At 34.4% G+C, this 72,089-nt stretch overlaps 3 protein-coding genes across 3 annotated transcripts; 1 reads left to right on the top strand and 2 right to left on the bottom strand.

The window, feature by feature from the left end:
- The first annotated feature begins 41,886 nt into the window (after positions 1-41,886).
- On the top strand, positions 41,887-47,295 carry LOC100809838 (calcium-dependent protein kinase 10). Its single transcript, XM_003522299.5, has 7 exons — positions 41,887-42,857; positions 43,115-43,258; positions 43,356-43,508; positions 44,956-45,071; positions 45,180-45,347; positions 46,027-46,257; positions 46,466-47,295. The coding sequence occupies exons 1-7, from the start codon at positions 42,173-42,175 to the stop codon at positions 46,637-46,639; spliced, it is 1,671 nt and encodes a 556-aa protein (XP_003522347.1). The 5' UTR covers positions 41,887-42,172; the 3' UTR covers positions 46,640-47,295.
- Positions 47,296-49,001: 1,706 nt separating this feature from the next.
- LOC102661929 (protein ALP1-like) lies at positions 49,002-50,093 on the bottom strand. Its single transcript, XM_006578525.3, has 2 exons — positions 49,828-50,093; positions 49,002-49,737 (listed from the first exon to the last, which is right to left on the bottom strand). Exons 1-2 carry the CDS (start codon positions 50,035-50,037, stop codon positions 49,039-49,041), a joined length of 909 nt encoding a protein of 302 aa, XP_006578588.2. The 5' UTR covers positions 50,038-50,093; the 3' UTR covers positions 49,002-49,038.
- Positions 50,094-50,258: 165 nt separating this feature from the next.
- On the bottom strand, positions 50,259-51,727 carry LOC100809302 (uncharacterized protein At2g29880). The gene is made up of 3 exons (XM_014775199.1): positions 51,437-51,727; positions 50,926-51,342; positions 50,259-50,267 (listed from the first exon to the last, which is right to left on the bottom strand). The coding sequence occupies exons 1-3, from the start codon at positions 51,725-51,727 to the stop codon at positions 50,259-50,261; spliced, it is 717 nt and encodes a 238-aa protein (XP_014630685.1).
- Between the last annotated feature and the right edge of the window lie 20,362 nt (positions 51,728-72,089).

Here is a 72,089-nt window from a genome sequence, read left to right as displayed (position 1 = left end):
CCTCCACTGCCTTGACTCAACAACTGAAACGCCTGGCACAGACCCAAAGCATTGCAGCTTTGTTCCAACTCTTGCCCATTCCACCAGCAGTTCACCCTTCTTCTTCAGCACAACCCCCCTTGACCAGAACACACCCCTGTCATCACCTCCCTTCTAGATCGTTTTGCCACTCATTTTAGTGAACCTCATTCCCTTCCACTAACCCATTCCATTACACACCATATCCATCTCCTACCCAATTCCAATCCCGTGAATGTTAAACCTTATTGCTATCCCTATTTTCAGAAGGCGGAATTGGAGAAGCAAGTTGCCACCATGCTCGACTCCGACATGATCCAACCAAGTCATAGTCCGTTCTCATCTCCAGTTCTCCTTGTCAAGAAGAAGGATAGAAGCTGGAGATGTTGCATGGATTATAGGGCTTTAAATGCCATAACCATCAAGTATTGCTTTCCAATGTCCATGATTGACGAGTTGCTTGATGAATTGGGCCCCGCTTCTTGGTTTTCAAAGCTGGACTTACGAAAGGGTTTTCACCAAATTAGAATGGTGGAAGAAGACATCCACAAGATGATGTTCAGAACCCACCATGACTATTACGAGTTTAAAGTCATGCCATTCGGTCTCTGGAACACACTGTCCACTTTTCAAGCCACCATGAATGACATTCTGTGACCCTTTCTCTGGATGTTCGTCATTGTGTTCTTCGACAACATTCTGGTCTATAGCCCATCCCTCCCTTTAGATGTGGAGCACTTGGAAGCTGTCCTATCTTCCTTAGTCCAAGGCCAATTTTTACTCTGACATTCCAAATGCGTCTTCACAAAGAACCAACTGCATTATCTTGGCCACATTGTGTTCGTAAGTGGCATTGCTCCAGACCCATCCAAAATTCAAGCTATGCTTGATTGGCTTGTTCCTTTTTCTCCCTCAGAGTTACGCGGATTCCTTCACTTGACCGGTTTTTACCAGAAACTCATTCGGGCGTATGCAGCCATTATTTCCCCACTGACAACCTTCCTTAGAAAGGACCAATTTAGTTGGCAACTCGCATTGCAACAAGCTTTTGATCAGCTGAAGCATCTCATGACACAAGCCCCTGTGATAGCCACACCTAATTTTTCTCTTCCTTTCACGGTGGAAATAGGCACTTCAGGCACAACCTTGGGTGTTGTTCTTCTTCAAAATTCGCACCCCATTGCATATTATAGCAAGGTCTTTTGTCCTCACCTTCAAAAAGCTTCCACTTACGTTCATGAACTCCACGCCATCACCTCTACAGTCCACAAATGACACCATTATCTACTAGGCCACCCACTCGTGATCCTCACAGCACTACTAAAAAAATACAGTTTAGCGACTGAAACTACTCAATCGCTGTCAGTGACCGAAATAGCGACCAGAGTAATGTCGTTGCTAATTGCGATAGAATTTGCGGCCGAAATTATAGTTAGTAGCTAAGTTGCGCCAGCGACCGTATTGACGACCGACTAGAAACGTCACTGAATACGTCGGTCGCTACTTCGGTTGTTATGCTGAAAAGGCGTTTTAGCGACGAAATTAGAGACCAATTAGGACTTGCAATTAGCAACCGAATATGTTTCGGTCACTATGTTATGCTGATAGCGACTGAGTATTCCTAGGTCGCTATTATACAAAATTATTTTGAAGTTAACGACCGAATTTGCGATCGTGTTTATTTATTTTTCTAGAAAAATTAAGAAGCTAAATTTTTAATTTATTATAAATCATAATAAATATGTAATATTTTTAAATGCTTTTATACTTGAAAATTATTGAAATTAATATATTAGTAATATTTTTAAATTAACAAATCAATATTTTCATTATTTTGTAAATCATAATAATTATATATTATTTTTAATTATACTTTGATGATTTACAATAAAATTAAAAGAACAATATTTACATTATTTGATTAAGATAAATAAATTATGGTTATCATTGGTATTTTTATTTTTGTTTTATACAAAATAATTTTTTATTTTATAAAATTATTTAAAAATTATATAAATATATACCCTTTATATTGTGAAAATATGTCATAATCAAATTTTGTGAAATTAAAAATTTTAAAATTCTAGAAAGTTGACCAACGTGTTCTTAACAAATAAGAACTTTAAAAAGTTTGAAGAAAGACAAGAACAATATAGTCTTTGAAGGACGAAACACACTTATTTACATTACACTCAATAACTCATTTGAATATTTGATACAAAATATAGTATTAATATAAGTTTTTACACTACACCAAACTACTCATTTGAATGTTTGGTACAAAAAAATAATATTAATATAAGTTTTAGACGAAAATAGTTCAAAATTTAAAAGTTTATTTTTTAAAATTTATCATATTTTTAGTCTTATATATTATCATTTAAAATATAATATAAAATAAAGCTTATATAAGTATACACATTCTATTTTATGTGAAAAATAAAATTTTATCTTATATATTATATTTTAAAGATAATATATGAGTATAAAAATATAATAAATTAAAAAAAAATAAACTTTGAATTTTGAATTATTTTGGCATAAAACTTATATTAATACTACATTTTGCATCAAATATTCAAATGGGCATATATGGTTGTAATGATTAAAGAATGTGTCATTCACTCCAATGATCATGGTTCTAGTCCTTTCAAGCATTTTTTAAACTTCTTATTCTTTAAGAAAATATTGGTCAAATTTCTAGTGTAGTCAATGTTAAATTTTTTTACCGTGAACGGAAAGTCAACAGCTAAAATTAGCTTTAAGGAAAGAAGAAAGAACAGTAGAAGAAAAAGAAATAAAAAAGAAGCAAAACGTGAAAAAAAGCAACTTATCACTCTTAAAAAAAGAAAAGAAATAAAGAAACAAAAAAAAGAGAAGAGAAAGTTTAAATATAATAATAATAATAATAATAATAATAATAATAATAGTAATAAAGAGAGAAGAAAAAAAAGAGATAAAAAAAGAAAAGAAAGAAAAAAAAAACAGAGAAAAAAAGAGAAAAAAAGAAGAAAAAAAAAGGATGTCAAAAATGATGAAAAGAAAAAATATGAAAAAAAGAAACACGCGAAAAAAAATGAAAAAAGTGGAAAAGAAAGAGAGTAAAGGTTACGGTGCAAAAGAAAGAGGGTAAAGGTTATGGTGACATTTCATTGCGCAACGCACGCTATACCTTCTTCTCTTCTGTTTTGGGGCTCTTACACAATAAGTTATTTCATCTTTTTTTGCTTATTCTGTTTAGGGTTTTGAGTTCCCTGCTTTTTCCAACACTTTTGCTCCGATTTGGTTATAATTAGAAAAATTTCTACTAACTGAAATATTGCTGCTTTATGTTCAAATATGTTTTTTTTTTTTGATGGAATTTCTTTGCTCTGAATTTTGCGTTGCCAGACCTAGGTATGTGGAACTTCAATTTTTTTTGTTGGTTGTGTGTTTTGAGTGCTTTGTAGTAGGGATAAGTGATAGAAATTGCATAAAGTGTGTTTCTTTGGATTTGCTATTTCAGTTTTTTATCTTAGTAGAATTGAAACGAGTCTTGGTTCATATCTTGGTTCAATATATGCACTGGCGTGGGAGTAAAAGTTAATATTTATGAATATTCATTGTGAATTTTTAAATTTATATTCATATATTTTTTTACCAATTTGGAAGGAATATTGTTGCTTTATATTCAAATATGTTTTTTTTATGGAATTTCTTTGCTCTGAATTGTGATGCTGTTTTATTTAAATTATATAGCTAATTGTGTAATAAACTAAAACTCTTAATTTGATATGTCCAAGTTACACACGTCATCACATTTCTAAAAAAATTGATAATCAAACTGGTCCACTAAAATTTCATTTTTTACCACCTTAGTTATTAAAAAAATTGTTATTAAACTAGTCCTTTAAAATTTTAATTTGTTGTCAACACAAGAACTCTCGCATATATATCCACCTATATTTTCTAAATAACTTTTGTGACATTTTTAAACTTTTGTGATCCACCTTTAAAATGTTATTAAACTAGTATTTTAAAATTTCGTTTTTTACCACCTTACTTATTAATTTGCTGTCAACACAAGAACTCTCGCATAGTATTTATGAATATTCATTGTGATTTTTAAATTTATATTCATATTTTTTTTAAAATCCTTATAATATTTAAATGGATGTATATGAGATATAACCAAATCTATATCCAATTAAATAGATTAGATGTTATATCTAATTTTTTTAATATAAATATAAATTTAAGATGCAATCCACCGTATCTCTTAGGCTACATAAAAAAAACATCACCATTCTTATAAATTCTATTCAATTGGTAAACTCACACTCCACCCATGACTTCACCTTCTTGTCACCCTTTAAACTTCATCTTATTCCAAATCCCAAAGTAAAAAATATCAAATCATGCACACAATTCCCTTATAATGGCTTTAGTCACAGTATAATGTAAAAAAAAAAAAAAAACCTGCTGTTTGGTCCATTCCATATGAGATACACACAATTCATTCGGTGACTGACTGTTATGTTATAGAGGAAACAAGATACAATTTATCGTGCTTTCGATCTTTGGGTCATGTTCAAATTGATTACACCAAAATGGGCCTCGTAGTAATAATAGCAGTAAGAAAAAAAAATGAAAGCTGTAAATAGAGAATCTAATTTTACTTTTATTTATTCCAGGGAGGGAATGGAAATAAGTAGAATAATTAATAATAATATCTGAGACATAGGATTTCTCAGTATATATTTGGGGCTCTTACACAATAGTGCTAATTAATTAAGTGTTGTGTTTTTGAACTTTGAACAATTTTAGTGCAAGATGGTTTGATGTGTATATGGGATTGCAAACGGCCGAGGAAATAGCACAGCAGAGGAACTAGCTATAGTGGCTGACACATCTCATTGGACCCCTCTCTTGGTTTGTCTTTTTTGTTCATGTTTAGATTGCTACCGTGTATGTTATAATATTGATACAATAAATTACTTAATTAAATATATTTAAATTTAAGTTAAAGATAATTCATTAGATAATTTAAAATTAATCATTTTTTCTATTTTATATTTTTTTTACACTCACAATTAAATGTAAGTAAATTTATAATTACTTTATTTGAACAAAGCTCTAAACAATAGTTTTATTTTTCTCCACTAGTATAGTACTACTATAATTCATTAATTCCACAGAATAGACACAATTTTGTTTTTTTTAAAATAAAAAAGACTTATCCAAGCTTAGCCCTTAGATCACGGGACACAAATTGATTAAGGAACATGAATGATATTAGAAAAAAGAGCATTGCATGTGTAAGTTTGCACTATTTTCCCTTATTAATTATTAAAAATAAATATAATGTATTTTATTAATTTCGTGCAGGAGTTTTTTCTTCATTGTCTAATTATACCTACATTTAGGTACTTGTAATACACAATATTCATGTTCCATCATCAACCTTACTTTATCTAAAGTTTCAAATCAATCATAGTAAATAAACATTAACTTGACTGTTTCAACTTCCATGCAAACACTATAATAGTATGTCTCTTGTGTGTTTGCATGAACACACTCCATTGAATACTATTGAATCATTTCATTTGATGATTATATTTTCTTACTTCTTGACGTTTCTTAATGGAGATTTGTTGTTGGTAGTTTGTATCAATGGAGATTCCTGAGAATCGAAGGTGGATGTATCAGAGGTTGGATGATAATAAACGTTGGACAAATGAGTTTAGAGAAGGAGTGTTTGAATTTGTACAATTTGTTATTAGTCAGGACATGTTTCAAATGCAAGGAGAACGAACAAGGTGTCCATGCAAGAAATACAAATGTAAAGTTTTCAAGTTTGTGGATGGGTCAATGACAAGTCCCGTGAATTTGTTGTAAGTTGTTTCTTCTAATCCTATCACTTTATTTGATATATAGTGGCTGATATTATAAATGAACTCTTACCTTTGATGAATATCTCTTGAACTTATTTACACATCTTGATTTGCCTTTCTTTAGTTAGTGTTAAATGTTTGTGATTGGCTAGTATAAACTTGGAAGCCTACTATAGTAGATTAAAGTCAATTTTTTTTTCCTGTATTAGTGATGATTTTCTTGAATATTAATCCTTATATGTCTACACATTTAACAATTTATCTTCATACCTCACTTTATATTGAAGGAGAAATATCAACATCGTCGAGATGAAATCTTACAACATTCGACAGAGGAAGGCACATCTACACAGGATTCCCCTAACACTGCTACTTCTGTTAATGATAATGAAATATATTTGAATGTTGTTGGAGGTCCAAATTACAAGGGGAACGTGTATGACCTAGGTACTTTGAGCAAAAGGTTTAATTGCTCAAAATCAGCTCCATCTACTTCTATTGCTTCTGTGGAAGAGCAAATAGAGGAAATGCTGAGACAATTAACAAATTGAATGCTAAGCTTTTAGCAAAGGCAAATAAGGAGAAGACACTTGAGGAAAAGATGTTGCAGATGATGGAGAATCATGACCACCAAAGTCAAGAGATGCGACAACAGATGCAACAACAAAATGAGCAAATTCGTCAACAAAATGAGCAAATGCAGCGTATACTACAACACTTGTATATTCAGTCTATCATACCAGCTCCTAGTCTATCACCTATCATAGCAGATGGAATAGAGCACCATGTTAATGATGCTCAAGTTGATCGTCCTCATGACATGGGAAATGATCATTGACTCTTGGTTATTGTTTACTTTACTTTGATTAGGCCACGTTAGTTATGAATTTGAACTTTATTAACTTTTACGTTGCATTTGATTAAACTTTGAAAACTTTGAATTTGCACTTTATCAATCTTTAAAATAGAACTTTGTTATTAGATATATTTGCTCATTATGAATGTCCACTTTTATTTATAATTTTGATTATACAATTTAATTAAAATTTATGTTTACAGTCGATAATTATTAAGCAAAACAAAGTGTAATTGGAAAAACAAAACATACAACGTAATTTTGCATTAAAAAATTAATATTAAATAGCGACCGAATTAGCAACCAAAATACATTAAATTGTGAAACAAATTATATACTAGCGACCTAATTAACGACCGAAATTTATTTTATTGCAAATTTAGCCACCAAATTCGCGACCAAAGGTATTTTTTTAAATTATATATTAAAATTGATTATCCAATAGTGACCGAAATAGCTACCGAACACCTTCTGAATTTATTTTATATTTAAGTTTAATTATATGATAGCGACTGAAATAGAAACCGAATATTTTCGATTTTATTTTAAATTTTAAATTTAATTACATAGTAGCGACCGAATTAGTGACGGACAAGTTTGGTTGCAGAATCGGTCCCAAGCAAAATAGAAACCAAGTACGCAGTGACTGAAATGATTATTTTAGTGTGTCACTATTTCGGTCGCTAAATAGCAGCCGAAAATGAATTCGGTAACAATGGACTTAGCGACTTGGGTTTTTGCGACGTGGTCGCTTCGGTCGCTATTTCGGTTACGAACACTAATAACAACCGAATTTAATGATTTAGCGACAGATTTATTCGGTTGCTAAATCACGATTTTTTAGTAGTGTAGACCATCAAAGCTTAAAGGAGTTGATGTCGTAGGTCATTCAAATCCCGGAGCAGCAAACATACTTGTCCAAATTGTTGGGGGTATGACTACACAATCAAATACAAGTTCGGCTCTAGCAATATCATCGCCAATGCACTCTCTAGATTTCTAACATCTCCTAACTCACAACTGTTATTGTTGTCTCTTCAAAAATTTTCTTTTTCTTAAGGATCTTCGTAATTTCCTTCGCGGTAACACTCAATATGTTGATTTGCTGCACCAGATTCAACCCAACCCAACCTCTCACCCTGAATTTTCCATTCAACGGGATCTTATTTTTCATAAGAGCAAAATCTGGCTTTCAGTAAACTCTGCCTTTACCACATTATTGTTGGAAGAGTTCCATACCACTCCTTTGGGCGACCACATGGGTATGGCTAAGACACTGAATCGCCTATACTAGAACTTTGTGTGGCCTAACATGCATGTTGACATCCGCCGGTATATCTCCCACTGCTTGTCCTGCCAACAAACGAAATATGAAACCCAGAAACCCACAGGCCTACTCCAGCCTTTACCTACACCATCTTTAGTTTGGGAAGATCTATCTCTCGATTTCATCACAGGCCTCCCTTTATCCAATGGGGTCTCAACTATTCTAGTCGTGGTTTATAGGTTTTCTAAAGGTGTTCATTTTGGTACCCTTCCACCTCATTTCATGGCTTACAAAACAACTCTTTTCTTTTGGGATATTGTGTGTAAGCTTCATGGGTTTCCCAGGAGCTTGGTGTCCAACATGGATCCCATATTCGTCAACATGTTTTGGCGTGAATTTTTCAGATTGAGTGGTACTAAGCTCCACATGAGTACGGTGTACCACCCTCAGACGGACGACCAAACAGAGGTCCTGAACAGGGTGCTTGAACAGTATCTCCGTTCGTACGTCCACGATAGGCCCTCTCAGTGGGTCAAATTCCTTTCGCTAGCTAAATGGTGCTACAACACCTCTGTTCACTCCGGTACAGGTTTTTCCCCTTTCTGGGTCATCTATGGCAAACCTTTGCCATCCATTCCACACTACTTGCAAGGTTCATCCCCAGTTGAGGCTATAGATACCTTGCTTTCCATCAGAGCCTCCATTCATGCGACACTACAATGTCACCTCCTTAAGACTCAAATGGCTATGAAAGCGGCGATAAACGCTCATCGTCATGAAGTTCAATTCAAGGTTGGTGATTGGGTGTATCACAGGCTTTGCCATTACCGTCAAACTTCATTCACCCCAACTTACACCAAGCTCTCCAAACGTTATTACAATTTGTTTCGGGTTGAAGAATGTATTGGCCCAGTTGCTTACTGGCATCATTACGAATTCACCCTGTGATCCATGTTTCTTTGTTAAAACTGCACTAGGGCCCACTTCCTTCTTAGCCAGCCCATTTACCACCTACCAATGTGGACCATCATCCAGTTGTTGAACCGCTACTGTGTTGGACTGGAAGTGGGACAATTCTGTCTCACCCCCAACCAAGCTGGTTTTGGTCCAATGGTTCGGTTTGGCCCCAAAAGATACCCCATGGGACAGCTATGATGCATTGCGTGAATCTTATAACCTTGTGAACAAGGTTATTCTCCCAGGGGAAGGAGATGTTAGCAACACCAACCCACCACACACTAGTAGACCAAAGAGGTGTACCAAAAGATCAATATACCTGGATGATTACAATTAGACACGTGGGAATCAAGTAGCACTAGGGCATAACAACACCTTCGGGGCGGCAAAAAAGTTACAAACACCATGGGAGAAAAAACAGAAACCCCAATGGCCAATCAATGCAATAATAATCATAAGGCCCAGTCATCAATTAATTCCAACGTCCAAGAAGATCAACACGTGTATTTAATGACAAAATTATTCAAGAATCTGAAACTTCGCAATCCTCAATCAAGCCATCAATCATTAACCATTAATCAGCCAATCAATCACATCATGATGGTGGATGGTAACTCCAAAGTATCAGAATTAATTGTGGGCGAGAAAAAACGTAGGCTGGATGATGTGGCGGCTTTGGAAATTGAACCTGCAAGGCTTGCTAAAGATCAATAGCATGGAAACCCTACTGTTGCCGACAATGGAAACCCTAGTCCTTTTTTATTGGTGGGCCCTAACAATCAAGCCCGCCAGGGACAATGAGTTTCCTAAGTTGGAACTTCTGGGACCTAGACAATCCGAGCATAATTCATGTCCTTAATGACCTCGTTAGGATGTATCTTTCAAACGTTCTGTATAAGCAAGTTTCATGATGAATCAAGATTGATTCAAGGAGTTTTGATGATAACAAAGATGATGACAAAAAGCTCAAAAGTCAAGATCACTTCATGATAACAAAGATGATGACATTCAAGAATGAGTTCAAGATTGAGTCAAGAACACTTCAAGAATCAAGAGGAAATTTGATTTCAAGAATCAAGAATCAAGATTCAAGATTCAAGAATAATCAAGATCAAGATTCAAGACTCAAAGATTCAAGAATCAAGAGAAGACTTAATCAAGATAAGTATTAAAAAGTTTTTCAAAACATTGAGTAGCACAAGAAGTTTTCACAAAATCATTACCAAAGAGTTTTACTCTCTGGTAATCGATTACCAGATTATAGTAATCAATTACCAGTGGTTTTAAAATGTTAAGATTTTCAAAATTCAAAATGAAGAGTCGCATCTGTTGATGTGTAATCGATTATACCTTTATGGTAATCGATTACCAGTGACTGTTTTCGAAAAATTCATTTCCAAAAGTCACATTTCTTCAAGTGACTTGTTTCTGAAGATTCTTTCAAAAGTCATATCTTTTTAAGTGATTAGTTTTCAAGTAATTGCCAAGAGTTACAAGTTTTGACTTGAGTCATCAAGAAACTATAAATATGTGACCTTGGCATGAAACATTTAAAAAAACAATCTCATTCATATCAATCATCTCTTTCAATCATTCTATCTTTCAATCTATCTTTCAACATCTTCTTTTATTTCTTTCAGAACTTTCTGGTTTCATCTTCTCTTCATCTTTCTAAAAGTTTTTGTTCAAAACTTTCTCTTCCAAGAAAAGTTCTTTATTCAAAAACTTGTGTTATTCATCTTTTTCTTTCCCTTCTCCCTTTGCCAAAAAGAATTCGCCAAGGACTAACCGCCTGAATTCTTTTTGTGTCTCTCTTCTCCCTTTTCCAAAAGAACAAAGGACTAACCGCCTGAATTCTTTTGTGTCTCCCTTCTCCCTTGTCAAAGAATTCAATAAGACACAGTCTGAGAATTCTTTTTATTCTTCCCTTTCCCATAAACACAAGATTTCATAGGACTAACCGCCTGTGAATTCTTTTGTTTCCCCCTTCACAAAGTTTTGAAGGACTAACCGCCTGAGAACTTTTTCTTAACACATTGGAGGGTACATCCTTTGTGGTACAAGTAGATGGTACATCTACTTGGGTTGTTGACTGAGAACAAGAGAGGGTACATCTCTTGTGGATCAGTTCTAGTGGAGGGTACATCCACTAGGTTGTTCAAAGAGAACAAGGGAGGGTACATCCGTTGTGGATCTTTGCTTGTAAAAGGATTTTTACAAGGTTGAAAAGAAATCTCAAGGACCGCAGGTCGCTTGGGGACTGGATGTAGGCACAGGTTGTTGCCGAACCAGTATAAAAACTCTTGTGTGTTTGTCTCCTTCTTCCCTACTTTTTTAATTTCCGCTATGCACTTTAATTCCCGCTTTTACTTTTGGTTAAGTTTCTTTTCTATTCTTCATTTACTTAACAAAATAGTAAAAACCTTAAAAGAGTAAATTTTTAATTAGTAAAGGTTTAGGAATAATTAATTCAACCCCCCTTCTTAATTATTCTGAGGCCATTGGTTCAAGCTAACCCTACTGTTGCCGACATGGGTTGAGTGGTGGTTTGACTTTGCTTTGGAGAAAATAATTTGATTATCATTTACTTAAATTCTTTTCCAACTTTATTTCTATTAAAGTTCTTCGTGATGGTAAACCCGTTTAGCACCTAACTGGTTTTTATGGGTTTCTAGGGAGATAAAAGAAGTGATGAAATCCTACCCCTAAGGGCATTGGATAGAAGACTCCAAGAAGATTGGGCTAGAGAGGCAAGAGAAGGTCCTAGGATTTTCATGAGCCTTAGGGTAGATTTTGGGCCCATGGACTAAGTATGAGCCCACTTATCTTTGTGCATATTAGATTAGGATTTCATTATTTTTGGGCCTTGTATTTAGGGTTCCATAATGTAGGTAAGGTACCCTAGAAATGTAGGATTTTTTAGCCCTAGTCTAGGTGCCCTAAAATACAAGGGCTAAAAAATCCTACATTTCTAGGGTACCCTTCCTATATTATGGAGCCCTAAATACAAGGCCCAACAATAATGAAATCCTAATCTAATATGTACAAAGATAAGTGAGCTCATACTTAGCCCATGGCCCAAAATCTACCATAAGGCTCATGAGAATCCTAGGGCCTTCTCTTGCCTCCCTGGCCCAAACTTCATGGAGTCTTCTATCCAATGCCCTTGGGGGGTAGGATTGCATCAAGAAGGGATTTGTGGGATCTTATAAGGTCCATTGCTTATGATTATTGCTTTCTTCCATGGTGTATCTTCTGTGACTTTAATGATCTTCTCTCGCAGGAAAATAAAATTGGTATCAATGATCATCCAAGCTGGCTCATCACAGACTTCAGGGAAGTTGTCTTTGACACTAATCTTCATAACCTTCCTATGGAAGGATACCAATACACTTAGGCCAAAAGAAGGGGAAAACTAGATGCTATAGAAGAAAAATTGGACTGTGCTCTTGCAACTCCATAGTGGTTTGATATGTTTCCTTCCTTCAAACTTCTTAACTTGGTAACATCAAAATCATATCAGTCTCCTATTCTCCTCAAGCTTAATGATGGTGGTCATGTTCATTTAAAAACAAAAAAATCCAATTTAAAAATTCTTGGCTTCTAGAACCAAAATCGGAATTTATTTCTCAGTATGCATGAACAAATCCAAATGGTCATGATCTCCTTGCTATGCTGTCAATTTCATCTACAGAAATGAACTCTTGGGGCAGGCAAATTTGTAATAGATATCGCTCTAAAATTTATGATATTAGAGAAAAAATGGAGTAGGTTCGGACCAGCCATGATGAACATGCCTTTACCATTTCGAAGCTTTCAGTTAGAAGCTTATTGGAGACAAATAGCAAAATTTTCTAGTTAAAAGATGGTGATATAAATTCCAAGTTCTTGCATTCTTCTGCAAGTGCTCAAAAGAAAGCTAACATCATCCCTTCTTTAACGTGTGGTGATGGTACTATCACTTATGATCACATTGTTGCTTACTTATTTCAATATCTTGTTCAATCATGATGATAGTGTATTTGATTTAATGCCAATTATTAATGAAATTTCTCCTTGCATCTCATTTGGTGATAATGATACCCTTCGTAAACCTTTCTTTATGTCTAAATTCATAAATGCTCTTTTTGAAATGAACTCTGACAAAAGTCCTAATCCTGATGGTTTAAACCTTGCCTTCTATAGACATTTTGAAATGAATTGATTCTTTTCCATCCCAACTAAACAACACCTTAGGAGAAATGGCATTAAAATTTGATATTAGTAATGCTTTTGATAGAGTGGATTGGCAATTATCTTTTCAATCCTCTGACAAAAATAGGATTCCATGACAAATAGGTGGGATGGATAAAGCTTTGCTTGGAAACTATTAATCATGTTGTCCTTGTCGATCGGGACACCGTTGGTCTTATTATTCCTAGGAGATGGCTCAGGTAGGGTGACCCACTGTCACCCTACCTTTTCATCCTTTGCATCAAGGGTCTATCTACACTTTTGAAAAGTGTAGAGAAGAGGTCCATGGTATCAATGTGTGCAGAGGGGCATCGACCCTCTCACGCCTTTTATTTGTTGACAATTGTTTTTTATTTTGCAAGGCTGATGAACAGGATGCCAACTCTCTTAACGAGGTCTTTCACATCTATGGCAAAGCTTCAAGCCTAATGATCAATTATCATAAATTAGAAATTTTCTTCAGTGCCAGTACTCAATAACCCTTGCGCCATCACATCTCATCTCTTCTTGGTGTTTAGGAGACTTTAGGCACAATAAAATACTTGAGGCTGCCATTTCTCATTGGAAGGAAGAAGAAATAGATCTTTGCTTTTCAAAAAGATAGATTATGGAAGTGCATCAATCATTTGTCTACTCAATATCTCTCAAAAGCATGAAAATAGGTTCTCATAAAATCTATGGTGGAACCTATTCCCACCAAGTATATGAGTGTCTACTTATTGCCAACATCACTTGAGGATGAGCTTCAGAAAATGATGAATTCTTTTGGAAAAAGAAAAGGAGCAACAAAAGGAATCAACTGGCTTAATTAGGAAAAGTTGACTCTAAAGAAAGAGGATGAGGGAATAATATTCAAACATCTTCATGCTTTCAACTTGGTCATGCTAGGGAAGCAAGGTTGGAATCTTCTTACCAACCAAGATAATTTAGTTTCAAGGCAAAATATTTTCCAAAGGAAATTTCCTCAATTAGGGCACAACCCAAGTTTTGTTAAGCGTAGTATCCATGCTTCATGGGTGGTGGAAAATGACGGAAGAAGATGGAGAATTAGAAATGGAAACAAAATCCATATTTGGGGCCAACCTTGGTTAAGGGCCATGGACAATGCTTATGTTTCAACCTCACCTCCCATGGGTCCTGAAAATCAACTCAATGTAAGTTCACTCATTGATCATCACTTTAATACTTGGCGGGTGGACTTTCTTCAGCAAATTTTCAGTCCAAGTGATAGCATTGAAATTCAAAATATTCAATTGCTAGATGTGTCAAATGAAAATCAGCTTTTTTGGAAATTTTAAAATAATGGTGACTATTTAGTTTGGATAGTGTAAACTCAATTATCCAAATGAATCATCTCAAACCAGAGGAAGATTGGCTACAAATTTGGAAACTTCAAATTCCATCTAAAATAAAGCACTTCCTATGAAGAATATTACGTGAATGCTTGCCTTCAAGAGCTAGGCTATGAACTAGAGGAGTTCAATGTCCTTATGAGTGCCCTTTCTACAGTTCAAGCATGGAAAATGAATGACATTTGTTCTTTGGGTGCAATCATGCAATTTCAATATGGCAAGCATCTGGACTATGGAATACCATTGAGAATAAGGTTCTGGTAGCGAAAGGAATTAAGGAATTAATTTTTTTCATCTTTTCTCTACTCTTGCAATAGACAACAAGGAGCATCTACCTATTATTATTTGGACTATATGAACACAAAGAAATTAGAATTTTTTTTGAAGAAGTTCATACTCCCATTCTCATTTCTATGTCTACTTTGTCTCAATTTTTTTTGGATTGGAAGCTTGCTAGAAGACATCAACCCCAACTCTTGGGCATCAGTGCAGAATCACAAATAGATTAGTTGGGTTCATCCTTGTTCCTGTCACTAAAGGATCGAAAACTTACCATTCTGTTGAGGGGTCTCTCTGATAGTAACTTGTCGATGTCTTCGATGCGTACGTGTCCAAAAGAACGAGGGGAGAGGATACCCATAAAAGGCACTTCGACGCTCAAGTAAGGGTTTGGCTCAGAGCTATCAAGGATGTCAAGTGAATATTCAAGTAAAAAACAATCCTTTTACCTGGGGAGCTCTTTGTTCGCTGGTCAACGATGCTAATTGGCAAGTGCACCGAGTCGCACAAGTAATATAAAACGATCAGAACCGAGTATCGAATCCACAAGGGACTTGTTTCACTCAGAAAATATATGTTCAATAAGCAAACATTTGTACACCATTAAAAAAAAGTAAATGTAAAGTTAGATTTTTGTGCAAAAATCTAGTTAAATACAAACTAAAATATCTAGAGATTGAGAAGTAAAAACAGTCAAGTAAAAAGCACGTTGGGTCGTCCTACTGAATTTCCTTTGATGTCGTTAAATATTTTTCTCTATTTAATGTTATCCTAGTGTTCTTATGTTGAGAAATTACCTAAACCAAGATCCCTCAAGTGAATGGGCCTAACTCTATTTAAACCACGTCCTTGATCCCTCAACAAACTTAGTCTAAAAGAGTTGCATTACGATTACAACATAATAAGGACTAGATCCCTGCACTCCATTCCTAGACATACAGTTTTCTAGCTTGTTCTACCAAGTTCTAAGGTTTTAAAGCACTTCCTAGTACTAAAAATCATAACTATACATACAAATGGGTGATCAAGCCACAATCATGCAAAAATAAGCAAGATAGAAGCAATGAACACATAAAAACAACATTAAATAGATAGTAAGAGAGTTTTACATCAAAGGTTCAGCAAAAATCCCCAACAAGAGGTTTAGCCTTCCATTACAAGTAATGAACTTTCAGCACAAAGGATAGATTTTGAGGGAAGAAAATGGCTAAGAATGGTTAAGGATGTCTCATTCGACCTCTAGAACCCTTATCTCACTCCTCTAACCTAAACTCTCTTGGAGGCTTGTTTCTGTTGCTCTAGCTTCTTTCTTGGCTCTATTTTTTGACTCCCTCCTTTAGTTTCCACCAATTTCAGTGTTTTAAAGGCTCATTGACGTTTCATATTTTGAAGGCTTGCTTAGCGAGATTGGCTCGCTAAGCGCGAGTTAGTGAAATTTGGCTTAGCAAACTGGGTGCGAGAAGAGACAAACGACTCGCTGGGGGAGCTTGTGGCCCGCTGGGTGAACACATCTTTGATTGATCCTCTTCTAGGGTTTCCCATCACACTAAGCGAGCTGAGGGCCTCGCTTAGCGAATGTCACTCACTAAGCACATAAGCCTCGCTTAGCGAGACACCAGCTGCTTGACCTTCTTTTCTTTTAGCCTGAAACTGAAGTGTTTTTAACATTAATTCACAAAATGGGAGTATCTACTATATAAAATCAAACTAAACATGGAAATATGTACAATTCCTACAAAAAGAACCATAAATTGGGGGGGGGGAAATGCCAATTTCATGTAGCTATTCAATACAAAAGTTAGTCGTAAATAACGACTGACACTCTTCCCTTTATATACTAACCTAACTAGGCCCTCAATCTATGGGCCTACATGTTTTGATTAGCATACACCTCTTAATCTTGATTAGATGCTTCAGACCAGGTAATTATCCTTAGATGGGCTTATTGACGATAATTATGGCCAAATGGTACTCTCCACCTGTATATGCAAAAGACTAAGACGTGTTGTGTGAAATATATGGGCTTATGGCCAAAAAAGGTACTCGGCTTTGTAGGGTATGTCGCATCAGGTATCCGCATAGACATCTTCTTGTCTTATTCGAATACTTATCCAGTATACTACCCCTAGCTTTTTTTTTTGCCTCGGCCAAAAAAAAGGTCTTTATGCTACGTGTCAAAGCGGTTACTATTGTCTTCTCTAACGGTTATGCGCCTTAAATGGCATGATGTAACAGATAAATCGTGGATGTAATAGTTACATTGCACGTCTATTCAACTTCGTACGTTGGGTACCAGAATGTTTCGCGATCTCATCCGTAGATTGATGTTGATCAAATGGTGGGGAGAGGTTGTTGGTTGGGCCTCCTCACAGGTCCAACTCCTATAAATAAAGGATCCCCCATATTCACTTTTTGCCTTTTATATTTACTCTTTGCTCTCAGTCGAGTAGTGTTTATAGGTTAATTCTTTTTCAGGTATGTAATAATGGTTTTAATCGAAGGTTCATCATTGGAGGAGTCTGTCGATAACGGGTCTGAGGTTTGTGGGTACAATGATGAAGTTTTTGAGGTGTCATCTAATTCTAACTTCTTGGGGTCAGATTTTTCCACTTCAATTGACCATTTGACCACCGAGGGGTCCAATGACTTTTCAGCATTTTTGAGCCAGTTGCTAAAAAAATGGGTGAGAATATTACGACTCTAGTGGCGATGGATGCTACTGACACAAGGACTTCCATGAGAGTTGCACCTCAACTTAAGAAGAGCCCTGTCCAGAAGGAGAAGTGTTCACATGCCCCTATTACGCTTCTCGGGTACACGTGGGTTGATGGTGAGGTGAGGTAGGTACCTACATCTGTAGATACAACCATGAGTCAAACTTGCTCAACCTTTGAGTTGGTTGCCGATTAGTACAATAATGGAACCTAAATATTGTCCGCTCACTCTTCGTACTATTCAGTCGGATGTTACTTCGCTTGTGGAGTTTATGTTTATGAACCGATAAGGGATCAACAAGGATTTTTGTTATATGTATGATTTCTTGTTTTGTGATTTGCATGTAAGGCTCCCGTTTGATGATTTCTTGGCGATACGTGCTTCATATCCTAAACGTGGCTTCAACGCAACTTCATCCAAATGGGTGGGCCTCCATGCAAGCGTTCTTTGTATTCTACTTGTATAACTTTGTGCCGACAACCCTTGGACTCTTCTTGCACTATTTTTGTAGTCGTTTGCAAGACAAGGCTCAATGGATATTGTTGATCTAGATACCAAAACGTCTTCTCTTTCACCCATTTACCTTTTCTTAATTTTTTTTAAAAACGATTATTTTAAAGTAACAATAAGGCTGATCACTAGAAGAATTTTTCTATAATTTAGTAGGAAACCCTTTGTTTCCTTTCTACCTATTGGAAACAATGCCCCCGCCAGTATGAAAAGTATCCAAGAAGCTTCTGAGCGCTAACGAATGTTGAGACCTCGAGTTCCTTGAAATGCTCCCTCGACAACTGCCTGCTCGGCCTCTAGTGTCACTTTAATATCTGGATCTTGTACAAGATCTTGAGGGTTAGTTATCTTTCTTTTCAGGTGTGCGCCAATTTCTTACATTAACTTATGCATTTATCACTTGTGTTATTTTGTAGGAATCATGACTCAAGCTAATGCTAACATGAATGCATTCTGCCTGGCCTGTAGGAATCAGATTGTTGTCAGCAAAGGTCCTCTAAATCCTCATCTCAATCGAACATCGGGGCCATGCGACGCACCAACTGATGTGGTGCCTCCTCCCGGTAAAGACCCCAAGGGGAAGCATAAGCACAATAAGAGGAGTCACTGTGACCACCAAAGTGGCTCGGGGAAAGCTTCTGGTCATAAGGAAAGGAGCTCCCGAGAGAAAAAAAGTCAAGCAACAAATGCTTGAGTTTCAACCTTCCACTACCACGACCTTGGCCAACTTCTCGGCCTTGACCAACCAAGGTTTATTTGTTAAGGACTTTCAGCTAGATCGTCTCATCCCTCCGACGATGATCTCTAACCATGGGTGGCAAGTGCTGAGCAAGAGCAATGATACTGCTAATTGGGCCATCTTCTGGGCCTTTCTTGTTAAGGCTTCGGCTTTGGCCCAACATCTGTAGGGGTCCTCGAATGCCGATGCCTTGAAGGATTAGTTGGTGAAGGCCAATGATTCTCTGAACTTGGCACTTCAAGCTAAGACCAAGTTAGCGGAGGACAACAAGAACTTAGAGGACTGAGTGTTTGCGCTGACAACCGAGGCTAAGGGGCTAGAGACACGTACTACTAATGTTGAAGCCTTCGTTAGGTCTTGGGATGGCGAGATTTCTAGGCTTCGATCAACCTTGGTGGTTGCTGAAAAGGAGAAAGAGGAGGCCGCTGTTGAAAAGGAGAGGATTCAGTAAAAGGCTTTTGACGATGTGTATAATGCACATGAGGCGGGCTTAAACCACTGCCTTCGACAGGTGCTACACTTATGTGAATTCTCTGACCTAGGCGTCTTTGGAATCAACAAAGATGTATATTATGGGGAGTTGATGTTAATTGATGATATCTTGAAGGATGCAACCCCCACACTGGAGAGGTTGATGACCCCGACTAAGGACTTTCAAGATGATGGTGCCGGAGCTGAGGATGAAGACCATGTATGGCCTAGGGATTGAGTTCTTAGGTTTATATTTACAACTTTTTGTGTATCCCCCCTCTTGTTTGGCAATCTTTGTTGCCGGTATTTGGCTTATTTATTAATGAAGTTTCTTTTTGAAGAACCAGCTTGCTTGTTACAATTTTAATTTAGTCAGTTGACTTATTTGACTTCATATTCGACCGGAATGGTATTCGACGGAAAAATGATAAAAGTAAATTGTGTGTAAATTTACCCCTTAACCGAGACGTGAGAAATTTTGACATATGTTGTATAACTTGTTAATGAATTATTGAAGTTCAACCTTAGTCGAGGAAGGTACTTGGAGGGAACTGTTAATAAGTATACAAGTTCAACCCTAGCCGAGGAGTATACTCGGGAGGGAACTATTAGTCATGAAGTTCAACCTTAGCCGAGGAGTGTATTCAGGAGGGAACTGTTAGTAAGTCTTCAAGTCCAACCTTAGCCAAGGAGTTTACTTGAGAGGGAACTATTAGTATGTCTAGATATGCTAACTTGCAGTCAAAGATAGAGATAAAAAGATTTTGATTAATAGTTGATTTTCAGAGTGTGTATCGTAAAAACCTCATTGATAAAAACCATTTCACATTTTTATAGGGATAAAAAACCAAGGTAGGAAAAAGAGTACGACACTTGTTGCAAAGATGCAACTAACTATAACAGACTTTCAAATAGGTGTAGTTCCAAGTCCTTAGGATGACTTTCCTAGATAGTTCTTCTAGCCTTTAAGCTCTATTTTTAAAATTATGTTGAACTCTGAAGAGCCCTTCCTAGTCGGCTGCCAACTTTCTGATGGGACCTTTCAGGCTTCTCCACATGTTCTCTGTCAGACCCTAATTTCGTTCGGGGACGATCATTTGCAAACATTTGGATTCTTGCCAGCCGAATTGAGCTGCTTAACACCAGTTGTCACGCAATCCATAAGGTTTTTTGACGTTTCGAAAAAAATGCGGAAAATACCCAAAAGGAAGGGCAAAATGGTCATTTGGTGACTTTTTCAAGCCCCTGGCTAGCCTCTAGCTCGCCCGGGCCACCAGAAAGCTTAGGGCTGAAGTAACTAGCTCGCCTGGGCAGCACGATTACTTCTAGAGGAAGCAACCAACTTGCCTGGGCGAGCTGCTGTGCAACCTCCACCCCTCATTTCCTATAAATAGGCATGAGGGGGCTGAGGTAAAGGGTTCAACTTCTTACATTAAGAGCATTTTAGTGAAATTAGTGAGAAAAAGGAGAAAGAAGAAGAAAAAATGAGGCTGAGGCACTTCCGAATCGCTTCCGTGATCGAGTCCTACACCGTTCTTCACCGTTCTTCGTTCATCGACTGATTAGTTTTTACTTTGAAGCTTTGAATTCATTCTATGCACCCTTAGGGGTCCCTCTTGTTGTTTTTAACATCTTCATCTCATTCTTCTACCATCAGTGATCTCATTTCTTTGTGTAAAGCGATTTCAACTGATCGTTTGTATCGTAATCTCACCTTATCACCGTAAAATAAAATTTCAACTGATCGTTTGTATCGTAATCTCACTTAATCATTGTCAAATAAAGTTTCAACTGATCATTTGTGTCGTAACCTCGGTTTATCAATGTAAAATAAAGTTTCAATTGGTCATTTACTTTGCAAGTCATCTTTTAATGAGTTTGAAAGTAAATAAGTGAAACCGAAGTTAAAATCAACACAAAAACAAGCTTTTATCCACAAAAATCGCTCGAATTTGTTCAAAGGTCCAACTCTTTAAAGGTCTCTTTGACTTTGGTTGGTTAAAATGAACCTTTCAAAAGTCTAAAATCAACCCTACGCGTAACCTTCTTGCTTTTAAGAACTATGTAGGTCTGAGTTCCTCATCACACTTGAGAATACATAGGAGCAAGAGCCACACTCTTGTCGACCCCAAAAGATAAAAATCATAAAAAGGGAAAAATAAATAAATATTTAAGTCATGATTTTGCACATTTGATTAAAGGTTGTTGTCCTTTGTGGCAGATGCATGGGGTACTAATACCTTCCCCGCACATAAATAACTCCCGAACCTTTTATTCTTAAAATTTGTAGACCCTATTTTGGTTTTTCTAATGTTTTCCTCTAATAAATGTTGGTGGTGACTCCCTTGCTTTTTCCTTTCTTGGAAGATGCACCCTCGAGTCTCGCTCGCCCTCCCGTCAAAAGGTAGGTTGCGACATTCTCCATACTAGGTCCCCCTCTTCAAACTGCTGAGGTGCTAGCTTAGAGTTGAAGCATCGGGTCATGCGTTGTTTACAGGCTTCAGTCATGATGACTACGTCTTCTCGTGCTTGTTCGATGAGGTCCAACTTTATTCACCGTGTTTTGTTGTTTTCAACCTCAGTGAAGTAGTATCTTTAGAGAAAGACTTCTCCTACCTAGACCGACAGCATGGTGTCCAACCCATAGGTTAGCCAGAACGATGTTTCCTGGGTTGTACATTATGGGGTGCATCTATATGCCCATAGGACCTCCACAAGCACTTTAGTCCATCTTCTTTTTGCTTCATCCAGCCGCTTCCTTAGATGCCCCAGGATTATCTTGTTAGCTATTTTAGCTTGCCCATTGGTCTTAAGGTGTTCCATCGATGTCATACTATGCTTAATACCGAGGTCACTCAAGAAACCATTGAGCTTTTGGTTTGTGAATTATAGGCCATTGTCTGTGACCAACGTATTTAGAATTCCAAAATGTGTAATGATATTTTTCCAAAAGAATTTTTGGACGACCTGGGCTGTGATATTTGCTAGTGGTTCGGCCTCAATCTATTTTGTGAAAGAATCAACTGTCACCAGCAAGAATTTCCTTTACCCTGGAGCCTTGGGGAAAGGTTTGAGATTATCCATTCCCCAAACAACGAACAACCAAGGGAAAACCATAGCATGCAATTCTTCAGCCAACCGATGTATCAAATTCCCATGTTTTTGGCATTGGAGGCACTTCTTCACAAATCTTGAACAATCCGTCCTCAAGGTTGGCCAATAGTACCCAGCCCTTAGAACTCTGGTGGCCATTTTCCCCCCTAGAATGCATACCGCAAACACCTTCGTGTAGTTCTCAAAGCACGTAGTTAGCCTGGTGTTGGTCAAGACATTTGAGCAGAGGTGAGGAGAAGCCTTTCGTATATAGTTCGATGGCCACCAAAATATACCTGGCAGCTTGCGTTCTTAGTTTTCTTGCTTTTCCCTTATTTGCTGGGAGTGTCTCATGCTTCATGTACTAAAATATCTTCTTTTTCCATCTTGAAGGACCTTCTTCCACCTACAAGCATTCTATTCCTGAGATACTAGGTTCAAGAACCGAATGGGGTATGAATGTTTTCAGTTGCACATGTTTATGAGAAGTTGCCAGCTGAGCCAACTTGTCAGCCTTGTCATTGACTTCTCAAATTATATGAATCACTTGAACTTCTTTGAACTCTTCCCCGAGTCTTTCAAATGTGAGGTAGTACTTCAGGAGTTGGGGGTCTCAGATATGAAACACTTTGTTTATCTGTGCAGCGACGACCTTGGAATCACTCCAACGCTGACCTCTTTGGCAAGTCTTAGTCCCGTTAGGAGAGCCTTGTATTCGGCCTAATTTCATGTGGCCTTGAAGCCAAAATGTAAAGATTGAGCCACAACTATGCCATTGGGTCCTTCTAAGATCACCCCAATTCCACTTCCATGTCGATTGAAGGAGACGTCTACATGCACCATCCACCATTCCTGCTCAAAATGTAATCGTGGAGGGTAAAGTTCGTTGACAAAGTCGGTCAACACTTAGGCTTGAATAATTTCTTTTGGCTTGTAAACGATCTTATACTCTTAGAGTTCAATAGACCATTCCATCTTCTGCTCTGCCAACTCATGTTTGCACAATATTTTGGCTATGGAGCAGTCAGTTCGAACAGTGACCCTATGGCTTTGAAAATATTGACGGAGACGACGAGCAGTGTTAACATATGCGAGGGCTACCTTTTCCATCATTTGGTACCTCATTTCTAGATCCTGTAGCACTCAGTTCACAAAATATACTAGCCTCAAATAACTTCCTTCTTCTTATACTAGTACCGCGCAAGACCTCACTCGAGACTGAAAGGTAGACGATTAGTTTTTTGTTGGTGCCATGCTTCAATAAGACGGACAGTGTTGCCAATGTTTCTTTTAGGTGCCAAAAAGCTTTTTCACACTCATCATCCTAAACAAATTTGTTGGTTTTCTTGAAGAGGTTCATGATTGACTTGGCTCTCTTGATAATTCTTGGCAAAAATCTTAACAAGGAGGCTATCCTATCGGCTATCCTTTGAGCTTCTTTCACATTTTGGGGGATCCTCATCTCTATGATGGCTTGGAATTTGTTCAAGTTAACATGTATTCCCCGATGGGTTAACATGAAACCCAGAAACTTCCCCCCTTTTACCTCGAAGACAAACTTTTTAGTGTTCAACCTCATGTTATACCTTCTAAGTTGACCAAAAACTTCTTTTAAATCTGTGATGGGGGTTGCCAAATTGTCATATTTGACCACCATGTCATCTACGTAAACTTCCAGGTTTTGTCCAAGATGACTCTTGAACACCTTGTCCATCAAACGTTGATAAGTTACTCCGGCATTTTTGAGTCCAAATGGCATAACTTTATAGCAAAAGTTTGCGAATTCGGTGATAAATATCTTTTTCTCCTCGTCCCCTAGGTCCATCTTTATCTTATTGTTGCTAGAATACGCATCCAGAAAACTCAACATTTTGTGTCTATTTGCTCCATCGACCAAATGGTTCATGTTCGAGAGTGGGTAAGCGTTCTTCGGGCATGCTCGATTAAGATCAATGTAGTTTGTACACATCCTTAACTTTTTGTTCTGTTTCTTGACAATGATCACATTGGAAAGCCAAGTGGAATAGTTGATTTCTCTTATGAACTGGGCCGCCATTAACTTGGGCACTTCTTGTCATACTGCTTGGCACCTCTCTAGGCAACATGCTTTGCATTTTTACATATAGCTAACTTATGACAATGAAAGCTTGAATCAATCTCGGGCATGTCTATCGTGAACCATGCGAATAAGTCAGCGTGCTCTTGGATAACCCATTGTATTTGGTTTTGGTAATCATTGGAAAGTTGGTTTCCCAATTGAGTGACTTGTCTTTCCTTAAGTCCGAGCTGAAAAGTGGATGTCCCTCTATCAACTTCACCTTGTTGTCATCGTTAGTTCTTGAATCGAGTTCTAGTTCCTTCTCCTATTTGATTTTTGTCTTGGCCTCTCGAGCTGGTCATATAACATTCTTTGGCCATCCTCTAGTCTTCGTGTACTGTTATGATGGTTCTGATGTACAACTAAAATTTCATCGCGAGATGGGGAGTTAAAATGATTGGGCCTAGGGCATTCAATGAGGGACGATTGAGGAGTAAATCGTATGAAGTGTGGGCCTAGGTTGATTGCCTTGAAGTCATTTGACATGAAGGTTATGGGAGGCATGTTGGGTGCTCGGTGTTGGGAGACCATATTGACAGACCAGACTTGTCGTAGGTGCCTTTTTTTTGCATATGTGGTGGCCCCTCCTTGAACGAAACCTCCGATGATGGTGTTTATTACCCACCTTGGTTTATTAAGGGGTCTTTTCTCTCTTTCCCTCAAGCAACTTTGGCTCATTCACCTCTCTGAACGACCTACATGTTCTCGGTTCTTCCTTCGGCTTGACTCTGGTCTGTATGGATTGTTAGGCCTGTATGACTGTGGCTTGTGGACGAACTCCTTCATATGGCCAAGCTTGATGGGTTCTTCTATTTTTTCTTTTAAGGCATTGCATTCCTTTGTCGAGTGACTGCAATTGCGGTGATATCAACAATGTTTTGAGTAGTCGGGTTTTGATGGAGTGTTAGCTCTTTTCAACATGGTCAAAATGTCTACGACCAAGGTTTGATCCATGATATGAGATTTATTGGCGGTAAGGGGAGTGTAGTGAGCATAATGCAGTTCTCGGGATGCTCGATACCTCTTTTTGTCGTCGCGAGCTTTGTTGAAGTTGGGCTTATCATTATTTTTTTTGGCCGATGCGGCATCCATCCACACCTGATTCCTATACTTGGCCAACTCTTGCATCTGCATGTACTTAGCCATCCTCATTCGAAGTTCGTTGAGGTCAAATGCTGGCTTTTTGCATAGGATGTTCGCAAAAGCTCCTGACCTTAACACTGTTATCAAATGGTGCATAGCCACTGCAGGGTCAAGCTTTCGGATATTCAATGCAACTTTTCCAAAGTGTTCCATGAAGGTTTGCAATGGTTCCCTCTTTTCCTACCGGATGTTGATGAGGGCCACAGATGTTAGGGGGTGAGGTCTGTGGAAGCAAAGCTTCCAAGTTTATTTTGATGATGCCAAAGACTCAAGACAAGAATCAAGATTCAAGCAAGTTTCAAGAATCAAAGAGTCATTCAATCAAGAATCAAGATTCAAGATATGCAAGAATCTCAAGAAAAGCATCAAGATAAGTATAAAAATAATTTTTCAAAGAAAAGATTGAATAACACAATTTGTCCAAAAGAATTTTTCAAAGAAAAATCTTTTACCAGAGTTTTTACTCTCTGGTAATCGATTACCATAAGGCAGTAATCGATTACCAAAAGCCCAAAACAGTTTTATAACTATTTTACAAAGTAGTAATCGATTACCATGGGCATGTAATCAATTACCAATGTTTTTGAACGTTGAATTTCAAATTTCAAGAGTCACAACTTGTGATCAAACATTTTCAAACTTGTGTAATCGATTACACAATATTTGTAATCGATTTCCAGTATTTCTAAACGTTGGTTTTCAAATCTAAACATGAAGAGTCACAACTGTTGATGTGTAAGCGATTGCACCATAATGGTAATCGATTACCAGTGACTGGTTTTGAAAAATAAATTGCCAAGAGTCACAATTTTTAAAGTGATTGGTTTTTGAAGAATTTGCCAAGAGTCACAACTTTTAAAGCGACTAGTTTTGAAGAAATCGTCAAAAGTCACAACTTTTAACATGGTTTCTTCAAGAGCCATCAAATGGCTATAAATATGTGACCATGACACAACTTTTAACATGGTTTCTTCAAGAGCCATCAAATGGCTATAAATATGTGACCATGACACGAATTTTAAGAATTGATTTCATTCATTCATTTCACAACATCTTTCTAAGAGTTTTTGTTCAACACTTACTTTGTCAAGAAAAGTTCATTGGGCAAAAACTTGTGTTATTTACTCTCCTCCATTCTTACAAAAAGCTTTTCAAGAGACCTACTCTTGGCGACTGTTTTTAAGAGAAGGTCTTCTTGGTTGAACACTGAACACAAGGGACCAACGTTCCTTGGGTTCATTGCAAGAAGCAGGATTTGCTTCTTGGTTAAACACTGGACTCAAAAGACTAACCGCTTTTGGATTCATTGCAAGAAGCGAATTTGCTTCTTGGTTGATCACTGGACTCAAAAGACTAATCGCTTTTGGGTTCATTGCAAGAAGTAGGTACAACTTCTTGGTTGTTATCACTGGACACAAGGGACCAACGTTCCTTGGGGTTCATTGCAAGAAGTGGACATAACTTCTTGGTTGTAATCACTGAACACAAAGGAGGGGATTCCTTTGTGGTTCATTGCTTGTAAAGTATTTTACAAGGATAGTGGAAATCTCAAGCGGGTTGCTTAGGGACTAGACGTAAGCATGGGTTGTGGCCAAACCAATATAAATCTAGTTTTGCATTCCCTCTTCCCTAATCTTTTTTACTTTCTGTTGTGTTTATATTTCTTTAAGTTACTTTCCTTTATTTATTATTTCAGTTACTTGTTAACAAATAAATAATTGAATCTAGGGAATACTAAAGAAAGGGAAAATTTTAATTAAGAATAGTCAACAAAATCTTAATTCAACCCCCCCTTCTTAATATTTCTGAGACCGCTTGTCCAACAAGGTCGGCTAGTGGCGAACTGTATTCCAAAATAGGCCGCCAAGGTGTCGAATGAATCCATAGAGTTGGGGGTAGTCGCGTGAATCAATGAAGGGCATGTCACTTAAGAGACTTCAAGAACACCCAGTAAAGGATTGCATCATCTATGGTGTATAGACTTACCTGGGTGATGTATACATCTAGGTGTTTGTCTGGGTCTATGGTACCATCATATTTCTCATTGGTCAAGTTTTTCCAGTTAGATGTGAGAGACACCTCCATGATTTTAGGGACAAAGGGGCTCTTGAACTATAGCAACTGTCTTCCCAAAGTGTTGAGGGACGGGGGAATAGTGTTCAGACATACACTCAAATTAGTAGCTCTAGGTAAGTCGGCAGTGGTTGACTTGGCTTTTTCTCCTTCAGGTGAGTTAGCCTCAAGCTGCCGCAACCTGTGAGCTTCCCGCAGATAGGCATTCTCGTGCTGAAGGATGATGACTTCTTTGGTGTGATGGCTTTACATTTCCGAGACCTGAGCTTGTAATCCCCACATTATTGAAGACAAGCCGATCTGGTCCTCTACATGAATCTCTTCGTTCTACTGATTGGCCGATTGCTCTATTGTTGTTGTATTCATTACAATTCTCATTATTTCCATAATCTCTTTGGGTTGGGATATAACTTACCCTATCCCATGGTGGGCGCCAAAATGTTATTGTCACTAATGGATTGGACACTTACCCTTCTTGTGAGTGGTCTTCTGCTGTGCCGAGGGATCTCCTGTTGTGCCGATAGGTCTCTCTAATGGTAACTTGTCGATGTCTCCGATGCATATGAATCCGAAAGAGCGAGGGGAGGGTGTACCTGCAAAAGGCACTCTGACGCTCAAGTATGGATTCAGCTCAGAGCTATCAAGGATGTCAAGTGAATATTCAAGTAAAAAAAGACCTTTTACCTAGGGGAATCTTCCATTTATATACTAACCTAACTGGATCTTAGTTTTATGGGTCTACATGTTCTGATTACCATATGCCTCTTAATCATATTTAGGTGTTTTAGACCAGGTAATTATCCTTAAGCAGGTTTATTGACGATAATCGTGGCCGAATGATACTCTCCACCTGTATATGTTGAAGACTGAGACGTGTTGTGTGGAATATGTAGGCATATGGCCAAAAGGGGTACTCGGATTCATAGGGCATGTCACTTCAGGTGTCTGCATAGGCATCTTCTCGTCCTATCTAATACTTATCAGGTATAATCCTCACTCATGTTTGATCAAACTTAACATTGGTGCTGCAATATTTAAGAACAATCTTTGTTTTGGTCTTGGAATGTGTATTAGTGACGAGCATGGAAGATTTATAAAGGCGAGAGCTCAATGGAACTATATAGATCCAACACCAACAAAAGCAGAATTGTGGGCACTTTTACAAGGTCTTCTATGGATCCATGAACTTGGTGTTCAAAATATAACAATTGAGATTGATTAGAAGTCTCTTGTGGATGACTTGAGAAAATGTCATGGAAATAAAACAAATGTTTAAGTTATCTTGTCTGAGTGTAGGGAGATTATATAATTTATTTCGAACTCATTGGTGATTTTGTAAGAAGGCAAGTCAATAGTGATACTCACTTGTTAGCTAGAGCATCATTGTCTTTTGTTGGCATCCAATTTTTTTTTATCAAATTCCAAGTAGTATTCACTATGTTCTTTTAAATGAAATGAAAATAGTTATCTTTTTGCAAAAGAAAAAAAATAAAAAAAAACAGACCCACTAAAGTGAAGCCTATCTTAATTTGTGAGATCTATCCACTTCTCTAACATAAATTTTAACCAATAAAATAATGTATTAAATAATTATTTTTAATGTAAAACTCAGTCATTTAGTGCATTTTTTTAATTCTATTTTTTTCATGAACTCCAATTAATAATAAAAATTGTATTGTTAATAATTTTTTTCAAGAATATTCTGAAAGAAAATATTTTTCCAGAAATTAAACTTGGATCAAGTTCTTCTATATTCTGACCATTTAGTCCATTATAATCAAGTTCTTAAATTACATAATGAAACGTTAATATATGTTTATTTCAACATTACATAATTAATACAAAGCGCTTATATGTTACTGTCTGTTTGATTTAGGAAATTAAGATCAATTTTATTGGGGGAGCTTATTGGGATAGCTTCCCCTATTCTTTAAAGAAGAAAAAATTTGTGTTCCACGTTTGACGTGTAGATGTAATTGCATCTACAAGTCGTCGTCTAAAATGCAAAAATGTAGATTTAATTTCAAACGTGTCTTTCACTCTTTTTACCTGTATTTGGTTTCAACGTTAATCATATTATAACTCTTTTCTATTTTTTTTAGTTGAAAAAAAATCATCATGATTTGTTGTTGACATAGGCCTTGAAGAATCTTAAGATTTTCCTCACACGGGTCATAACTTAATATCCTATTTCTATTGCTTTTTAGTGTTTAGATATAAAATACAACTTTAAGACTTCAGCTCTCCATGTTGACCGCGTCAACAATTCAAGCTTTCCCAAACCAGACTCCAAACCCAATTTTTCAAACTCCAGCTCCTTTCCTTTCCCACCTCGGTTTTCAGTAATCCAGATCGAAGGTTCCAATTATAAACATGATTCTTTTAAGCAATTTAATAAATGAAGCTGCCCATTGAAAAATGAAGACATATTACAAATTTTGATGATAAATCGTTATAATACTTACGGATGATTTACAGTAGAGGATTAAAGTTTTTTTTTCATTTTTCTTTTTTGGTGCGAATGCAATTTGATTATTTAAGTTTTGTCAATTTTTGTTAATTGAATGGTTAAGGAAGAAAAAAATGAGGGAAATCTCACATATTCGATTTCTTATGCTAACAAAAATTAATGAATTAATAATTACTTATAAAAAAAATTCTTGTTGACCCACAAATATGTTGTGGTATTATTGTTCTTAAAGTTTTTAAAAAAGTGACGATGGATTCAATTATTCATGTTGTTTTGATGTACTTTAGAATTTACATTTAGGAAAAGGAAAATATTATTAGTGAGTGTGTGGCTTGATTTTCGGTAATCATGTCACAAGTCACTAAAATTAGGTTATGGTGAGGACTTAAATAATCTGTACTAAGTCGTAAGTGTAAATTCGAAATATTTTGGTTCTATTTGTGGAATAATTTTAATGTGCTAATATAATATTTTAAGGTTATGTTTAATAAGATATTTTAGTTAGTTTATAATTTTTTTTTATTAATTGAAAAGTTTATTTAACCATTCTGTAAACAAGTTTTTAATGGTTTTTTAACATCTTTTAAAAGATTAGCTTTTCTAACTTTATATATATATATATATATATATATATATATATATATATATATATATATATATATATATTATTCTTAATATATTTATTAAATTTCTTGAGTATTCTTTTTAAATAAATTATAATTTTATTATTAAATTATGATTTTATTATTATTATGTCATTTTATATTTTTTAATTACTTTAACAATTATTTTTATTAAATACTTGTAATTTAATAAATTATTTTTTCAACTTTCTAGTTTAACTGGATATAGTCCAAATAATATTTACAAAATAATGATATATATATATATATATATATATATATAAAATCAAATTAAATTGCATTTAATTGAATTTAATCATTTTTTAAAAAAATTAATCAAATTTATTTTTATGTTCGAACTAAATTTCTTCTTTTTATCTAAAAAAGTTGATGCAAACTCAACTGTTTTTTTTTTTTATCAATCAAAGAAAACATCATATAAGATGGTACAAGGAGTACCGGCCCATATGCAAAGTTATGAAACAGAAAAAAAAAAAAAAAAACTGCCAACAGAAATAGCAAACTACTGAACGTAAGATCAAGAGCTGGAGAATATGAGCAAAATGCAAACTCAACTGTGAATGCTGAATAGTTTACTCGTAAACTAATGGCTTCTTTTAAGAAAAAGAGAATAAATGAAAAATAATGTTTTTTTAAATACTTTGATATATTTTTTTTGAAAAAAAAATAAGAAATTAACTTCAGTTTAAGATCCTAATATTTTTCATGATAAATATTATATAACTCTTTTAAATTAAAAAAATAAAAGATTGTTTTTTTTAAAAAAACTTAACTTCCAAACATATGCCAAGAACACTTGTAAAAGCCAATCATGAAATTTGGACGTGAAAGGTAACCAAAATGCTGACCCATTTGAACATCGGGAAATCGATCATGAAACCATTTGGCGTTAAGGTATTCTTTTCGTCTGTCGTACCCACCATTAGCTGGATGATATACGAATGCCATATTGGATGCCTTGAACTACAATGCAAAAGGGTCCATTGCTCGACAATCGTACAATCGGATTGGTATGCATTATTTGCTTCAAGTGTGCAACTCTCTTGTATCCTTGCTGTAGGAATATTTGTTTTCCCAAAAGAAAAAAAAGAAGGGCAAGGTACAGAGGTACAAACTAGTATTTCAGTTATGTTCGGTTCATGTGAAAAAGATCAGATTCGGGAAGAATTCCTAGCCTGGAATTGGACAGCATTGAAGTGTCTTCATAAACTTCGACACCCAAGTCAGCAAAAAGCTTAAGATGGAGTAATAAAATGAGTTAGTTAGTATTCATACCAATGACCAGTTTAGGCAGGAAAATCAGTTACACAATTGTTATCTATGTTAGAATATATGATACATATATTTTATATTTGTGCATATCTTTTATTTTGATTATGTAATTAATTTTATGTATATTCTGTCTATATTTTTAGCTAATTGGTTTCTTACTTTCTTACTTTTTAGGCTAATTAATACTCTTGTACATTATATATACTATCACGGTACTAAGGAGAAAGCGCCAATTCAAACTCTTTCAATCAAAGGTATGACATGACCCAGGTTGGGATCACGCATCCTACATGTGTTCGTTCCTAGTTTTCATGAGACGTTCTCACCTTGGCCAAGCTAGGGAGTTGTCTCGAAGGCTTTTGCCCAAGCTAAGTTATATGTCTTATCCAAGTTTACTAACTCTTAAGACTCAATGAATGGATCGATACAAAAACAAAATCAAACAACACACGTGTGTTCAAAGAAGTCAAACAAATTGGTATTAGAATTGAAACCTTTACCTGTGGCATTAAAAACTATAAAAAGAGAAGATAGAATTTTGTTTTATTTTCATCATTTTTCCAACAAAATGAGAAAGGCATTTAATGCAATAATTGATGCATTTCAATGTTCATTTTATGAAGGAGAAAGCTTTCCCAATGACTATTTTCTCAGGTCATTTATAAAATCCCTAGAGTTCAACAGGTTACAAATTTGAGCAAATTGAGATTTATTGTATCATTTAATTTCAATCATTTGCAAAACTTCTTTTTCTTTTTATGGAAATTTGCAAAACTTCTGAGTTGTGTAAATACTAATTAAGTGAGTAGACTATCATCATATATTGTAATTGTGCTTATACATACAATAGTGTAATCATTTAATTTCAATCATTTGCAAAACTTCTTTCTTTTTTTTATCGAAATTTGCAAAACTTCTAAGTTGTGTAAATACTGATTAAGTGAGTAGACTATCATCATATATTCATATATTGTAATTGTGCTTACACATACAATAGTGTAGGGTTTTTTTTTTTTAAGCATGCATGTTGTTTTAGCATAAAGTGACTTGTTAAAATAATACTCGAGTGTTGTCTCAACAGACAAGTGATAAAAATGAACACTTTTTGATGTAAGGAAAAGGGATTCTTATAAATATGTGTTTTAATGGTTGTCAAGGACGTAGTATAAGATGATAAAACAAATCATATTAAAATTGTGTGGTTTCTTAACCTTTTTCTTTAGTTCTTTTGCATCAATCACGAGAGTAAGTAGAACTTGTAAGAAAACGTTTTCAATCATTTAACTTAAAAAATTTATAAAAATTAATCATCATCAATCTTTGGATGATATATTAGTGTACTACCTATGATCCACAAAATACATGTGACATCTTACATGACATTCTGAGACACGTGTTAATCCTCAACGTCAACCCTGAAACAAGAGCACGGACACTTGACCCTTAACAATGAGACTCCCTAACTGGCAGGTTATCTCTAACATATTAATATTTGAATATATTTGAATCTCTTCATCTATTGGCAAGTAGTTAGTTATTTACAAAACCACACCTTATTTATAAGGTACAATTATTTTTTAGATTTCATTTCTAAGTTATAGTTTATCTCTAACATTATCTACAAGCTACTAGCTATTATTTATAAGCCAAAAATTATCTACAAAGGCTATAACAGTCATTGTAAACATTGACTCACAACTATGCTTCACTCCTATAAATATCAAGTTTCATCAAACTCTCAACACATCACATACACACTGGCGCATGAGCAAACATGCTTGTGCATACACTACTAAAAAACTTATTTTTTACAACGCACTTTCTAAATGTGACGTGGTGACAATACTCTAATTAGATGAAATTAAAACTATGACAGTTTTATGTAAAACCGTTGTAGTTTTAATTTTCTCTAATTACAAAATTGTCACCACTTCCCCTTTTAAATCCCTAGCGTGTGTGCCCTCTTCTCCATTCCTCTGCACCAATGCCACTTTTGCTTCCGCCGTCTCTCCCAACCGCGAGAACATCCTCAAATACGCCCTCGTCGACGCTTTCATCGGAGGCATTGCCTTTGCTGGTTACGCCTGTTACTATCAGTTTTGGTGCTTCATCCTGATCTTCATTTCATCTTCTAAAATTTTATTTTCATTGCATCCTTTGATTTTATATCAAATAATAAATTTATTTCTTTAAACTATATTTAATATAATTTTTTATATGTGGTAGAAATTGTAAGTTCACACCCTACAATTCATTTTGAAACTACACGATATCCAACCCATTCCCTTTTGGAAATATGTGTTTATGGCTAACTCAACTCAAGTTGCATGCTTTGACAGAATGCATGAAAAGCAATAGGTATATGTTGAAATTATATGAAATTGTAGGTATATGAAAAGTAATAGATATATGTTCAAATTATATGACAAAATGTATATGTTGTAAATTATTATTGTTATTAGTTCTATTATTATTATTTCAGAATATATGAAATTGAAATAAGATGTGGCTGGGAATAGAAATATGAGATTTATGGCAAGAAATGTATATGAAATTTTTAATTTTTTTAAAAAAAACACATTCTAAGACGGTTCTCTAAAAAATCGTCTTAGAATGTATACGGTTTTCTCAGAAAACTTTCTTAAAATCCTCTAATATATTTTAATTTTTTTTAAAAAAATACATTCTAACACGATTATTTAAAAAATTGTCTTAAAATCCTCAGACATATTTTAATTTTTTTTATAAAAAAACACATATTCTAAGACGGTTATCTAAAAAGATCGTCTTAAAAAATCTATCCTTCAAAGATGATTTTCAACTAAGAATCGTGTTAAAAAGATATTCCTTTAAGATGATTTTTAGCTAAAAATCATTTTAGAATAGTAGACTTTCTAAGACAGTTTTTATGAAACCGTCATAAAAAGTTTTTTATTTTTACGAAGTTGCCTACGACGATGGTTAATAACCATCGTAGAAAATGTCTTTTAATCGACGTAGAATAAGCTTTTCTAGTAGTGATATCTCTCTCTATTGCTCACCTCAGCCTACATTTAAGTATATACTTGTTTTATGTTCTAATTCATATATTTACTTAAGCATAGAGTCTTTTGTTTTGTAGGTCTTCATTTTGTCCTCTTAACAAATGGGTCTCTCTAAACCGTCGTGTGAAGTCTGGGAGTCCACTTTGGCCATGTTCACCTTGACGTGTTCTAATTCCAGATTTTGGTAATTAACTGACGTAGTATATATTATTCTAATTTAATTAGTGATTTCGAGTTTGAATTATGAATATGAAATTACATTAAATACTTAGAAAGAGAACTTTATCACCTATAATAATTTCATTTGATTCGAACATGTTGCCTCCAATCAAGAATATTTATCGTTAGTGGTAGATCCAAAAAAATTATTTAGTGGGACATGAAAATAGTTCATGATATTTTCTTAAAAATAATATTATAAGCTTTTTATGAAATACAAAATCTTATAACAAAAAATTCCAAAATGCCTAAATTTCTATGAATTACAATTATTTCTACACATATCAAAATATTCTCTTTTTTTATCTCTTAAAAAAAACAATTGTGTTATGGGGTAATACCTATTATTTTGTGTGGATAATTTTTTTATTAAATAAATTTTAAGTACTAAAAAAAATTACATGTGGGAACAAAATGCAAGTGCATCTGTCATTCTCTGTCGTCTAGACAAAAAAAGTGTTGCTTAGCCTTTGCGAAACTTACATATTGTTTGTGTTCAACTTGGATGAAAATTATTTTTGAAAAAAAATATCCTTTTTTTAATAAGATGTAAATTCATTAATAAAATTTGTCAATCAGAAATAAAGATCACTTGAATTTTATTTACATACAGAAATTTAAAGATTATGTTCTAAATTTTTTTAAGTTAAAAAAACATAATATGAAACTTCCCTTTTAAAGTAATTAATAATTATAAAAAATTATTGATCATGTTATAACCATTAAAATTTTATGCTTTATTTAAATAATTAACATCTATTTATAAATAACTTATTTTCTTACTATAAATATATTCTATATTAGATTTTATTAGTTTTTATATATAATTATATATTTTTATTAGTTTTTTTCCTCATAAATTTAACGTATTTTATATTTTAATTATTTTTTAATTTAATTTTACCCTTCAACTTAGGAATGGTTGATCAACAGTTGTTAAGTTTACATTATTTACTAGTTACTACCCTTCTCTTGGACGCCTCTTTGGGTTTGCTTGGATTAACTAGTTCTGTAATCTGTTCAACCTATCATGTAACACAATCCTATATTATAATTGTTATAATTATAATTATAATATAATCTTTTTTGATGCAGAATTATAATAGCTTCAGCCTTCATGTATGGTTGGGCAATGAAGTCAAAATATTCCTAACGTAACCCTTCCACCGTTGAACAACTTCAACAACTGACGTATGAAAGAGCATTCCTTTTCCCACCTTTTTTTTCTATGGTATTTTTTTTTTTTTTTGCTTTTTAGATGTATATTAATTCTTTTTTCTCGAGAAAAAATACATGTATGAAAAAAATGAAAATGGTCAAAGGTCAACATTATTGGTGGGCACAGAGGTGCTGTCGTTTTATTGCTGCCAGCGAAAGACCTTCCGCGTGGAAACAGAATCATACAAACTTTTATCCTATTCTCGAGGTTGTTGGCACAGTCAGCATAATCTTTAATGGCATTTTTTTTATATAAAAAACATGTATATTTATATTCTAAAGACATTAATTAATTAAATAACATAAAAGATTTTAAAAAATCAAAAAATTAATCATCAATCTAAATATAATTTTTAAAGTAAAATCATAAAAAGTCAACAATTTTAATTAATATCTCAATTTAAGATTTAATAGTAATTTGAAAAACTTTACATTGTGAATGTATTTAATTAAATTACTTTTTAATAATATAAAAATAGAAAATAAAAAATATATTAATATAGAAATTACTTATTAAGTGAATTTTTTGAAGTAGTGCGTCCTTCAATTTTGTAATTTGAAAAAAAAAAGAGAAATAGAGGTAAAAGCTCATAAAAAGTTAACTTTTTCTACAGTTTTTTTTTTAACTTTTCTTGATTAACTTTTTTTAAAAAAAAATTATTTTTCTTAAATTTTATTTTTCTACACTTCCTTTTTTAAGAAAAAGACAATTCTAAGATAAGTTAAGACAAAACACATTTGTTCAAGCTTTTAATTTAGTACCCAATAAAAATGAAAATATAAATAACTGCAATAAAAAGGTATATTTTATGTGTATAATTATAAATAAATAAATAAATCCTACTTTGGTTGTATAAAAGGTATAAAAGATAAATAAATAAGTTTTTAAAATAATCTTAAAACATAAACCAACTAACCCTAAATCTTCACAAAAGTTAAAAAGAAAAGGTATAAAACAACCACAATTAAAATCTACATAAAAATGACAAAAAAAAAAATTGGTCACTATGATTTTTCTAATTGATACTTTATTTTTAGAAAATGTTAGACAAATTTTATTTCCACTCCCTTTTATATTAATACACTTTCTTTTTTCTCTTAAAAAATAACCCCCCAAAAAAATTCTTCCACATCATTATTAATATGATAAATACTAACTATTATCCTTAGGATATTGGTTAAGGATAAGAAGAATTTTTTTTATTGGGATGTACAATTGTATTATTCATGACTTATTTTGTATTCTCATATAATTTTTATAATAAATATTTTCTTCTTTTAATTCTTAAATCCTATTAATATACTTCCTTTTTTTCTTAAAAAATATACCCTCGGTACACGCCCATTCATGTTGCATTTTGAAAAGAGAAATGTGCCACACATACACTTTTTTAAACACACTATTTTTTATTAGTTAATTTTTTTAAAAAAATATAATAAATTATAGGCTTCACATCTTATTTAATGATTCTTTCTCTTATAATTTAATAATATTAGTATAATATATGTTAAAAAGGATTGTCCTAGAAAATGTGATGATAACACTGTTCTTTTGGTAATTGCTCCCCTTCGCATTTCAGAATTGTCATCAACCTCATTATAAAAATTGGTGTAAAGATAATAAGAAATCTCTCTCAATTCAGTAGTATCCAAATATTTTGTTTCTCATGTGCTGTAATTTCGAATAAACAAAGCAACTCCATCATCACAACCCTTATACACCTATCTATATTGGGAAAATACCCAAGTCCCACATCGGCTGCCTCAATCCTTGGAGTGCAGCTTATATACCTGTTGGGCAACTTCACTTAATGCCAATTGGTTTTAAGATGAAATCTAACATGGTATCAGAGCAGACTCTGACCCTGGGACCTCGCATTCGCTTCCGCTGCGACGAGTACCCACCATTTGTAGTTCACGCACCAAGCCCAATAAGTGCTGGGCGTGAAGGGGGTGTATTGGGAAATACCCAAGTCCCACATCGGCTGCCTCAATCCTTGGAGTGCGGCTTATATTGTTTCCCAATGTATGCTCGGTCCACTCCTATAGTTAGTGATGTCAACTAGAAAGCACAAATTTGATTCACAACGACACCAATCTTTTTGAATTCTCGTCATGCAAACTAACATTAGCACCCTCCCTTTGGCTATCATATTTGAAGAACACTAATATTAATTTTGAATCAAACCACAAGCCTCCCACAGAAAGGGAAACTATGTTTACTTCATCACCGTCAACGCAACATAGTAATTGTGGTGGAGAAGTTTTGTTTTCATCAAAGAGAAACTTATGAAGATAGATGAAAGAAAATGTGTTTTTTGGAGTATTTTTGAAGAAAAAAAGAATGTATTAGCAACGAGGGAGAATGCAAACAACAATTTCTAATTTTTGTCTAGTCTTATAAGAAAATCATTCTCTTAGACTTTCATTTGTGTACGTTTTAGATTAAACTCCAGAGGCACAACTAAATAAATTGGATAACCTCGACTAGAAACATTGATAGCCCAAGAATTCTTAGACTGAAGTTCACTACGAGTGACTTAGCTACAAGGCAAATTAGAAGAAGTACCATAGAGTAATGGAGCATACCTTGACCTAAAATAACTAATAATGTTTTACTCTTCAACAAGAAAGACTCCCGCATAGGACCTTGACCCCACACCATCCATCTCATGGTTTTGCTATAAATATGACCATTGTCAACAATGTTGGATATGTATTTTTTTATCTTTACCATTACTTTACCAAAATTATTGTTGACTTGAGTGTTAAAATACCTTTACATTTGCCCTAACTCCTCTCTATCAATATTCAATTGTGACTAAAGAATGAACCACCACGAAAGCATCTCAAACCATTTAAAGTCAACATCGAATACTTAATACCAATTCAATTTGTTCTGTTTGTGAAGTGTGATTTTAAAAAATTAGAAATTTTTAATTTTTTAAAAATAAAATAAAAACAATAGTATTTAAAAGGACTGAAAAAAATAAAAAGTAATACTCAATAAACAAAACTACTAAAAAATGACAAACAAGTTACAGGAAATATGAAAAAGATCGAAACTACAAAACCCAAATCGTAACTTTTAAAAAACAAGAGGCTTAAAACATGGTAATATTGTTAGAGAACAAAAATAATTTAATGTAAAAAATATTACTTTTGTCTTATTCTAATTATTGTGTAAGAAAAAAAATTATCTCAAAATAATTATTATTTTAATTTTTTAATATAATATTAATTAATTTTTTTAACTCGTATCCTTTATAATATTAATGATGACAACAAAATATATAAATGAATTAATCGTAAATCGTAATATAAATTTAATTTTGTAAAATTATTTTTTTTAATGTGTAAAATAAATTACTTATTTTATGAGACTAAAGGAGTAGTTTGTTAAGTAATTCATCCATCAGTTTGATTATTAGTCTATAATGTACTCAAAAGATTAAATCTTATAAAAATATCTCAATTCCATTGGAGATCTAAAATCCTAATTACTAAACTAAAACAAGATAACTAATTGAAGAAGAAGTAATCCGTCAACTAAAATTAAAATAATATATTGATCGAATTCTAAAGGACCACACGAGCATGAGCTAAGTCGAGTCAAAAGTTCATACCAGCTCAAGCTCTAAATTCTAATGATCAAGGTGAAGATTGTTTTAGAAGGATAATAGTTAATTTTCTTCGATACTTACAGGGTGATTTATTATGAGAAAGACATAATGAGTTGAAATAGAAGTTTCTTTTCGTATTTAGCTCGTAGCAGATAACGTTCCTTACTTGTACAGCTGTACTAGAAACATATAAAAGAAAATAATAAATAGTAAATATGACCCTGCCAAAAGTACGAAACATCGTAAATATTTTGTCGCCATCGAAAGCTCTAATTATTTATTTTTGCCTTTCGTTTAAATTAAAATCAAAACAAATACCCCAATGTCAAAGACCATCGCAATTATTCAAGCAATGAGAGGTTGGTGGTGAATTTGACTACCTCTATATCAATTTGAAAATAATCCAATAATAAAAAATTATAACTTATAACGCCGAAATCAATGTCTTTTGCATTTTCTAATTAAGAAAATAAGAAAAACATACTGGCCGGTACCGATTATATAAAATGCGTGCATAAAATAAATTATACAATTATTGAATATGTATATAATATGAATTATTCAATTACAATAGAACAAGATACTATTTTAAAAAAAAACATTTTCATACGTCAATTATCATTTACACTTCTTACCAATAAAATGATAAAATTAGACTATAGTATAAAAAAAAATCTTGATAAGACTTACTGTCGGTCCCATTTAATTTAGAATTTAGTAAAACTAATTTTCATAGAAACTAAAAATTATTTTTCAAAAGAAATATTAAATTAATCAATTTATAATGAAAAAAATATTTCTTTACAAATTAATTGAAAATTATTTCTATATAAATAACACAATATACACATTTTTTTTAATTAAATTAATTATCATAGAAAAAAATTCAAAATAATAATTCCAAAATATATTTATTTCTCATTTAACATTTTTTATAAAATAATAAGAAAACTTGTAAGAAATTATATCATTACTCAGCGTGAAATTTTCTACTTTATGAAAAGTCAATTCAACAATTTAGAATTAATTTTCAAAACAATTCCTATTTTGGAACCAAACATTACTGATATAAAACAAACTAATTTTATTATAGTCTATAGTCGTGTAATAAAATTATAAAAGTGCGTAAATGATATTTCACTTGAAAAAAACAAGTAAATATGTGTGTAGGAGAAAATATGAATACTGTTATTTAATAGTATAATTTAAAAATATTTTCTAACACGCCAAAACTTATTAGAAACTAAAAAAATAATGAATGCAGCTTATAAAATAAGAAGTACGTCACAAAATTATTTATGATGTCCAATAAATTTTAGTTAACAATAAAAAATACATATAAAAGAATGTGTTAAAACAGTACTACAATAATATTTCTCGCTCCATAAAGATATTCGGCGAAATATATTTAATGTCTTATATAAAAGTATATAAAAAATAAAAAACCAATAAATTATTATTTTGAGTGATATTAAATTTACTGATTTAAAGTACAATTTAAAATTTAAGTCTTATATATAAAAAATATGATATAAATGAGAAAATCCATTAAAGATAATTTAGATAAATTTTATCATAAAAATGAATTATCAAAAAAATTAAAAAATATTTTATATCAATAACATATAATAATAATAATAATAAAAGAAGCTCATGTCGCATGTATTAACGCTATTACTTTAAGGAATAGCACCGAACAGCTACATTGAACTTTAGGATATTCCTTTTAGAAAAATTTAGGATACAAATTTGAGGTGCAAGGAATGATAACTCTATTGGTATATTTTTAATTGCCGATTTATTATTACTTAATTCCCAAGGGGCCATTTTTATTTTTGTTTTCTCAACCAAACTATTCTCTCTCACACTTTTCCTCTCTCTCTTCTTCGTTCCGCCGGAGAAATCAGAACCCACCGGCGGCATCACACGACGAGCCACTTCACAGTAAACCCTAAACACTTAACAGAGAAAGAGAGACTCACGTTGATACTCTAGAAAGTTCACTATGGGAAACTGCAACGCCTGTGCGAAAGCTGATGTCGTAGAAGACAGCACCAACAACAGGAACAAGAAGTCTAATGAAACGAACCGCGGTGGTAGGAAGAAAGAGCAGAACCAGAAAAAACCGAACCCGTTCTCAGACGAACCGGCCCGGTCGGCGGCTCCGATCCGGGTCTTGAAGGACGTGATTCCAATGAGCCACCGGACGCGCATAAGCGACAAGTACATACTGGGCCGGGAACTGGGCCGGGGCGAGTTCGGCATCACCTACCTCTGCACGGACCGCGAGACCAAGGAGGCCCTGGCCTGCAAGTCGATTTCCAAGCGGAAGCTCCGAACCGCCGTGGACATCGAAGACGTGCGCCGCGAGGTCGCCATCATGTCCACGCTGCCGGAGCACCCCAACATAGTGAAGCTGAAGGCAACCTACGAGGACAACGAGAACGTCCACCTCGTCATGGAGCTCTGCGAGGGAGGCGAGCTCTTCGACCGGATTGTCGCCCGCGGTCACTACAGCGAGCGCGCCGCCGCTTCCGTGGCACGCACCATCGCCGAGGTTGTCAGGATGTGCCACAGCAATGGGGTCATGCACAGGGACCTCAAGCCCGAGAATTTCCTCTTCGCTAACAAGAAAGAGAATTCCGCTCTCAAGGCCATCGATTTCGGCCTCTCCGTCTTCTTCAAGCCAGGTAAGACAAGACAAGACATTTATGGAGATATGTGAGATTGGTTGGATGGTTAAGAAAGAAAGAAAAGAGGAAAAGGTTGTGGAGGTTCGATTGCTCCTGCTAACAAAAACTAATCATTAACCTAATATAAAAAGACAAGACAATTCTGTTAGAGAAGGATCAAATAAAAAAGACAAGACAATTCTGTCAGAGGCGGATAATGTTTAATTTGTTTTAATTTTATTTTTAAAAATTTTGTTGTGGGTTTCTTTTTTTAGGGGAGAGGTTTGTGGAGATTGTTGGGAGTCCTTACTATATGGCGCCAGAGGTTTTGAAGCGGAATTACGGGCCGGAGGTTGATGTGTGGAGTGCTGGGGTGATTCTTTATATTTTGTTGTGTGGTGTTCCTCCGTTTTGGGCAGGTAAGGTTTTGTGTTTCTTTTGTTGTTCTGGATGAGTTTGGTTGTGTTTAGATTTGATTTGAAGTTGAGGTTTTGGTGTGGTTTTTGGATGTTGCAGAGACCGAGCAAGGTGTGGCTTTGGCGATCTTAAGAGGTGTGATTGACTTCAAGAGGGAACCTTGGCCACAGATATCGGAGAGTGCCAAGAGCCTTGTGCGGCGAATGTTGGAGCCGGATCCTAAAAAGCGCTTGACAGCGGAACAGGTGCTTGGTAAGTCATTCACTCTACTGTGTGGTCTTGTGGTAACAAAAACTGCCAATACTAATAACTAACATCTGTCGGAAAAAAACTGTGTGGCCGTGTGGTGTAGTGTACTACTGTTTACTCACTAGGTAGCAAGATGTTGGATTTTGTAACAAGGGAAATTTTGTTGTTATAGCTTCTTTTTTTTTTCCTTCTGTAGAATTGTTCCACTATATGTTAATCTTTGTGTTGATTTTGGTTTCATTGGAATTGGCTTTAATGCAGAAGTATGATAACTGAGTTTGTTTCAAATTTCAGTATGTTTTGTAGGCTCTCAATAAATGATCTGACAGGTATCCCTATCATTTTTGGTACATCAGTACCGGATCTGTAAGGGATGCCACATAAACATTAGTTTTCTTCTTTGTGCCAGATTCTTGCATCGTGAGTGTAATAGGACTTTAAATGTGTGGACGAAATTTGTCAGCAGAAAGCCCCTTAAAACGAAGGGGGATATAAGAAAAAAGTTAAATTCCTTAAAATCTTAGTTATGCATAGCTCTGTTCCAGAATAGGTAGCTATAATGTTTGAGGAAATTTTTCTTTGTGGTGGGATTAGTGGGTGAAGTGTAGGATTAATTGTTTGGTGCAATACAATTAGGGGTTGCTTGGTTGAGTAGGTGGAAACTGGGAAGGTGGGGAATTTGGAATGAAAACCACTTCTCACTTTCTTGATATGACTAAAATACGAGAAGGTGGAAAATAAAATATTCATTTTTCAAGGTCATAGCACTAACTTTAGTTGAAAATTATGTTCAGTCAGTCATATATTTTCCACATACCAACTTTCCACTAACTCAACCAAGCATACTGTTCATCTATGGTTTATATATAAGATACTCCTATTTGTTGCTTCTCCTGGGTTAGTTAGCAAGCTATAACTTCACCCAAGATAGATTTCAACTATTGTTTGTAAGCTAAGTTGGGTTCATTTTGTATTTGTTTTGGGTTTAAAATGTAACAATCTTCATGCATTCTGTCTTACTAAGGCAGATAGGGGAGGGGGAGGGGAGGGAATACATTTTTTACTCTTTTGAAGTTGAATAGTGGCATCTATTATTATTATTGTTATTATTCTTATTCTTATTGTTTTATAAAAACAGTGGTATTTATGGTCTATGTTGTGTTTAGAAGATGTTGTTTTGACAAGTAGATAGATTGTCTTATGGGCTTCAAAATCAGAATATCGCAACAGTTTGAAATTGCTGTGCTTAATATCATGTTTCTTTGTTTTAAAAGGAATATTCTCATTCTCACTCAGATCCTTTGCCCATTTTCCCCTTCTCCTCAAAAAGGAAAATAAATTGTTAAACATTTGAATCCCTATGACATGGGTTGGGAGACAGGACTTTATGTTAGGTCTATCTTATGAAGAAAGTCATGTGAATATTTACCATCTTTAATTATGTTTACAGAACATCCCTGGCTGCAAAATGCAAAGAAAGCTCCAAATGTTCCATTAGGAGATATTGTGAGGTCAAGGCTTAAGCAGTTTTCTGTGATGAATAGATTCAAAAAGAAAGCTCTGCGGGTTAGCATCTATTGTGGTTTATGCTGGATTGCTGACTCAAATCTTTGTGTGATTAAAGTATTAAGTTGAAAAGTTAGTGATTTAGGTTTCTTTGAATGGATGATACAGGTAATTGCAGAACATTTATCTGTTGAAGAGGTAGAAATAATCAAAGACATGTTTACATTGATGGATACTGACAAAGATGGCAGAGTAACATTTGAGGAACTGAAGGCTGGGTTGAGGAAGGTTGGTTCACAATTGGCTGAGCCGGAGATTAAGATGCTGATGGAAGTGGTAAATTTCTATAATTGTATATCATTTATAATTGATAATGTAATTACTTCGAATAATATCAGTTCTTTGATCATCACTATGTTTATGACTTAAGTCAATCTGATGGAGCTCTTGGAAGCATTTTTCTGCTGTAATGAGGATTTTTCTCTCTCTCGTGAATACACCATTACATATGAATGTGGCATGCGCATGACAAATGTATCTTGTCTTGCCATTTTGGATGTTGTGTTGAGATCATATAATATTAGATGCCACATTTAACCCAATTGTGTGCTGTATATTATATCTAAATTTACTTATAGGGACCTTTGGTTTATGGTAATATTTGGTTATTATTAATTAGTATTTAAAAAAATGATGCTAAAGGTTATATCGATTATGAATATCACCTTTTGTTGTGGTAATATTTGCCTACTTGGTATATCACATTTTTTGTCTCTCTTGTGGAGATTGTTGTTTTAGGCATTGCTAGAGGAAAGTGGCACCAGTTTATTAAAAACACTTCCTATTTTTGTATAAAGTTAGTGGAACACTCTTACTCTTATTTGAAGTGAGATTCATATATCTAAAAGGCAAATAAATTGAATTGCTATGCATACCCTGATCTTGGACTTGTTAAGTGTATTTTTAACACAAATTTATGATTCAAGAATGGTTTCCTTTGTTTTGAATTACATAGGCTGATGTTGATGGGAATGGAGTACTTGACTATGGAGAGTTTGTAGCTGTTACAATTCACTTGCAAAAAATGGAGAATGATGAGCATTTCCACAAAGCATTCAAGTTTTTTGACAAAGATGGGAGTGGGTATATTGAGTTAGGTGAGCTAGAGGAAGCATTAGCAGATGAGTCAGGAGAAACTGATGCTGATGTATTGAATGACATCATGCGGGAAGTTGACACTGACAAGGTTTGAATTTTATGCTAATTACTTGTTGTTTACTTGTTTCTAGTTTTCCATTATGAAGATTCTTAGTATATTTGTGCAAAGTTTGAAATTTCAGTGAAAATTACAATTATTTGCTGCCTCTCATGTTACTTGCCTTTACCATCTTATGTGCACGTCCTGCTTGCTTCTTTACGTGTTGTTCCAACGTTTTTCTGTTTTCACTTCACAGGATGGTTGCATCAGTTATGAGGAGTTTGTGGCAATGATGAAAACTGGAACTGACTGGAGAAAAGCATCCAGGCAATATTCAAGGGAGAGATTCAAGAGTTTGAGCCTAAATTTGATGAAAGATGGCTCGCTTCAGCTTCATGATGAAATTACTGGTCAAGCTGTGGTGGTTTGAGTGTAAAGTAATTTCTTTCTGTAACCTCATGCCATGCTCACTCAGTTACTCATTTTTCTTGCACCGCCTATTGTGCGTGAAATGAAATATATCATTTGCGGAATCTCTCCACGGAGCAAGTTTTGGGCAGGTTTGAGTTTTAGTGTTTGAAGCATTCAAATGATCTTGAGTTGGAGTTGGAGTTGGTTATCTTAGTGGCTTGGATGTTAGATGCCTGAAGCCTGCGTTGGAGGATTGCAATTGCATACTAAAGAGGGTTCATTGTTCATAGCTTAACACCAAAAAGTGTGGGGCACATGCTACAGCTACATACCCGAAAAAAATTACATATTCTTTGTATATGTGTTATATTTGTGTTTGATAATTCCATTGGTAAATGTGATTTTTCTAACTCGTGTGCAGAAAACCAGTTATAGGATTTGTCTCATTGGCGACATGAACTTCTGAGAAAGTTTATAGAAAGTCTAGGCATCTGCTAGTTGAAGCTATTTAATTTGTCTGAAAATGTAGCTATCTTAAGCCCTCATTTTTTCATTTCCCCCACTTGTTTATAAATTATCCTTTGCCCCTATTATGAACTTTATGGTTAATTTGCATGAGGTAGAAACAATCTGAAACAGCTCTAAATGGTAAATACATTGGTTTGTTGTGTTCAACATATGCTAAATTACAAATCAAACTTGTGTGAAGTGCTCTCAATCTCTCACTATAGTCATTTGGAAGTAAAGATACGTAAATTCATTATCAGTGTTACGATTACCAAAATTCCATCCTTATGTTTAGTTCATTTAAACGTTTGACTTCAAATGACATGTTATCTGAAGAAATTGTGATAGTCCTCATGTCTCTCCTATATGATAATGGTAATGTTTACATCTCGATAGTTTGAGAAATAGGATTTACCCAAAATAACATGAAGATTGAATAAATGGTCCAAGCCTAACTCATTTTAACATGTATCAAATGGACCCTAATCAATAGTTATAATTTCTTAATAACTTAATCAAAATTAATGAAAACCTTTGGATGATCGATCCAGATTCCAGAGTTTATATTTTTTTTAACTTTTTCTCATATCTTACCAAATAAGTTGGTCAAGAAGAAAGATAATGAATAATAAATTAATAATGATTGCTATTATTCATGACAGGATCTCATGCCAAATAAGTGTGTCGTTCGTTTTCTTTTTCTTTTTTCTTTTGACAAACTTCTAGGAGCCAAACATAATTTTTTGGTGAATGGAGCTAAAAAAAACTTTCCTACATGGTTCTTATACACATTGTATGCTTTTTTTCTTTAAATTCGCCCCAACATATATCTTCTTAAATACTTCCTTCATACGACATTTTTTTCCCACTTTCATATCACATCTTAAACTCTAATAAATTAGGGTAATATTTGTATATCTTACTCTCTTACAATTTACTCTCATTGTATTTTTCTTTTTTTATCTTTATTTCTTTCATCACATCATATGTTATATATATCATTTTCTCTTCATATCTCATCTCCCTCCACTTCGAATCCACTCCAAAATGGAGCGTACACTTATAATTTTCAATAAATTAAGTGTCTACCAAAATAATTAATCAAGGAATTGAATGACAATATCAATACTAATTAAAAAAAGATTTTAATAGTTATACCTGATAATATAAAAGATTTTATATAAATTAACGTGACTTTTAAAATAATTATTATAATAATTATTAAATTTATCGTGATAATCTTATTGGACGGTAGTGAAAAAAACTTAACACCATCACCAGTTTAGTACATATTTTTCTCATTAAAAAATAATGACATAAAAGATTCCAATATAGCACATTAAAATTAATTAAAACACTAGAAAATTGTCCCACAAAATCTAATTCCGCATTAAAACTGAGTTCCTTAGTTGATTTTTTTTATTATTACTAGGGGAAGACCGTAACTCTAAATTTTTTAAATAATAAAAAAATAGAAGTTAAATAAAGTTAATAAAAAAATAACCGAATATAAGGGGGGTGTATTGGATTGGGATTTTGAGAGAATATTTTGACAAAAACAATCTTGAAGATTTTAAAAGATTATGTGGAATTGTATTGATTTTGTGGGATTTTAAAAGATTTTTTTTAAAAGACTTTTTACAATCAGGATTCTTAACCCAAGATTTTAATGGATTTCTAACACAGATTTTTAAGATTTCAAAGTACTTTATGGATTTTTAAGATTTTGAAAGATTAATACATTTTAAACAAAAAAATAACGGAAGTTACAAAAGTGAATGAAAAAGATGATAAATAAATTATAATGTTTGAATAAAGAAAATAAAAACGATAGAAATTTTAAACCTTTTAATAATAAAGTCATTATTGCCTAAAAAAATAATAACAAAGTGATTCTCACTTCATGTTCGCCTAATTATTAGCATTTCTCCACATATCTGAACCTATATTAGTCCTCCATATATTAGCATCTTCTCGTTCCTGCTCTTGTGTTTGAACAATGGGTTCATGATCATTGTCTTCGTAATTTGGTAACACTGAAGATGAAGATGAAGACTCGTCAGTAGGTTCCACTGGAAATTCATCAGAACGACATTCTTTGCGAAGAAAATTATGAAGTGCTGCACATGCCAACACAAGCTCTGCTTGTGTTTTAAATAGAAATGGAGGTGCTGACTTAAAAATTGTGAACCGCGATTTAAAAATACCAAATATCCTCTCAATCACATTCCTTAAGGATGCATGCCGAAGATTAAATAATTCCTTTTCATTTTCAGGGTCATTACTGTGACCTGCAAAATCTTGTAGATGATATCGTACACCTCGATATGGGGCTAAAAATTTGCGTCGATTAGGAAATCCACAATCCACCAGATAATACTTACCTTGGGGCACTTTAAGTCCATTCTTCCTTGCCAAAGCATCACTTAACACCTTGGAATCATGTGCTGAACCCTCCCACCCGCTAAGAACGTACATGAATTCCAAATCAAAGTTACAAGCAGCTAATACATTTTGTGATATATTTCCATGACGATCACGATAACTGCTTACATCTCGTCCTTTTACTGATGCGGGAATATGTGTACCATCAATAGCTCCAATGCAATCCTAAAGTGTGTGTATCAATAATCATAAATATTATTATAATAATCACAATTATAATTATAATTTTGTTATAATTAGATAATGATCACATACCTTAAAATAAGGATAAAACCTTGTGCTTTCCCTTATTTTTGCAGGCACAGTTGAGCCTGGTCTAACCATTAAATCAGGTGCTAATGAGTTCAGAGCTTTCAAAATCTTGTGAAAATTTTCACTTGTAGCAAATTGTGATCGGCCAAATGTATTGCGGATTACACAATATCGAGTGTTCTGGCCGACAATCTGTAGGAATGATGCAAGCATTTCTTCAACACAAATAAATCTTGTATCCTCCAAAGGTGTTTTTTCTCTTATAATCGTGCACAACTTTTGAAATACATCAGGATACATCCTATATACTTGTCGAAAGATTGCAGGATCATCGTTTAATGCTTTGTGTATATAGTCATATCCCCGACTAGTAATTTGTCGTCGAGTTAATGGACGTTCAATATGTTCACCACGCATCATATTCAAAAACTGATTTAATATATCTATTAAAGCATAAATTGTCATCACATATGTGTATGTGGCTTCATAAAATTCTTCATTTGTTTCCTCGTCATCTATATCTTCATCATTTGTATCTTCATTATATATATCTCCATCCATTTCTTCGTTCTTTATGTCATGGTCATGGTTATAAGTCAATATCAAAGTTAATATCAAAGTTAATACAAATTCATATATAAAATAAATATAACTAAAGTTTAACCACAACAATTTCACAAAATATATAACCTAAATACTTCAACCATAATAGTTCGACCAAAAAACAAACCAAATATTTCAACCAAAATACAACCATAATAGTTCAACCAAAAAACAAACCAAATACTTCAACCAAAATAGAGACCCAAAAGATATAGTTCAACAAACTCACGATGTTTAAAATAATATGTTAATAATAGATGATCAAAATATTAATTATTCCCTAACTTAAAGTTTATCCAAGATGAGCGTTCTTCCTGTGACATCTTCAAGAAAAAATCCTTTTTTTGCTTTAGTATTTAACAATTCAGCTGTCTTGAAACGCGTTATGTCATCCAAATTTGGAATTTCTTTTATAACATCCCAAATAATACCCTCGAGCTCTCTATCTCTATCTTTTTCTCTTTTCTCCATCATGTTGGATATTTTTTCAAAATTCACAGCAATAGTCCCAATGCCAACAGAAAGATTTTCCAGAACATTGCCTTGATTGTTGATCCCAACAGCGCTTGAACTCCCTCCATACTCGGATCTCCTTCGCTTGTGACAGTTTTGTTTTTCTATGGGAACCTCTGAATCTAAAGGGGGGTGGGATGGTGGACTTGGTTGGTTTGGTGATGGAGGCTGATATGCTGGTTCATAGTTATTTGGTGTTATGAATGTATCACTATTAGGATCATATGAAAATTCTTCTATCCCAACAGTTCTATTTTCTGGCTCAAAAGTTGTTGCATCAGTATCATCTGGATCGACTGATATAGAATTATTCCCGCTAGAAACTCCACCCCCAACAACGATCTTCAAATACTCATAATCAACCATACTTTTTCCTCGAAGTTTGCTGTGACTTGGGTGAGACTAAAAAAAAAATCATTGTTAATATACTACAAATATTATAATTTACTAAATTTATAACTATTAATATATTTAAAAGATTATGAACTTAGCTCACCTTTAAGTAATCTTTCCATACATCCTCATGAGCAGTGAAAGTTTTTCCAATTGGGTCCCATCCAAAGCCAGAGTTGTTGCGCATAAGGGTTGACATCATGTTATACTGGTTTCGAAACCACTTCATCCGACTCAAATAATGACTATAAGTTTTAGGGAATTTAGTTTTTCCATTGAGTTGAGGAAGTATTATTCGTTCTACATTTTGTTTGCTAAGTGACCCATTGGCATCACGCAATCCCCTATTCATAGCATCCACCAAGAGGTGCAACAACTCATTGGTATCCTCCATAGTCCAAGATACATAATTATCTTTGTCTCTACTCTTTCCTTTGTTATTTTCTTGTGAATCCCCCATTTGATCGCTAATATATATATAAGAAACTAGTTATTTGACAAAAATAGTTATTGTTTCCTAATTGTCAAAAGTATAGTGACTATATCCCGAATAATATACAATTCAATAGAAAAACCAATAAAAAACTACCTAATAATAAAATAAGGGTCATGCTAACATGCGCACTTAGGGCACATGTTAAGGATACTTCCAATAGTAACTATGTCTTAAAAACAACAATTTTTGACTTTTAAAAAAGTAAATTGCACAACTTTCAATACAAAATTTCTATACATAATACACTAACAAGTGTCTTAAGGGCACATGTTAGCATTTTCCATAAAAATAATACTCATATATCATAAAATCATTTAAAAAAAACTATTAACAAAATAACAATAATAATAACACAATAACAATTAAAAAATTATTAACACAATAATAATAATAATAACACGCTGTCAAAAAAATAATAATAACACATTAATAATTAACATTTTAATAATAACACAAGAAAATAATAATAATAATAATGGACGTTGTAAAAAAACAAGTTGAAGAAACAGAAAAAAAAAAAGAGTTTTTTATTTTGATTTGCATATACAGTACTAAAAAAAAAACAATATGAAATCTTGATGCATATCAATTGCCATTCTTTTGATGCATATTCATTGCCTAGACGTTGAAAACAATATGAATACGAAATCTTGAAGCATATACAACACCCTTTTCTTTTGATTTGCGTAATATACATATAGTATGAACAATATTGACTATCGATTGCCATTAAAAAAATAGGTAAAATTGATTGAAAAGTTGTAAGAGAATGAACCTGGTAGTGGTTTGTGTCTTGTTCGGCAGGAGAAGAAAAAGTCTTTGGAAGATTATGAAAAGTCTCAAGGGTTTGGGTGAGATTGTTGGAGGAGTATTTTATGTGTATTTCTAACTAAAAAGTCTCTCAAAATCTATTCCACAAAAGAATCCATCAAAATCTATTTACTTTTGAATACCAAAAGACATTTTAAAAGTGGTAAGAAATCTTAATTGAATACCAACAGATTTTGTTGCCCTGAAAAAAAAATCTTTATTGTCTTAATTGAATACCACAAGATTTGTTTATATTTTATAAAAGTCTTGATTGAATACCACAAGACTTTTTAATCATAAAAAAGTCTTTTAAAATCCTTTGAAATCTTAATCCAATACACCCCCCTAAAAATAGTAGAAAGTTAATGTAAGTTAGAAGGAAAATTTGAAATTTAAGAAGTGATTTAAGGATAAAATTATCCAATGAAATATGTACACCAAATAGGATAAATCTCATTATTAATAGTTATAGATAATAATTGAGTTCCTTCCTAAAACCTTATGGGAACTGCTTGGGGCACCCAGCAGTTTTCCAAAATACCAAAAATGTCCTTATGAGTATTTTCGGTTATAAATAGTAGTTAGGTTTTTCATTTCTGCAGGAACTTTTTTTTTTTCATAAAATCACACTCTCTAAGTGTAACTTGTTTCTGTTAGCATCCTTTTGTGAGCGTTTGTTGTCGCCGACAGTGTACGTGTGTTGTTTACAAAACATATGAGAGGTGCGTATTTTTTTTTTCAAAACATATGGATTGACAATCCGTATGTTTTGAATTTTTTTAAATTGTAATTTTTTATACATTTAATTTATTTACAAAATTTGATAATCAAACAAATTTGATATTTAATTGAATGTTGTGTTTAGATGTTTATTACAGTAATTAATAGTTAAACAAATTTGATATTTAATTGAATGATGTATTTGGATGTTTATTACAATGATTGAAAATTAAACAAATATGATATTTAATTGAATGATGTATTTAAATGTTTATTACAATAATTGATAATTAAACAAATTTGGTATTTAATTGAATGATGCATTTAGATGTTTATTACAATGATTGAAAATTAAACAAATTAATATGATATTTAATTGAATGATGTATTTAGATGTTTATTACAACAAATGATAATTAAAAAATTTTGATATTTAATTGAATGATGTATTTATTAGAGTTTATATGATATTTATTATTCATTTGTTTAATTATAATTTTATTTTTTTATTTTTTACAATTGAATATATTAATGAAAATATGTAGTGAAAATGTATTCTGTGGCTATATGGTTTACAATAGATTTTTTTTTTTAATTTTGTATAGAGCTATATTTGTGTTGATAACAAATAAGGTGATTGTATAATTTTTTTTACTCATTTTTTGTTTATCATTGAATTTGTTAAATGTTTTATTAAGATGGACGAAAAACAATGGAGGTATGATACTATCATGTTTGAAGAAGTTGATATGAATGTTGAAAATGAGGAAGATGTTGGCGTGAAAGTAGAACACAATGATTGCTCTAATGCCTTTAATACTTCTTAGGTATTTGTCTAATTTGTTGTTGGTGTAATAATTATATTACATAAATATTCATTGATCTCAGATCTTCTTTGAACTGTGTTATAATTGTTTGCTACTCGTGATGAAGTTTTACATTAGGCTCAATCGATGGCTCATGAAATTGGATTTTTTGTCGTGATAATGAGGTCAGACACAAATACTGGTATTAGAGAAAGGACCTTATTTATATTAATAGCTTGCGAAAGGAGTGGTGAGTATAGGCCTAAGAAGAAGGATTTGATTAGAACATGTACTGGCAGTAGAAAATGTGGATGCCTGTTTAAGTTGTGTGTGAAGCCAATTTTGGGAGGAGAAGGATGGATGGTGAAGTTAATTTGTGAGACTCACAATCATGAAATGACAAAGTCATTTGTTGGGCATCCATATGCGGGTCGACTGACTAAAGATGAGAAGATTGTTGTTGTTGATATGACAAAGTCCATGGTGAAGCCAAGAAATATTCTTTTGACGTTGAAGAAGTACAATGCTAACAGTTATACAACAATCAAATAAATTTACAATGCCAGAAATGATTACCGTTCTTCTATAAGAAGGAGTAACTTCAAAATGCAACAGCTCATGATGCTGCTTGACCGAGATCAATATATTCCCTGACATAGGCTGAAGGATGAAAATGTTTACGTGACTTGTTCTAGAGTAATCCTGATGCAGTCAAATTAACCAATTCTTGTAATTTGTTTTTTTTTTATTGACAGTACCTACAAAACAAATAGATACAAATTGTTGTTGCTTGATATTTTTGGTGTTACATCAACAAGAATGACATTCTCCGATGCTTTTGCTTACTTGGAGGGAGAACGTCTTAATAATGTTGTTTAGGCTCTACAACGATTTTAGGGTCTTTTCATGAAAGTTGATGCACTCCCTGGGGTTATTGTTACCGACAGAGATTTGGCTTTGAAGAATGCACTGAAAACTGTATTCCCGGATGCTACGAACTTGTTGTGTCGGTTTCACATTAACAAGAATGTGAAGGCAAAGTGCAAAACCCTAGTGGGTCAAAAAAATGCATGAGATTATGTGATGGAGGCTTAGGGGAGTTTGGTTGACTGTCCATGTAAGAGTTATTTTGATGAGTACCTTAAGAACTTTGAAATGACTTGCTCTTTGTGGCCTATGTTTGTCGACTATGTGTGCTAAACTTGGATGATTCCGCACAAAGAAAAAATTGTTAAAGCATGGACTAACAAAGTGATGCATCTAGGAAACACTACTACTAACAGGTATGAATATTGTTTTTTGTTTATGTTGATTTGTTTAAGTGTTAACTTAATTGAAAATGTTGCGGTTGTTTATACATTGTTGTATATTTCATTTGTAGGGTTGAGAGTGCTTATTGGTCATTAAAGAGACTTCTACAAAAAAACCTTGGTGACATATGCAGTGTTTGGGAAGCAATGAACAACATGATGATACTTCAACACACCAAAATTAAAGCATATTTTGAGATAAGTACGCACGTCGTTGGGCATGTGTTTAAAGTTACCTTGTACAAAAAACTACTTGGCATGATATCAATGTACGCTTTAAATGAAATTGCTGTTGAGTATGAGTGTGTAGCTTATGCAGGCAAAAACCATTCACGTTGTGGATGTGTCATAAGGACTACCCACGGTCTTCCATGTGCATGTGAGTTGTCTAAATATGTTGTTGGCTCCATACCACTAGAGACAATCCACATTTTTTGGTTGTCGCAACCTACCTTATGATGGGACGATGAAAGCAAATAAAAGAAAGCATGTTCGTCTCTTAGGGAGAAATCGTGTGGGAGTTGCCACCAATGTTTATTCGAGGAAAGCGTTAGAAAAATAAAAAAGGTCTGTGAATTTTGAAAAGAAGGGTTCGGGAGTTGTTTACCCATAGGGAAGATATTAGTACCCCACGCGCCCGTCACGAAGAACAACAACCTTTAATCGAATGTGCAATAAAAAATAATGTGACTACAAAATTAATTATCTTTCCAAGAGCAGTGAATTTATTTTCTTTTACTATATTATTTTTATTTATTTAATATTATTTTTTTTTAAAATTTTTTTGAATTGACAAGGGTATTGCCCTTGCTTCTACGTATCCTCAAGTATAATGAGGAAATCAAGTCTACGTAGTTCTTTAAGTAAGAATGTTTGTGTGTTGAATTGATTTTATGTTTTTGAAAGATTTATTTTAATTGCAAACAAAGGGGTCATTAAGACGTTGGATCTTGAAATGACGTTTTAGATTTTGAAAAGCGGAGGGAGTCATTAAGGCGTTGGACCTTGAAACGATCTCAAGTGATATTTGAGTAGAAAAGATTACATATATAATATCAATAGGGATACATAAGGGTACGAGGATTACATCAAAATCTTAAGAAAAACAAACCGACTATTGCACAAGGTACAAGGCTTGCAAGAGAAATGATGTAGGAAACGATCCACAGTTTGATTCGGCAACACCTCAACTCTTCTTTTTTTCCTTCTTCTTTTTCTCCTTTATGCGTTTTTCCTTTCTTTCATTAGTTCCCATAACCCTTAAACCCTTCCCCTGCATGGCTATTTATAGGAAAAGGCCATTTGGTGCAAGGGAAGCTCGCCCAGGTGAGTTGGTTGCTTAAAGCTAAAGGTATCAGCTCGCCCAGGCTAGTGGCTTGCTTAGGGCTAAAGAAATTTCATGGCCCAAGCGAGCCAAATGCTAGCCTGGGCGAGTTTAGGTCCAGAAAAATCTAGGAAATGACCATTTTGCCCCCTCCTTGTGGCTTTTTTTTTTCTAGAACTGACAAACAACTATCAAAACCCTATGTGACCCCTTGGCCTTGAGCTGTAACCGGTGCCAAACATAGTAATTCAATTAGCAGTGATCAAAACATCATATCTGAATGATAAAAACATTATACCCGGATGAAATTAGGGTCTGACAGTTGCCCCTCTTTACTTATCTTTTAATGACACTAATTTCATTCAAGCGATCTGGCTATTCAAAACCAGACGCCAGAGAAAAAAATGAAAACAAAAAAATAAAAGGACATTGGGTAGAAGCAAAGCTTCCAAGCTTATTTTGATGATGCCAAAGACTTAAGTCAAGAATCAAGATTCAAGCAAGTTTCAAGAATCAAATAGTCATTCAATCAAGAATCAAGATTCAAGTAAAGAATCAAGAGAAGACTCAAGATATTCAAGAACCATTAAGATAAGTATAAAAAGAGTTTTTCAAAATATTGAATAGCACAATTTGTACAAAAGAATTTTTCAAAGAAAAATATTTTACCAAGAGTTTTTACTCTATGGTAATCGATTACCAAAAGCCAGTAATCGATTACCAGTAGCCAACATTCTTTTCAAACTGATTTACAAAGCAGTAATCGATTACCATGGGCATGTAATCGATTACCAATGTTTTTGAACGTTGAGTTTCAAATTCCAAGAGTCACAACTTGTGATAAAATATTTTCAAACTTGTGTAATCGATTACACAACATTTATAATCGATTACACAACATTTATAATCGACTACCAATATTTCTAAATATTGGTTTTCAAATCTAAACATGAAGAGTCACAACTGTTGATGTGTAATCGATTACACCATAATGGTAATCGATTACCTGTGACTGGTTTTGAAAAATAAATTTCCAAGAGTCACAACTTTTAAAGTGACTAGTTTTGAAGAAAGTCACAACTCTTAAAGTGACTAGTTTTGAAGAAATTGCCAAAAGTCACAACTTTTAACATGGTTTCTTCAAGAGCCATCAAATGACTATAAATATGTGACCATGGCATGAATTTGATAACAGATTTTCATTCATTCATTTTCAACATCTTTCTAAGATTTTTTGTTCAAAATTTTCTTTGTCAAGAAAAGTTCATTGGACAAAAACTTGTGCTATTCTATTTTCCTCTCCTCCTCCATTCTTACAAAAAGCTTTTCAGGAGACTGACTCTTGGTGAGTGTTTTCAAGAGAAGGTCTTCTTGGTTAAACACTGGACTCAAAAGACTAACCGTTTTTGGGTTCATTGCAAGAAGTAAATTTGCTTCTTGGTTGATCACTGGACTCAAAAGACTAACCGCTTTTGAGTTCATTGCAAGAAGTGGGTATAACTTCTTGGTTGTAATCACTGAACACGAAGGAGGGGATTCCTTTGTGGTTCATTGCTTGTAAAAGATTTTACAAGGATAGTGGAAATCTCAAGCGGGTTGTTTGGGGACTGGATGTAGGCACGGGTTGTGGCCGAACCAGGATAAATCTGATTTTGCACTCTCTTCCCTTATCTCTTTTACTTCCTATTGTCTTTATATTTCTGCAAGTTATTTTCATTCATTTATTATTTCAGTAACTTGTTAACAAAGAAATAATTGAATCTAGGGAATAATTAAGAAAAGGAAAAGTTCAATTAGGAATAGTCAACAAAATCTTAATTCAACCCCCCCTTCTTAATATTTCTGAGGATGCTTGTCCAACAAGTGGTATCAAAGCAGGTTTCTTGTAGAAAGTTTAGAAACTTCAAGAAATTTGACCACAACAAATTTCTTATTCCTGGAAGGAAATTCTAAAAATCTATCTAGTATGTCTCTTGCCACATTATTTGGAAAGTTGCAGGAACATGAGATGGAATTGCAAAGAATCAATCAAAATGAGAAAGAACAAGCAAACATATGTTTAATGACCAAGAATCATGAAAGCGATGAGGAGGAGCCATGGAAGAAAAAGTGGTACATAGACAACGGATGCTCTAAACACATGACGGGAGATGTCTCAAAATTCACAACTATCTCTCCTAAGAAAAGCGGGCATGTAACCTATGGCGACAACAACAGAGGTAAAATTCTTGAAGTCGGAAAAATAGGTACGAACTCTTCAACCTCTATTGAAAATGTTTTTCTTGTTGAAGGGCTTAAGCATAGTTTGCTTAGTGTTAGTCAATTATGTGATAGAGGTTATAAGGTATCATTTGATTCTAAAAAATGTGTCATTAAACATGAACATGATAAGGACATAGAGCATATAGGATTTAGAGAAAACAATGTTTACATGTTAGATTTAAAACAAAAATCAGATGATAATAAATGTTTTCTTAGCAAAGACAATGATCCTTGGCTATGGCATAAAAGGATCGCTCATATAAATATGGAACATTTAAAAAAATTAATTTCAAAAGATTTGGTTGTTGGCTTGCCAAGACTAAAATTTGAAAAAGATAAACTATGTGATGCATGTCAAAAGGGAAAACAAACTAGAGCATCATTTAAATCCAAAAACATTGTTTCAACTACTCAACCTTTACAATTACTACATATGGATTTGTTTGGTCCATCTAGAGTCATGAGTTTTGGTGGAAGTTATTATGCACTTGTCATAGTTGATGATTATTCTAGATATACTTGGACATTGTTCATTACTCATAAAAATGATGCATTTCAAGTATTTAGGAAACTTGCAAAGGTTATTCAAAATAAGAAAAATCTCAAAATTATTTCAATAAGGAGTGATCATGGGGGAGAATTTGAAAATAAAGAATTTGAAATGTTTTGTGATGAATATGGCATTGAACATAACTTCTCTGCACCTAGAACTCCTCAACAAAATGGTGTTATTGAAAGGAAAAATAGATCTTTAGAAGAAATAACAAGAACCCTATTAAATGATACTCCTCTTCCAAAATACTTTTGGGCTGAAGCTGTTAACATTGCATGCTATATCCTAAATAGGGCTTTAATAAGACCCATCTTAAAGAAAACTCCTTATGAATTATTCAATGGTAGAAAACCAAACATTTCACATCTACATGTCTTTGGTTGCAAATGTTTTGTATTAAATAATGGAAAAGAAAACTTAGGAAAGTTTGATGCCAAGGCGGATGAAGGAATTTTCCTTGGTTATTCCTTGCATAGTAAAGCATATAGAATATACAATAAGAGAACTATGAATATTGAAGAATCCATTCATGTTTCCTTTTATGAGTCTAATGTTATTTCTCCAAGAAAGGATGTGTTAGATGATGTTTCAGATTTCTTAGAAGAGATACACACTCATGAAAGGGGTTCTAAAAGGAAAAGAGATGAAAGCAATGAGGATTCTCAAGACTAGGAAACTCCAGCAACCAATGATCTTCCAAAAGAGTGGAAAGCTTCCAGAAATCATCCTCTTGACAACATTATTGGTGATATTTCTAAAGGGGTAACAACTAGACACTCTCTCAAAGATTTATGCAATAACATGGCATTTGTTTCTATGATAGAATCTAAAAACTTAAAAGAAGCCATAATAGATGATCAATGGATAGTTGCTATGCAGGAAGAGTTAAATCAATTTGAGAGAAATAATGTTTGGGAACTAGTTGAGAAACCACATAACTACCCCATTATAGGAACAAAATGGGTATTTAGGAATAAGTTAGATGTAGAACAACCCCCAGATTTTGAAAATTCAGATAAGCCAGATCATGTTTATAAATTGAAAAAGGCACTATATGGTTTAAAACAAGCCCCTAGGAGATGGTATGAAAGACTAAGCAAATTTCTCATAGAGAAAAACTTTTCTAGAGGAAAAGTGGATACCACTCTGTTCATAAAGAAAAAAGGATGATGATATTCTATTAGTTCAAATATATGTTGATGATATTATTTTTGGATCCACTAATGATTCTTTGTGCAAGGAATTTTCTCTTGATAGCTAAGCGAATTTGAGATGTCAATGATGGGAGATTTAAACTATTTCCTTGGGTTACAAATTAAGCAAACCAACGAAGGCATATTTGTCAACCAAGCCAAGTACTGCAAAGCAAAAGATTTGGGATGGAAAATTCAAAGCACATGGCCACACCCATGAGTACTGTCTGTTACTTAGATAAAGATGAATTTGCTCAATCTATAGACATAAAACAATATCGAGGTATGATTGGATCTCTTCTCTATTTATTTGCCAGTAGACCAGACATCATGTTTAATGTATGCATGTGAGCTGGATTCCAATCCAATCCCAAACAATCACACTTGATTGCAGTAAAAAGGATTATCATATATCTCTTAGGAACTATTAAACTAGGATTATGGTATCCTAAAAACTTTGCATGTAATTTATAGGATCTGTTTCGGATTTTGTCGAATCCAAAACCGACAGAAAAAGCACTAGTGGAACTTGTCAATTAAGGGTGGGAATAGGCCAGACCAGCCTACAGGGGCCTATGACCTGACCTACATAAAGCCTGGCTTGAACTGGTCTATTTAATTAAAAGGTTAGGCTCAGGGTTTTTTAAAAGCCTATTAAACTAAATAGACCAAGCTTAGGCTTATTAAAAAGCCTTATAAGCCTGATAGGTCGGCCTATATATATGTATATATACTTATATTATTTTTTGGATACCAATATATACTTATATTAATTTTTGGGTACAATTAATTTTTTTTAAAACTATCAGACTTTGATTACACATTACTGCTCCATAACTTCTATTTCTATAATCAAGTAAGACTTTAATTACAATTTAGGTGTGAGTCATGTGCCCCTTTATATTCCTCATTATTTTTATTGGCTTTCCTATTTTTGTTAACGTTTCCTTTTCCTTTAACTTTCCTATTACATTCTTACTTCATAGCAAAGGAATATTAAAGATTTAATGTGAAGAAGGCTTTTAAAAAGGCTATCAGGCCAGGCTAGGCTTTTAAAAAGGCCAGGCCGAGCCAAAATAAAAGCCTTTGATAGGCTATAGGCCAAGCTTAGGCCTAAAAAATTCATTGTAGGCTAGGCTCAGGCCTTTCAAAGCCTGGCTTGACCTGGCCTATTCCTACCCCTATTGCCAATTTATAGGATCTGCTCTTGTTTCATGGCATAGCAAGAAGCAAAATAGTGTTGCTTTATCCACTGCCGAAGCAGAATATATTTCTACTGGCAGTTGTTGTGCACAAATCTTATGGATGAAGCAACAATTGTATGATTATGGGATTATTCTTGATCACATACCTATTAAGTGTGACAATACCAGTGCCGTAAATCTATCCAAAAACCCAGTACTACACTCTAGAACAAAGCATATAGAGATTAGGCATCACTTTTTAAGGGATCATGTTCTTAAAGGCGATTGTGTTTTAGAATTTGTAGATACTAAAAATCAACTTGTTGACATCTTCACTAAACCTCTCCCAAAGGAAACATTCTTTGCTATTAGAAGAGAACTTGGTCTTTTAGATATTTTTGATTTAGATAAATAAGTGTTCATTAAGTTTTCTTTTGTCTTGTAGCTATGTCTGTTAGTCTATGATATATATTGTTATTGTTTTTCATTTTTGCACACTTTGGCTTTTTGATGTTGCCAAAGGGGGAGAGAAAATGGGTATTTTAGAAATCAAGAACCTAATTTAAATTTAAGCATGAATTCAAAAAGAAATGGGGAGAAAGAGATGAGTGAATGATAGAACAAATCTTGCATGTATTCTCTTGATTTCAGGATTGTCATCATAAAAAAGGGGGAGATTGTAGAAGCAAAACTTCCAGGCTTATTTTGATGATGCCAAAGACTCAAGTCAAGAATCAAGATTCAAGCAAGTTTCAAGAATCAAAGATCCATTCAATCAAGAATCAAGATTCAAGTAAAGAATCAAGAGAAGACTCAAGATATTCAAGAACCATTAAGATAAGTATAAAAAGAGTTTTTCAAAATATTGAATAGCACAATTTTTCCAAAAGAATTTTTCAAAGAAAAATCTTTTACCAAGAGTTTTTACTCTCTGGTAATCGATTACCAAAAGGCAGTAATCGATTACCAGTAGCCAACATTCTTTTCAAACTGATTTACAAAGTAGTAATCGATTACCATGAGCATGTAATCAATTACCAATGTTTTTGAACGTTGAGTTTCAAATTCCAAGAGTCATAACTTGTGATAAAATATTTTCAAACTTGTGTAATCGATTACACAACATTTGTAATCGATTACCAGTATTTCTTAACATTGGTTTTCAAATCTAAACATGAAGAGTCACAACTGTTGATGTGTAATTGATTACACCATAATGGTAATCGATTACCACTGACTGGTTTTGAAAAATAAATTTCCAAGAGTCATAACTTTTAAAGTGACTAGTTTTGAAGAAAGTCACAACTCTTAAAGTGACTAGTTTTGAAGAAATTACCAAGAGTCACAACTTTTAATATGGTTTCTTCAAGAGCCATCAAATGGCTATAAATATGTGACCATGGCATGAATTTGATAACGGATTTTCATTCATTCATTCTTAACATCTTTCTAAGAGTTTTTGTTCAATACTTGCTTTGTCAAGAAAAGTTCATTGGGCAAAAACACGTGTTATTCTATTTTCCTCTCCTCCTCCATTCTTACAAAAAGTTTTTCAAGAGACCGACTCTTGGTGATTGTTTTTAAGAGAAGGTCTTCTTGGTTAAACACTGGACTCAAAAGACTAACCGCTTTTGGGTTCATTGCAAGAAGCGGATTTGCTTCTTGGTTGATTACTGGACTCAAAAGACTAACCGCTTTTAAGTTCATTGTAAGAAGTGAGTATAACTTCTTGGTTGTAATCACTGAACACAAAGGAGGGGACTCCTTTGTGGTTCATTGCTTGTAAAGGATTTTACAAGGATAGTGGAAATCTCAAGCGGATTGCTTGGGGACTGGATGCAGGCATGGGTTATGGCTGAACCAGGATAAATCCGGTTTTGCATTCTCTCTTCCCTTATCTCTTTTACTTTCTGTTGTCTTTTCATTTCCACAAGTTATTTTCCTTCATTTATTATTTCAGTAAATTGTTAACAAAGAAATAATTGAATCTATGGAATGATTAAGAAAAGGAAACTTTCAATTAGGAATAGTCAATGAAACCTTAATTCAACCCCCCTTCTTAATATTTCTGAGGCCGCTTTTCCAACACATTGAAGTCTTGTAACACCAAACAGAGGACCTTGAAGTCCTATAAAACATAAAATGGAGGGCATTGAAGTCCTATAGGGTATAAAGGCAGAGGACATTGACATTGAAGTCTTGTAAAGCGTAAAAATAGAAGACATTGAAGTCTTTGAAAAGCATAAAAGCAGAAGACATTGAAGTCTTAGAAAAACATAAAAGCAGAAGACATTGAAGTCTTTGAAAAGCATAAAAGCAAAAGACATTGAAGTCTTGTAAAGCATAAAATAGATGACATTGAAGTCTTTTGAAAAGCATAAAAGCAGAAGGCATTGAAGTCTTGTAAAGCATAAAATAGAAGACATTGAAGTCTTTGAAAAGCATAAAGATAAAGGACGTTGAATCCTATGAAACATAAAGGCGATGACATTGATTCCTATGAAAAACAAAGGTGAGGACATTGAGTCCTATGAAAGCATAAAGACAGAGGATGTTGAGTTCTATGAAAAATAAAGGCGAGGACATTGAGTCCTATGAAAAATAAATGCGAGGACGTTGAGTCCTATGGAAACATAAAGACAGAGGACATTGAGTCCAAGGAAACATAAAGGCGGCAGACGTTGAGTCCTATGAAACATAAAGGCAAGGACATTGAGTCCTATGAAACATAAAGACGAGGAAGTTAAGTCCTATGCAAACATAAAGATAGATGACGTTGAGTCCTATGAAAAATAAAGGCGAGGACGTTGAGTCCTATGGAAAAATAAAGACGAGGATGTTGAGTCCTATGGAAACATAAAGGCGAGGATGTTGAGTCCTATGAAAGCATAAGGACAAAGGATGTCGAGTCATATGGAAACATAAAGGCAGAGGATATTGAGTCCTATGAAAGCATAAAGACAGAGGATGTTGAGTCCTATGAAAAATAAAGGCGAGGACATTGAGTCCTATGGAAACATAAAGGCGAGGACGGTGAATCCTATGAAAACATAAAGGCGAGGACGGTGAATCCTATGAAAACATAAAGGCGAGGACATTGAGTCCCATGAAAAATAAAGGCGAGGACATTGAGTCCTATGGAAACATAAAGACAGAGGACATTGAGTCCAAGGAAACATAAAGGCGGAGGACGTTGAGTCCTATGAAAAATAAAGGTGAGGATGTTGAGTCCTATGAAACATAAAGATGAGGACGTTGAGTCCTATGTAAACATAAAGATAGAGGGCGTTGAGTCCTATGAAAAATAAAGGCGAGGACGTTGAGTCCTATGGAAAGATAAAGGCGGGGATGTTGAGTCCTATGGAAACATAAAGGCGAGGATGTTGGGTCCTATGAAAGCATAAAGGCAGAGGATGTCGAGTCCTATGGAAACATAAAGATAGAGGATATTAAGTCCTATGAAAGCATAAAGACAGAGGATGTTGAGTCCTATGAAAAATGAAGGCGAGGATGTTGAGTCCTATGGAAACATAAAGGCGAGGACGTTGGTTCCTATGAAAGCATAAAGACAGAGGATGTCGAGTCCTATGGAAACATAAAGACAGAGGATATTAAGTCCTATGAAAGCATAAAGACAGAGGATGTTGAGTCCTATGAAAAATAAAGGCGAGGAGGTTGAGTCCTATGGAAACATAAAGACAGAGGACATTGAGTTCTATGAAAAAAGGCAGAGGACGTTGAGTCCTGCAAAAAATAAAGGCGAAGACATTGAGTCCTATGAAAATTGCCAATATGCACTAGTACCCAAGGGCTCAACCATATAAGAAAGCAAGAGGTTGACTCTTTAAAAGGGTCACTCATCCCAAACTCAAAAGATAGGACATTGGATTTTGGAAACTAAAGAGAAATCTATGCACTTATAGCCTGATATGGAGCATGAGTTATGGAATGCAAAGGTGTGCAAATTTCATCCTGAAATGTAGTAAATGTAGGCTTTGTGTCTAGCAATGCAAAAGGTTTTAAATCATGAAAACTATGCAATGCTCATGACATTCTTTCCCTCTTTTGTGATATTTTTTTGTTTGATTTTTTTTTGTGAAGAACACAGATTGACCGCCTCTTTCTGAAGGGCGTGATAATTCATGTAATCTCATTCTATCTTTTGCAGATCCCTTCGAAGACTCCCTAAGAATGTATATTTTGTTTGACTTAATCACTTGACAATTTTGGATGACGACAATGGAGTTATTTGATATTTAATCAATCAACTGAAATATTGATCCTAGGGTTCGTCCCTTTTTGTTTAAAAACTTCAATTATTCTACACAACAAGAAAATATAAGGCTTTGGGACCGATCGCTTGCACCATTGAAGGATGCCAATGGATTGTTACACTTTATGTCCAAGTGAAACTTTCCTGATTTAAGTTCATAGAGTGATGCCAAGGGTCTGTCAATCCCGCTAAAACTCGATGACATGGGCTGACCAGGAAAGAATATATATAGCGAAGGCTACCCTTAGATTAGAAAGGAATCCTAAGGAGTTTGCATGAGAGACTAACATAAGATGTACCCTACTATCACAATTGTCTTTAGGCATCTCCCACGAGCTCCTGGTCGTATGAGTTTTCTTCTCAAACGTGCAAGTGCAAACCTCAGGGTTTTTTGGCAATCACAAGCGGGTGCGGGTTCTATTCCAAAATCCTAACTCAAAAGAAAAATTAGTCTTTCCTTGGTCCACATGGACTTTATTGGGCTTGTAATGTGGTCAGGGGTAAGAAGGCTATGAAAGAAAGGATTAGAGAGGCTCAAAGAGTGTTTAAGGGTTATATTGAGTAAGAACCTCGAGAGCGTTGCTTGTACTTTTATTCATTTCAACTTTTTGGGTTGGGCTTTACTTTATTTGTCTTATACATTAATCCTTAATGCACTTTTGTGCTTTCCTTGTAAAATTTGGAGATCTTTTGTCTCTTTTTTTTTTCACTCGCCTTCAGCGGATTTTCTTTCTGCTTTTTTCTTTTCTTAACATCATTGTTGCCCAACCTAGAGCTTGGTAAACCTCATGCATATGTTGTTTGCATTGCTTTTCCTACCAGTTTAATGGTGGTTCCTACTCAAGATTTTGTTTTATTTTTTTATTATTTTTTTTCAAGAAAACAATTATACTTTGGTTCGGAAGGGATAACAAGGGATAAATTAGGGTTTTGGATGAAGAAACATGGCCATGCGTCATTTCAAATCTTGACTAGAGACTCTTACAATTTGGATTTTGGGACAAAACCTCTAATAAACACTCTTCTGATTGTTTGTTTTTTTTTTTTTTTTTACTTTTGCCTAGGCCACCCTTTTCGGTTTTCAACCTATCGGGTGAGGACTTCTTGTCTGCCCCTAGGTTCGCTTGAAGCTCATGCATGGTGCTTGTCATTGCCCCCGTGTAGGGTTCAGAGGTATATGTTGTTGTCGTTTGTCATGACCTTGTAGCAAGAAGAAATGAAAGAAATTGTACAGGTTCTCGAAAAAGAAATTTTAAGGACAAGAAATATTTAAAAGATTTTCAATTGACAAATTAAGTCAGATTACTCTTGTTCTTCACAACTCATTTTTCTCTCGAGAAAGACAACTTTTAAGAATGATAAGATGAGGTCACATGAATGTCTATACTTCTTATTTTTGATTTGGAAACACAGTCAATCAAATATTTATTCAACTTTACTCGTCGCTTACGGCATCCCCACCAAATGTGTAGAACATGCAATTTTTGATTGGGCGGACTTTGAGACCAACTCAGGAACGCAAGTCACTTAAGCAAACAAACCTATGGCGTACATTCACATTCCAGTGAAAGTTAAATAAGCAAAGATGTAATTGTGTGAGAATGACAGACAACAACATCAAATTCATCCATATTATTAACATTGTGACTGTTGTTTACAGTAATAGCATAAACCCAAAAATCCTAATGAGTCATTGGAAATATCTAACAACAACCTTCAAATTGCCCCAAGCATCATGCATAGTATTGCCTGACAACATCAGAATTCACAAGTGATTCTCCTCCTCAAATCTCAGCCAGCCTGCAACGATCAGACTTTGCACCTTATGTTTCAGGGTCATACAATGCTCAATGGAATGCCCCAGGACTCCCCCATGATAAGCACATGTCACATTGGAGTTGTATCCTCTAGGAAATGGAGGTTGAAGAATCTTTGATGGGCTCGCGACTACCATTGCATTATCGAGCAGATATGGGAGAAAGTCAACATACGATATTAGAATTGGGGTGAATTCTACAGGCTTTTTTTCTGGAAAGTTCCTTCCCTGGTTGGTGTTTTGATTGGTATTAGGGATGGTGTTTGGTCTTGGATGTGTAGCAGGTGGATTTTGTGGCCGATTTAGGGGTGACCTTTGTGATGATTGGGCATTCTGGGTTGGTAGGGTGGTGAGTAATGGGAAGAACTGATATTGGCTGAGTATTCATATTGTTGGGGAGAATATTGGTACATGGAATTTAAAAGGGCTAGTGGGAAATTTGGCCATGTAGGAATAATAGTCACAACATGAGTTTCTCCCTCCTTCTTATTCCCCCCACTCATCTCAGGTCTTCTATTACTAGAATTCACAGTAACAACATAATCAAATTTCCTTCTTCTGAGACCCACTTCGATCCTCTTGCCAACAAACTCTAAATCTGCAAAACTTGAAGGCATGTAACCTACCATCTTCTCATATTAAAACACCGACAATGTGTCCACTATCATTGTTATCATCTCTCCATCATCGGGGGCAGTACTTGAGCTGCTAAATCTCTCCGCCTTTGAGCATATTCTTGAAAGATTCATTGTCTTTCTTGCACATATTCTGTAGTTGCATTCTATCTGGAGCCATATCAGGGTTATACCGATACTGCCTAATGAAAGCAACCATTAGGTCCTTCCAGGAATAGACCTGGGAAGGTTCCAGGTTAGTATACTAGGTAATAGCTGCCCCAGCAAGACTCTCTTGGAAGAAATACATCAACAACTTTTTATCTTTCGCATATGCCCCCATCTTCCTACAATAAATTTTCAGGTGATTCTTTGGGCAAGTGGTTCCTTTGTACTTATCAAAATCTAGCACCTTGAACTTTGGAGGAATAACCACATCGAGTACCAAGCATAACTCTGCCATGTCAGGAAAGGCATAATTTTCTCCTCCTTCAATGGCGCGTAGCCTCTCCTTCATATGCTCAGTCCTTTCCTTCTCAAGTACTGTGAAAGGCCCCTCTCCTCTTACAAAATGCAAGGGTTGTGATAACGGGCAACATTGAGATATTCCGGGAGCATTCAACACAGTGATGCCAGAAAATGCCTGCTCTTCAGTGGTATATCCTGGATAAACCCCGAACCCTGCCAGAGTATGGTCTTGGAGAACTTCATGTGTTTCCCCCATGTGTTGAGAGACATGTGCATGATCAGATTGGGATTACTGATTATCAATGAATACAGGTGCAGAATTGCTGATATTCTCACCAGAAGTGTATACAACAATGGGCGGTGTATAATTAGGAGGCAACCCATATGGTGGGAAGGAATGCTTGCTCTGAACCTGAACATGATGAGGCCCACATGCATTTTTTGCTGCCTCGCCTCCTTGACTTACTACATCTAAAACTAGACGATTCACTTGATTGAACCGACCAGGTGAATCGGGTCCATCTCAATAGCAGTACTCGTAGCAACAACTGTAGTAGTGTTATGCTCCATCATCTTCCTCATGCTCATCATTGCTTCCATCGTCGTTGTCATCTATTCCTTCATGGCCTCCATATCAACCTTCATTTTTTCCTGTACTTCTTCGATTTCACTCATTATTCTGGCCTTGGCACGCATCTGGTAAGGGTGTCGTAAAGCGTAATCTTTCTCTTTGGTTACAATGATTACAATTTTGATTTCAAGGAAAGAATGCAATGAGAAATGCAACCAAAGTGGAAAGACAAACAAGCATGAATGCATGTGAATGATATGTTGCTGAAGTATTGTGAATTTTACACAAGATATTCGGTAGAACATATGGTCGAATCAACTCTAATTTTCAATAAATCTCGCCAGAGTCAAAGTGCAACTGGAAATAAAACATGGACACATCAAGGGTTCCTAATTTTGTAAGTTATTAGATCAATCATGTGTTGGTAGTAGTCAAAGAAGCTATGTAAATTTGACCCATCTTCTGCCCCAACTTTCGCAAAATGGTTACTTCCACACTTTGACCTTGACTTGATAAAATCCTTTTCTTAAAAAACTGTGCTTGGTTCGACCCTATGTTCGAAGGAATAGAAATTTTGATCGCCAATATTTCAACAACCTATCATAGAGGAGACATGATGAATGATTAGGGCATAGTTATGCTATGCATGACAAATGTATTTATCAAACCAACACAAGACGCCCGAAAGACCACCATTTCTTGTTAACAATGCATTGGGTACCATGTTTATGTGATTTCAATCATTTTTTGGAGAAAGGATTGTATAACCCCAACATGGTTTGTTTATATCTATTATCATGGTACCCAACACATGAAACTAAAAGCGTGGTGTAAACTTTCACACTTCATTGTGACTTTTGGCGATGAAGAAGGGAATGCAAGGCATGAGCAACTATACGACAGGATTATGCATAACATGCGAACGATGATAATAAAATGTATGAAATTGACTGAACAAAAACATGCTAAATGAATATGTATGACAATGCAATGACTTATGCAAATGCAATGCATGGATATGATAAACGATAAATGCAGGAATGATATGTCCATTATGACACCATGAAGAGATGCATGATGCGATCAAAGAAACCAGACATGGTGAGTTTGCTCTGTGTCCTTAATTTAGGAACCTAATGGAAAGGATCCAAAAGTCCACTATCTAGTGATAGCTCCCAAGGGTATTTTCATGTAACCTTACCGGCCTCTAGAGATATCATCCTCTTAGGTAATACACTATGGCAATAGGGACTATCAGCGACAATGCATCACCAAAAGAGGAAAACTCTATATGAGGCTTCACTGTTATCAAGCGAGTCGAGAACCCAACATGACCACAGATCGACCTCCACTCCCTATGGCTAACTCAGACCTGGGTATAAGGCCCAATATCTCAAAGTGTGTGCAAAAAGTGTGGGTGTCATATGTGAACGGAGCAACCTAAGAATTACCCAACTCCACCTGCAAAACAACCAGAAAATTCCCAGGCAGATACAAGAAGTATAGCACACGTCGTCTATCCTAGGATTCAATGACACAATTTATTTCTAACTACAAAGGTAATAGATACAAAGATACACACCAAGAGGTAACAATGTAGCAAAGGTTATATACAAACATGAGCGAAACAACAAATAAAGGAAACGAGTTCGAAGCTAAACCACAAAACGAACAGCAATGGAATAAAACTTTAACGAACATGAGCACAACACATGGATTAAAGAGAAAGGAAAAATAAATGAATAAAAGGTCACGATAAAATTGCATGCTCAATCAAATGACTTAACTCTCTAACAGTCCCCAGTGAAGTCGCCATCTGTCACAACCTACCTTACAACGAGACAGCGAAAGCAAATAAAAGAAAACACGTTCGTCTCCTAGGGAGAAAATGTGTGGGAGTCTCCACCAACGTTTATTTGAGGAAAACTTTAGAAAAACCAAAAGAGGTCTGCGAATTTGGAAAAGAAGGGTTCGCGAGTTATTTACGCATAGGGAAGGTATTAGCAACCTACACGCCCGTCACGAAGAACGGCATCCTTTAATTGAGTGTGCAATAAAAAATAACGTAACTACAAAATTAATTATTTTTCCAAGAGTGGTGAATTTCTTTTCTTTTACTATATTATTTTTATTTATTTAATATTATTTTTTTGGATTTTTTTAATTGACAAGGGTGTTGCCCTTGCTCCTACGTATCCTCAAGTGCAATAAGGAAATCAGACCTACATAGTTCCTTAAGTAAGAATGTTTGTGTGTTGAATTGATTTTATGCTTTTGAAAGATTTATTTTAATTGCAAACAAAGGGTCGTTAAGGCGTTGGACCTTGAAACGATTTTTTAGATTTTTGAAAAGCGA

The sequence above is a fragment of the Glycine max genome, chromosome 4 (assembly GCF_000004515.6).
Source record: "Glycine max cultivar Williams 82 chromosome 4, Glycine_max_v4.0, whole genome shotgun sequence".
NCBI classification, from domain to species: domain Eukaryota; kingdom Viridiplantae; phylum Streptophyta; class Magnoliopsida; order Fabales; family Fabaceae; genus Glycine; species Glycine max.
The sequence above is the reverse complement of the archived record's forward strand: the minus strand, read 5'-3'. Positions and strand labels throughout refer to the sequence as shown.

Excerpts from the sequence above, each read along its gene's own strand:
- LOC100809838 (XM_003522299.5), top strand. The coding sequence starts at position 42,173 with ATGGGAAACTGCAACGCCTGTGCGAAAGCTGATGTCGTAGAAGACAGC. Across the intron at positions 45,072-45,179 it reads TCAAAAAGAAAGCTCTGCGG|GTAATTGCAGAACATTTATC; the intron begins GTTAGCATCTAT and ends TGGATGATACAG. Across the intron at positions 46,258-46,465 it reads GGGAAGTTGACACTGACAAG|GATGGTTGCATCAGTTATGA; the intron begins GTTTGAATTTTA and ends TTCACTTCACAG.
- LOC102661929 (XM_006578525.3), bottom strand. The coding sequence starts at position 50,037 with ATGCTTGCATCATTCCTACAGATTGTCGGCCAGAACACTCGATATTGT. Across the intron at positions 49,738-49,827 it reads GGTTTTATCCTTATTTTAAG|GATTGCATTGGAGCTATTGA; the intron begins GTATGTGATCAT and ends CACACACTTTAG.
- LOC100809302 (XM_014775199.1), bottom strand. The coding sequence starts at position 51,727 with ATGGAGGATACCAATGAGTTGTTGCACCTCTTGGTGGATGCTATGAAT. Across the intron at positions 51,343-51,436 it reads TATGGAAAGATTACTTAAAG|TCTCACCCAAGTCACAGCAA; the intron begins GTGAGCTAAGTT and ends TTTTTTTTTTAG.